This window comes from Callithrix jacchus, chromosome 3, assembly GCF_049354715.1.
Source record: "Callithrix jacchus isolate 240 chromosome 3, calJac240_pri, whole genome shotgun sequence".
Taxonomy (NCBI): Eukaryota; Metazoa; Chordata; class Mammalia; order Primates; family Cebidae; genus Callithrix; species Callithrix jacchus.
In genome coordinates, this window is record NC_133504.1 from 113,259,482 (window position 1) to 113,331,570 (window position 72,089).

At 37.3% G+C, this 72,089-nt stretch overlaps 1 long non-coding RNA gene across 1 annotated transcript; it reads left to right on the forward strand.

Moving 5' to 3' along the window:
- Positions 1-14,569: 14,569 nt before the first annotated feature.
- Positions 14,570-37,634, forward strand: LOC118152077 (uncharacterized). Its single transcript, XR_004740426.3, has 4 exons — positions 14,570-14,635; positions 15,508-15,586; positions 32,229-32,310; positions 35,967-37,634. It is a non-coding gene; the product is annotated as an uncharacterized LOC118152077 (long non-coding RNA).
- Positions 37,635-72,089: the final 34,455 nt, after the last annotated feature.

Here is a 72,089-nt window from a genome sequence, read left to right on the forward strand (position 1 = left end):
TAACTTTGGAATACTTCCCTGGAAAAATTGTGTACTTCCCTGCTTCTCGGCTTTGCTCCTGATCATATGACTTATTTTTGGTCAATGGAATGTTAGCAGATGAAATGCAAACAATGTTTGAAATGCCTCCATACATCTTGAGGTCAAGGAGAGTCTGGGAGGAGCTTCCTGGATATAGAGGTCCATGATCTTTTCCATAAAGAAACTGCCTCTGTAGAGAGGCTTGGATTCTTTTCTTTAATTTTTAAATTTTATTTATTATTTTTTATTTTACTTTAAGTTCTGGGCTACATGTATAGAACATACAGATTTGTTACATAGGTATACATATGCCATTGTGGTTTGCTGAACCTATCAACCTGTCATCTAGGTCTTAAGCCCTGCATGCATTAGGTATTTGTATTAACGGAGAGGCCTAGATTACAAGATCAAAATTCTTCTGAAAGTATCTCTCCTTGAATGTTCTCAAAAGATTCTTAAGAAAGAAAATAAGGTAAGATGTAAAAATTAATTATTGAATAACCTGTATCTTTTTTTGCCAAATTTGAATAAACACATTTTCCCTCCTGAAGTTTGAATGTCTCCAATTTAAAAAGGGAAACCTATAAGTTCTGTTAAAAGAACCTTTGAATTTTACCCATTTATACAACAAACACTCTTTGGGCATTTTATTCCAAGCCAAGCACTGTGCTAGGATATAATAGTGAAAAGACAAGTAAAGTGAGAGACTATAGGATGATGGATGCTGTGGAAGAAGTCCATACACAGGGTAGAAACCACAGATAGTTCTACTTCCAGTTAGAAATGGGAGGAGAGAAGAAGGGGAGCTAAGAGGCAGGAGTAAGGCTGTAGATGTGAGTATAGCTTAGATCAGACCTCTTGGTAGCAAGAAGAGCATGTGACATCATAAAACCGGGGATTTCACTGCCCTGAATTGTTGCCAGGCAGATATGTTCTGTGGTTCTAGCCTTCCTTTTCTCCATTTTGACTTTGAAGATTATTTTCAAGAGAAACTGGTCATGGGAGACTGAAAGTCCAATCTCTCAAGCAAGAGTTGTACCTCTGTTCTGATTTTGTTTTGTTTTTTTGGAAAAAGTGGTAGCTATAGTGAAGGCAATTCAAATGGTATTCTGTTTCTTGTTTTTGGAATGGGGGTGCCACATTAAGGTAACAAGAGATCAGAGCTTTGAAAATTGTACTACAGTTTAAAGAGACAAAGTATTTTCATTGAGTAGGTGGAAAAATCACTGACAATGGAGTGATCCACATTGCAGCTAAAAATAGCTATAACTAAGACAGTAACAACAGCCTGGCTTAGCAACAACAGAGTGGACCAAGAAAAATACTACAATTCTCTTGCCTGGTCTTCCAAGTGTTGAAGGAAGGTGGATGTATGTAAAAAGGAAAATTCTGTTTTTACACATTGAGAAATAATGATAATAGGCAAAAGTAAGGTATTTTAATTTCTATCAGTTTTAAGTGTCACATCCCTTTCCCATTCCACTTTGACCTCCTTGCCATCATACTTGCCCTCAGGCATTTTTGATACCCAGCTAAGGGGAAGTTGACTTAGGGAATCATTTAGTTACAGTTTAGTAAGATATATGTCATAATTGAGAATAAATTCCATGTATAGTTAAGTTATTCCTTAGTGATGTAGTTTGTGATGGGAAAATATAAGGCCAGAGACTATGTGTCGGTGTGAACACGGCCTATAGCATCTACCTCTGGAAATATGTGAGTAGCAGAGGAGAAAGAAAGATTGACATGTACAGAGCTACAAACCAGTCCATAGAAAAGACTCCCAAATATCAGTCACACAAAAAGTTTTAAGTGGGAAATTCAGTTTTCATCAATGCCTAATCAAATTGAATGTTCTCTCTTATCAGAAATGTATTCAATAATACAAAGCTTAAATTATAAGCTCACCATGATCTCTTTTCTCTTTTTTGGTGAAAATTGTGCAAAATGGAATTTCTCTGAATTCCTGTGTTATGCAGGCATGAACTGTAGCAGAACTCCAAACAGCAGGTACCTCTGCATTTGAAGTAGTATGTTTTATGCATTCCCATTGATTGGATCATGATTTAGCATATGTCACGCATCTTGTTCTGACAATGTCTGTTGTTTCCAGATTACATGGCACACAAAATTGCCACCCACTAAAATAGCTTGATACTCTCTAAATATTGTCTTAGTAAACTCAAATAGATGTCCAGCACATTTTGTTAGTGTTATTCCTAGATATTTTTTTCTTTAGGGTGCTGTGTATGTTGTCTGTTTTTGCATTATATTTTCCAGCTATTTTTATTAATGTATAGGTAATACAATTTGCCTGTGTGTGTGTGTGATTATATCTAGCTACTTTACTAAACTCCCATATTGATATATTATTTTTCAGTTTATTTTCTTGGGTTTTACAAGTATTCATACTATTGCTATTTGTAAACAGCAATAATTTTGCTTCTTCCCTTCTCATTTTCAAACAATTATGGCATTTATTTCTCTTTTACAAACAGTTCAATTGTTAGTAGTGACAAGGGATAAGATTTATATGGCTGAATGAAACAGATAATTAAAATTTAAAACTCGCTTTAGCCTATTATTTTAAACTCTTTTGCAAAGTCTTATATAAAAATATATAAGCAATTAATTATTTTGTTTGTGTTTTATCTGAATTCCTTTTCTTAGCGGAGGATAGGATTTTTCATTAGAGTTTTGGACAGAAGAGATGAGAGTTATCATCAAATTTATTTAGAGAGAAACAGAAAAGTCAGTGCAATGACACTTTGGTTTTACCTTTCTTACAGAACATACCTTTTCTTTATTTTATTGAAGTTATTCATGAATGTCTTCTCTTCCATACTAGAGAGTAAGATTTTTTTAAAAATTGCAGTATATTTAGAGGTACAAGCATTTTTTGGTTTCATGGATAAATTGTACAGTGGTGAAGTCTGGGCTTTTAGTGTACCTGTCACCTAAATAGTGTACGTTGTACCCAACAGGTAATTTTTTATCCCTCACCTCTCTCCTAGCCTCCCTGCTTTTGAGTCTTCAATGTTCATTATACCACTCTTTATGCCACTGTGTACCTGTAGTTTACCTTCCATTTATAAGTGAGAAATGGTATATATTTTTTTGCATTCCTGAGTTACTGCATTTAGGATAATGGCCTCCAGTTCCATATAAGTTGCTGCAAAAGACATTATTTCATTCTCTTTTATGGCTGAGTAGTATTCCATGGTATATACTTTCTTCACCCATTCATTGGTTGATGGACACCTAGGTTGATTTCATGTCTTTGCAGTTGTGAATTGTGCTGTGATAAATATATGCATGCATGTGTCTTTTGCCTATAGTGACTTCCTTTCCTTTGGGCAGATACTCAGCAGTGGGATTGCTGGATCAAATGGTAGATCTACTTTTAGTTCTTTGAGAAATCTCCATACTGTTTTCCATAGTGGTTATACTAATTTACATTCCTGCCAACAGTGTATAAGTGTTCCTTTTTCACTCACCATCTGCAGCAACGTCTATCATTTTTTGACTTTTTAATAATGGCCGTTGTGTCTGCAGTAAGGTGATATCTCATTGTGGCTTTAATTTGCATTTCTCTGATGATTAGTGATGCTGAGTATTTTTTCATATGCTTACTGGTCATTTGTATATCTTCTTTGAAAAACGTCTTTTCATGTCATTTGCCCATATTTTAATAGGATTATTATCATTTTTTTTCTTGCTGATTTGTTTGGGGTCCTTGTAGCTTCTGGATATTGGTCCTTTGCTGGATGTATAGTATGTGAATATTTTCTCCCATTCTGTAGGCTGCATATTAGACTGTAAGCTGCTGGATCCACATCATGTCATTTCGTATTTCCTCCAAGTCTTGTAAAGTGCTTTGCATGAATAATAGGTTTAATGAATGAATTTTGTTTTTCTCCAACTACTACTATTCACCATGTGTTTCCTTCTCTGCTCCTTCAGATCTTGAGTAGATTCTAGGTGTATAAATGCAACTTTCAATGACAAGAACACTTTCACTTTTCGCAATCAGGCAGTCTGGTAAATGCCTAACTTCCATCTCACTTCTATCCAAAGTGTGTCCATTTTCCCTAGCTAAGCCATGACTTGTGGCACAAGAACCCAAGTGGGGAATGGAGGTTGGCAGATTATTTTGATGTTCCTCTTGGTTCTTTCATCTCTCCATCTTTAATCATTGTGTTGCTACTGGTACTTTGGGGTTGGGTGGGGGAGGAGGGACAAATGATAAAAGAAGCACAAATGTAGCTAAGGGTCTAGTGGTATAATTCTATCAAGGTGCCCTTAGAATTTCAGGTGCCAACATGCTGAATCTCTCAAGAGGTACGTTTATGTGATTTGTGAAACTTCTTTATGGGGATTTGCCCATTTCTCTGATGGAAACCATGCACTTTCAGGCATACCTCTTGTGACCTTCCCTTCAACTTCTGCTTCTAAGTTCAACTCCAGCAGCTTCTTACCTCTGGGATCTGCTCATTTGGGAGGCTATGCTTGACCCAGCTGCCTTTGATGGCATCTACTTGGCTCACGGGAAACTTTGCCATGTAAAACTCTAAGAGTGTAGTGTGCCCAAATGCTGCTTTTTTCCTCTTTCCTTGACAGAGTTGGCAAATGCAGATTGCTTTCTGCTTTCCAGATTCATCAGTCTAGAAGCAGATACTAATCTCAAAATCCATAATCCCTCAAACTCTAAGAAAGATGCTGATTTCTCCTTAGAACTTTTGCACATGGCCCTGTGGCAGCTGTGGGCTCAAAAATTTTGTAGCCATGTAAACACCTGTCTGGCTTGTGAGAGTAGGTCATTCAGTGAAAGGTGTCGATAGTGCTGGAGCAGCTTCCAATAAGGCTGGTCTTGATATGATTATTTTCTCTTTTCATATTGTAAGGGTACTTATTTTGCCTATTGTTTGTAGCTTTGTAGCTTCAGATACAATCTCATGGGTACAGGAATTGACCTATTTAATGTTCTCTTACATACAAATACACACTCATTTTTATTCAATTATTGGCAAGTTGTGAGTCTAAAGGTCAAATATGTTTATAGAAAAATGATGATAGTATCTAACTTAAAACTAAGGTTATGTTGGACATAGTGGCTCACATCTGTAATCCCAGAACTTTGGGAGGATGAGGCAGCAGAATCACGTGAACCTAGATGTTGGAGACTAGCCTGAGCAGCATAGAAAGACTCCATCTTTACAAAAAATAATAAAAAAAAATTATCTGGACATGGTAGTGCCTGCTCTTGGTCCCAGCTACTCAGGAGGCTGAGGTGGGAGGCTAACTCAAGCCCAGAAGGTTAAGGCAGCAGTGGGCAACGATTGTGCCACTGCACTGTAGCCTGGGTGACAGAGTATGATCCTGTCCCCAAAAACAAACATATAACTCCCCCCAGCCCCCAAACCAAAGAAACCAAGGTTATGCTATGAGATTTTATAATTGTAAGTGACATGCCTTTTGGACTCTTCGAAATTTTGATTGTATTTCTCTCCTTTTATTTTACTAAATGATCCCTTAAGGAGTGTCAGCTATGAAATGAGGAATTCTATAAATGTGAAAATAAGTAGAGAACAAAGTCCCATCAACAGTCTCATGGGCTGCACAAGCTAAGTGAGTTGCTACCACCTTATAGCCTTGACATAGTTTGATTTAATTGCTTCCGTTAGCAGAGTTTTAAATCATTACACGTTTTAGAATTTTACTAAAAAAATTAGTCAAAAATCACAAATATTAAAATTACCAATTCTAGAGTAAATTTTATTTAATGCATCTATTTTTAATTTATTTACTTTGCTTTATAAAGATATAGAAAACATTTGACCTATATTTGTAGTTCCTCTCTAAAAGAAAGTAGTAGTATACCATTTGTTAAAACAATGTACAGTAATTTACAGTGTTCAAAATAATAGATGTTTGTCAAAATTAAACTAAACTTTTCTTCAAATAATACTGTTTTACTTAATATGAATGGGTCAAAAATTAATATGTGAGAAAAATGCAGATGCTTCTGAAAGGCTGTTAGCAATGAATCCAAAGAAATGTTAGGCAGGATAGTCTTGTGAAGGATAAATATAAATATTTATATTTAGCTTTATAATATTCCCCAAACCATATTAAGTTTTCATGGGCTCTATGGGCTTTGCAGCTCCTTGGGGGATTCAGGCTACAGATTTCATATATATAATATTTAATGCTATTGTTTTTAACTTTTATTTTTAATGTTTGTGGACACATAGTAGGTATATGTATTTAGGGGTACATGGGATATTCTGATAAGGGCATGCAATGCATAATAGTTACATCAGGGTAAACAGGGTATCTATCCATCTCCTCAAGCATTTATCCTTTGTGTTACAAACAATTCAACTGTACTCTTTAAGTTATTTTACAATGTACAATGTTTTTTAAACTATATAACCCTGTTGTGCTTGCAAACACTAGGTTTTGTTTATTATTTTACCTTTTTTTTTTACCCATTATTTACTATTGTTTTTTAAAGTAGCTCAAAAGTTAATTGTTTTCTCCATGACTATGATGCCCATGGGTAACTCCTGACAGTGAGACAAGAGAGCTCTAAATAAAATATAAAATAAATAAAGATCTTATGAGTCAGATCTAATACATGTGGAGGGTTTGATTCTCTAGGCCCCCTATTCAATACATTCAACAAATGATATATTTAAGTGCCTGTAGTTATTAATATTTTCTCAATTCCTGGGAAAAGCATAGATGTGATCTTTACTTACTGCTAGGATGATCATATTTGATAATTTGGAAAGAAGTCTTTTCAGCTTTACATGTTGATGTTCCAAAATTATCCACTTGATAGAGTTTTCACTGGCCTGACTGACATTCCCAGTTCTTCCTGCAAAAATAGAGAATAACCATGCCTCCTTCAGTAATTCTCCCATTTCTTTTTAAATATTGCTTCTTTAGCCCTCAATTTTATTGCCTTTCAAATATTTCTAATTAAACAAGTGAAAACAGCAAACTTGGGACTTTAGTTTTAAACTTGTTGGTCATGAATTCTAACCACTAGGAGGAGCTCCATATTCCCAGCATTTTTACACACACACACGCACACACACACACACACACACACACAGCCATGTCAAAATATACACAATTGGCTATAATTTTTAGTAGCAAAGATGAAAGTATCATAAATAAAATAAGAGGCAGGATATGCATTCTTCTCAGATCTTTCTTTGTGCTGTGTTTTCTCCAAGGTGCGTGAAACTTTTAAAATACAGCTCCTAAGTATCTTCCACCTGGGGGATGCCTCCACTTTTGGAAGACTAAGATAGTTCAGGGTGGGGGGCAGAGAGAGAGAAATCTTGAAAAGAAACTTAGGCGTTCTTCATGCAATGCCTTGCCAAGAAGGGATGGAGCTCATCTTCCCCACCATGTTGCATCTGGTTAACCAGTCAGATGTGTGGGTGTGGGTGAAACTGGATGGTTCTTTGTTATTCTTCTAGTGTAAGTCTTAAGTTGAAGTGGTAGAATGAATCCTTTAGTCTTTTACATGGTCCAGCCCAGTTCATCATAATAGAAGGCCCCAAAGCTCTAGTCCAATGCTCTTGCTAGTAACAACATGCATGTATTTAGATTGCCCTTTGAGTCTGACATGTCTTCTTAGCCTACTGCAGTGGAAGGCAACTGTAATGTCCTGAAATATTCCATTCTAGTCATATCTCCCCTCATTAGGAGACTCAAATAATACTTCCTCTGCATTTGACTGAGCATAATATTCGATTATGTAGGTGTATATGCATAGATTGTCTATGCTGGCAATGTGACATCAGGACTTCAAAAGGATAAAAAGTGCATCTTAATAATAAATACCTGATAAACAAATATAGTAACTGTTAAGCCTTACCGCTTTCTTCTTTATCCAGTTGCAAAGGTAAAAATATGTGCTACAAATAATTCAGACAATTTAGAAATGTTTTAAAAAAGTAAATGACCATCAAAATTTTAAAATTTCACATTCAGAAAGTCATTGTTCACAATATATCTGATTGTGAATAACAGTTATATTGATAATATATGCAATATGCTAATAGGTAATATTAATATATGTATATATTAGTATAATATGTATAGAATACAGTAACTGATTTATATATTTATATATTAATGAAATAATTAACATTAAAAACACATTTTGAACACCTTTTCAGTGCACAATGAACATCATTATTTCTAACAGCTACAGAGCATTCTGTTATATGTAATTAATTTCCTATTATTTTTTACACATTTTATTATAAATTTTACTGCAATAAATTTTGTTGCATATATTTTTATATTTGCATATCTTTCAAGTATATCTATACGGTCAACTATTAGGAGTAAAATCACTGGGTCAAAGGATTAGCACATTTAAAATTTTAATAGAATTTGTCAAATTTCTTTCTACGATTAATCTTAGCCAAAAGACCAAGAAGCAATCATATTTCTTTCTAGAAGGAAATGTAAAGATGTGTACTTCTCAAGTATGTAAACTTTTCTCCACATTCTTGAACATATTTAGGCTTTAAAATTTTTTGAAATATTTAAAATAAAAATTATATTACTTGTTTTAATTTGTGTTTTAGATAAGTTTGAGCCAGCTTAATTAACTATTTGGAGTTCTTCAGGAATTTCCTGGTCACGTTCTTTGTCCATTTTTTCCATTTCGTTTCACCTATTATTGTTGCTTTGTAATAACTCTTTTGTGTAGTAGGAAGTTTACTCATTGTCTGACATATATATTAAATACATATATTTTCTATTTGTTGTTTATTTTACTTTATTTTGTCATTATCATCATTATTTTGCTCTCAATTTAAAAATTTTACTCTTTATAAATCTGTCAGTCTTTTATCATTTTCATGATAAATATATCAGCCTTTTATTTTTAGTTTTCATGAAATGTGTAAAAACGGCTTTCCTCATCCTGAGATTATAAAAAAATTTCAGTCGTATTTTATTTGAGTATTTTTATGCCTGTACTTTTTCATTTTGATCTTTGACTTGGTCTGGACAGTAAGTTTTAGGAAGGTAATTGTTTGCCTCCATATCTTCAGGGCCTAGCTATCAGTTAATGCATAAATGCATTTAGAAGACAAATTTAAATTGGCTTTGGAAAATGAACTTCATAGGAGCATGAAAGGTTTAGAGAAGTTCTATCTCTGCATTTCTGTAAAAAAAATTAACGTTACAAAACAGTGGGCTCTAGGAGTGTGGAAAGTGGAATAAACAATTGGTAGCTTGGGGAGGAGGAACCTCGTCACAAAAGCTTCGTATTTCACCAGTTAAGGACTGTCTATCAGCTATAATGTCTTATGATTTCCTAATCACAGTGCCCAAAACTCCTTCTGGGGAGTTTCTCAGCAGCCATGTAAATGGTGAGGATCACACCACTGGTTTGAAATTAGGACTACTATCCTTATTTCCAAAATTTATGGCTCCTTTTTTGGATGTGAATTGATGTAAAACATTTGTATAGAGAAATAAGAAGCAAAAGCTAAAATGTAACCACTCCCTCCTTAGTCCTTCATCTTGGAGATCGAGTCACTTCTGTAGTGGGAATTAGACTGTTTTCCTTCTTTGGATTCTTACTTCCAGTAATTTAGGCATATTTGTGTGTCTTAAAGGGGAAAAGTCAGGCCGTTCAATGTCCCGGTGAGACTTGGAGATTGGTGTTGTGCCATACAAACTGGTTTTAGAACCTGGGATATTACTCAGGATTAGAAGTCAAGGCATAGTTCTTAATCTTGTTTTCTATTCCATCTGTACTCAAATTGTGGAAGGACCCAAGACCTGACAATAGACTCCACGCAGCTATAGCTGGCCTGAACAAAGAAGACAGCTGTACTTTCCTCCCTGTTTTCTCCAGTTTCACTGGTATTCTAGGAGTTGCATAATGCTCTTCTTCACTAACATTTAATCTCTTTTTTGTTATTTTTGTTATAGATTCCATGGTTTTTATTCTCCCAATTTTTCACAGAAGTAAATGTCTCAATATTACTTGTATTTCAGCCTGTGTTGCTCTTAGAATTACCATAGATTAATTTCTGGAGGCCAGGTACATCTGGATTACCTGGAGGAAAAGAGCAAATTGTCATTTAAATATGCAACTGTGAAATAGGCAGTAAAGTATATTTTGTTCAGCGTTAATAGGTTGACAGCGTGTTATACAATTATATTCAAAAGTTCACACTCTGTCCAGAATTCTCTCACTTATTCCTTCTAGTGGGTCTATACAAGATTGTAGGCTTCCTGAAGGTCTTAGCAAGTGAATCACTGGCTATTTTGCAGGCATATGGAGAGCCCTGGAGTGAAGGGATGTGGAGTCACCAATGTAAGCCGATTGTAATCAATATTTTATAATTAATGCAGGGACATGTTTCTCCATTCTATTTAGTATTGATGGGGGATCATGCTTAGCACATGGAGAGATGGATGAACCTATTTAATTGGTTCTCTTGGAGGTATCATAGATATTTCTAATTTCTAGTTATGTCCTTGGCTTTACAAAGCTGTATATCCTTGTAGGCTTTACTATGAGATGACATGAAAAGACAGCAAAATTCATCACCTTGCTGGATAGCATTGCCATGATCTCATGCCTGTAACTAAGAGTTACACTAAGTCTCTTAATTTCCTGCATATTTCTTATATTGTGAATCACCAACTCATATTGGCTTTACTTCCAAAACATACATGGAATCTACCTACCTCTTTCTATCCCACTGCCATCACCTTAGATCAAAACTTTTTCCTGTCTCACGCGGACATTGCCATCGCCTCTGTTTTGTCTTCCTAATTTCATACTGAATCCTTTACAATCCCTTCTGTACCCAGCTGTTGTCATGAGCAGTCTTGTAAAAACCTAAAGCAGACCACATCACTTTCCTGCTTAAGACCTTAAATGACTTCCTATTGCTCTTTGAATAAAGCTAAATTAAGCCCTGTACATTGGCCTCTAGGTCCCAGACGATCTGGGTCCAGGATCCCTCTGTAACCTCACTTGATACTTCCTTCTGCCTTTTCACTGCACTCCAGCCACACTGACCTCCATGCTGGCCCTCTGACCCACCAGGTGTGCCACGGGCTTATCCCCTCAGCTTACAATGCACTCCCCCAGCTCTTTGTGTGCTAGCACGTCCTCATGCTTCATGTTTAGCTCAATGACACCTATTCAGAGAAGTTTTCTCTGACCACCCAATGTAAATCGGCCTCCCCTAGTAACTATCACATCACCCTATTTCCTTCATAACACTTAGGATTTGTGCGCATATCTTAAAATTTTATTTATTTGCTTAATTTCTTTCTCCTCTACTGGAGTGAAAACTCATGAGGGCAGGAACTTGTCTGTTTTACTCATGCACTGTCCCTAATGCTCAGCAAAATGCGTGGCACATAGTAAGTGCTCAATGAATGAATGAGTAAGTTCAAATGTGTTTTATTTCATCAGTGAAATGTGCTGAATGAGCAGATAAAAGCAATAATGAATAATACTTAGCTAGATTTGATGAGGAAGTGATGTGGAGGAGTGGAAAGACTTGTAGATAAAGACTCAGGAGTCTCATTTTTAGTCTTGACTCTATCACTAGCAAGCTTTATGACCTCCCTGAGCTGTATTTTCTGCATCTGCAAAATAGTTTCTGGGGTGTCCTCAAACTCTGGCATATATAACATTCTTTAGATACCTTGGAAGAGACCTACCTGCTGTAAGGTGTTCTTAAGCTTTTGCAAAGTAGATAACACTAGAATTTTATGGCAGCCAGTTCAAGATCTTTAGATCGGGTGTTCTTTACAAGAATTGAGAAGTCTAATACCAAGGCTGGGACCGAGGATTTCCAAATATTCTTTCTTTTTTTTTTTTTTTTTTGAAGTTCTAGGTCTTTTCTTTCTTTCCTAATATTATTTCTAACTTCAATCCTTTAGTGATTGAGAGTGAGAATGGGACTTCTCTCTGTACTTTCGAAAGGATCCTGAGGAATGAGAGTTATACATGCTAAGTGGAAATAGAGGGATTGCCTAGAAGTTTGCCTATGTTTTTGGTTGGCCTCCTAAATGCACATCTAGAGAGTTTTGAACAAATTTCTTAAAATAAATATTCTTTGAAAGAATTCAGAAACCTTTTTTATGTGTGTACTGTGGAATTTGAGTGCAAAGAAGATTCACTTCTTGCAGTCTTCAAAGAGGCACATCTTACTATCTTTAAAGGGGATATTAGAGTAAGATTTTAGAAATTCTTAGAGTTCCTTGCATTGCCAATTTCAAAATTTAATAAATTTCTTGAAGACAAAACAAACTGATAGTAAATAATTTCATACACTCTTGTGGTAGTATTACCAATCTAGACATTTTATGATTGGGAAGGGATTCATGCATTATGTATAAAACCATGTCCCAAATATTTAGTTGCCCATTCTTTGCTGATAATCCATTACCCTACATATATTAATGTTTACCCTAAGCGAATACATTTTTACATAAGTAAAATTAGCTTTAATGCTAATTATAATGTTAATAAGAGGTATCCTAAAGTCTCAAAGCAGACTGCAGTCTTCAGATTAGGTCTTAATATAATCAGTGACAATTCTGTTGCTCCCATCTGATGGAAGAAGATATTGAGGGAAAGAGAAGGTATATGACTTAGTCCATGCCCCCAAAGAATGTAATAATAGAGTGGGAACAAGAAGTTAGGGCACCCAGAGCTTAACTCTGGTTAGAGCCACCAACGTGGGTGACTGAGTCACTCCTACTAGACTTCAGATAGTTTACACTCATGCAGTAAGGAATTAATTCTTAATTTAATTACAAAAGATTACATCGTACATTTGTAGTCTTTTGTTCGGTGAGAGAGGAAAACCAACATGGGAACAAATCTTCTTGCAGAGATTTATTGGAATAATAGTAATTTTAAAAACAGCACTGAGAAGGACAGACAGACAAGGGAGCAGTGAGGGGCAGGAAATGGAGTGAGCAATGATATCCTGCTTCAAGCGGTCATGATTAATCTTGGAGACATGGAGGTCAGGAAAGAATGGTTAAAAAAAAAAGTAGAGGAAGGTGAAGTAAGGCCTGAGGGATGCATTAGTTCGTCTTACACCGTATGTTGGGAATTTCTGCATTATAGTGAAAGAAGTTCTATTTGCTTGCACCTCTCAAATGCACATATACCCTTCTGAACCATCTGGTGGCCAGTTCGCCTGTTAAGCACTTATTCCAGTGTGGTTTTGCTTCCTCAACTGGTTGGTGCATACCCACCTAGTTCTCAGCTTGTTCTGACGTAGATGTCAAATTCATGTTGAACTACAGACAGGTCAAAAGTCTCTGAGAAGGACCAAGGCTAAAAGAACATTTATTAGGTCCTTTGGAGGTAAGATAGCAACGTGGGTTAAATAACTGTATCTATTTAAGAAAAAAACCACTTCACACCAATTAAAATGTCTATTATTATAAAAAAAGATCTAAAAGAAAGTAACAAGTGTTGGTGAGGATGTGGAGAAATTGGAACCCTTGTGCACTGATTATGGGAATGTAAAATGGTGCAGCCACTGTGGGAAAAGGTATAGTGGTTCCTTAAAGAGTAAAACATGGATATTGCCATATGATCTGAGAATTCTACTTCTGAGTTTATACTCAAAAGAATTGAAAGCAGGAATTTGAATGGATATTTGTATTTACCCAACTTCATATCAGCATTACTCACAGTAATCAAAAGGAGAAAGCAACCCAATTGTCCACTAACAGATGCATGGATAAACAAAAGGTAGTATACAATGGAACTTTATTAAGCCTTAAAAAGAAAGCAAATTCTGACAGCTGCAACAACATGGATGAACCTTGAAAATATATTAAATAAAATAAGCCAGTCACAAGAGGATAAATACTCTATGATTCCACTTATATGACTCACTTAGAGGAATGAAATTCACAGAAACAAAATAGAAGATGGGTAGGCCAGATGCGGTGGCTCACGTCTGTAATCCCAGCATTTTAGGAGGCTGAGGTGGGCAGGTCATGAGGTCAGTTCAAGATCAGCCTGGCCAACACGGTGAAACCCCGTCTCTACTAAGAATACAAAAGTTAGTCCGGCATGGTGGCGTGTGCCTGTAACTCTAGCTACTCTAGAGGCTGAGGCGGGAGAATCGCTTCAACCCGGGAGGCGGAGGTTGCAGTGAGCCGAGATGACAGCACTGCACTTCAGCCTGGGTGACAGAGCAAGACTCCGCCTCGGGGCGGTGGGGCGAGGAGTAGCGGGGAAGGGGAAAGATGGGTGCCTGGCGTTAGAAGGTGGTGAATGGGGAGTTATTGTTTAATGGGTACAGAGTTTCAGTTTGGAAAGGCAAAAAGTTTTGGAGGTAGATGTTAGTGATGGTTACACAACAATGCGAATACTCAACACCACTGTACACTTAAAAGAACTGCAATGGTAATTTATGTGTATTTTATCACATTAAAAATATATAAAACAGAAAAAATGAAAAGGAGTTTATATAGAGGGGCTGTTCATCTCTCTCTCCCTTTTAGGCTCTACATCTGATTACCTTCATGTGGCAAGGACTAGTCTACTTACTAGCAGGGTGATGATAAGGTAAAGTGAGAGAAGTGATACTTTGAGAAAGGATGTTGTTTAATTTTGTGTCTGAATAGTGATCTTGCTTCAGGCATTCAATTGTCATTTATATTATGGCAAAAATGGCCTCATGGTGTACTCAGAATTGATCATAATACTCAAGCCCATCATGATAGTCATCGCCCTTGCTCTATCAAAATCTGCTTTTACAATATTATTAGAGAAAGTAGTGATTTTTACATCTTTTGTTTCTTTTTTCCCTCTTTCATTTGCCGACAAAAGAGTTGTCAAAAGTAATGTTTATAATAATTTAACGGATTATTTGCTTATTAGATATTAATTATTCTGCCGTGCCTAGGGTCCATGTTGGTGCTTTGCTGCTAGAACAGTGATTCTGATCTCAATTAGATTATGTCTCTCTCCTTTACCTCCCCATAAATCATTCCGGCAAACTGAAATTAACAGCTACTGGAGCGCATTAATAATCTGCCTCACACATTGGAAAATGCATTAGCCGGAACCCTCCCATCACTCTGTTAAGCACATCATTTTGTTTATGAAATATAAACATTTCATGGAAGAGCTCTCCCACATTTCTCTGGGCCTGTGACAGCTAAAATGATTGCACACAATTGCCAGTCAGTCATGCGCCCAAATAAAGTTTGTTTAAAGTCATTGTTCTGTGACTGCCCCATTTTCTCAGGCATTTAAAAACCTACATTTAAAATAAAAAAATTCCCAGTGGTCACGAAAATAATAATAATAATACCTTTAAAATGATACTTCACATATGTACAGTCCTTTGCATGGTTTACAAAGGGCTTTCACTTTTGTTGTGCTTGTGAAACATTGGGATGCTATTATTATTTACATTTTGTTCCCTCCCATAGGGAAACTAAGGCTGAGAGGTGATTTGATGAAGGTCATACAGCAAGTGGTAGAAGGAAGACTAGAGTCCAGGATTTGCCTGTAAGTCTTACATTCTCTTCAATGCTCCGCATTCTCTACTATAAACCACTCTCTTGGTATATAGTGTGCACATGCTGTTTCTCTGTGTTAAATGCATAAGACAGTTAAGTGTCCTTCCTAAAGAGATAACTGCTCTGCCTTTATACTTACAGATCAGAGAGCAAAACCAAGAAAAGTCAGAGGCAAATGGTTAGTTTTCATTATTTTAATTCAACTGCCTACTCATTGTGTCAATTATATTGTGCTGCACAATTTGGTGATGCATACACAGGCAGAGTAAAATGGAGATTTGACACATTATCATCAGGATTTTTAATTCCTGGGTAGATAGACTCTCTGGGTGATGCAAACACTGAAACACTCCTTCTTCCTCAACAGCAAATATCTTGGTCTTTATTTACTTTGATGGCAGAAAAAGTCAGATGGCAGCAAAGCTGATCTGTATTTTTTTGTTGTAATGCCTAAGCAGTCTTTACGCTGAAGTTAAACTAATTACTTCTCTACTAGTATCTAAGATCATCAGCAATATTGGCAGTAGCATGTTTTGGCAGATGTCATTGTGATAGGTAAACAACAGCCTCAGCTATCTAGGAGAAGAAACCAAAATATAGATTTGTTGGAATGTTTAAAAGATTTATTGACAATCTAAACTTTAGAAATATTTGCATGTAAAGGCTCCTTGTTAGCATTTCTTATTGTTTCTATCTTCCTGATTGGTCTTGAAAAGGTCACTTTCTAACTGTGTGGTTAACCTTTCCAAATTTTAGTTTGTTTATCTAAAAGGTAAGAATAGACACACATACCCTGCCTATTTCAGATTTACTATGAATATTAAATAAGGAAATGCATGCAAAAATTCATTGAAACCAGAAAAATCTTCAGAATGATATGTCGATTTTCTCAATTATGTTGTGGTCAAGCAGTGGAAAAGATTCTTGAGGGTGTATTTTTTTTTTCTAAAAAGTTCAAAAAGCTGAAAACAACATGAGGTGTCTTGACTGATTTTTGACTGATGACTACAAGCACTTTTTTTCATGTGTCCCCCACCATCCCAAAATATTATTCAGTTTTTTGTTGAGACAAGAACTTAAATGCCTTTTATTTGACTTTGACTTTTATACTTTTATGAGCATATTTTAATAGCTAGCAATACATATGATTAAGGCTGAATACTAACTTTAAAATGTCAAAATTTGTTCTGTTCATTTTAGACCATAAGAATTTTGAGAACATAACTAGTAACTTTGTGATTACAGTTCTGAGCTCAGTGTCTGGTCTGCAGTAGGCATGTAATGAATATTTGCTGCATGAGTCAAAAACTGTCATATGTTTCAATCATGCTTCCATTGCAGCAAACATTTTTTCTATTTTCCTCATTTATAATGCCTTCAGCTTGGGCTTCAGGGGCACAGGGGGGAAAAAAGAGAGAGAGAGAGAAACACCCCATCTCATCAGTCTATATTCAAACCAAAACTTGTATGTCAGCCCCACTCACAAGTTTTGTCTGATAATGTCTTTGTCTCAAATAAGTTTTCTCCCAAAAGAATGTGGATTTGTTATAGTGATGATATCCAAGTGACTGTGCAAAAAGCTTTGTGACCACACCTTCTATATACATCTTATAAATATGTCTTTTTACAAGTGTATTACATAAGTATTTCATCAAGGGGAAGAAATACTATGCATCTAAGAGTCACAGTGAATTAATCTTTATTTTGTTTCAAGTGAATCTAGACTTGATTGAAATCTGTGTGTTTGGAAATACATTTTGGAGCATGTGGGATATTATTGCAAATTTGTCTGACACTGTAATGGTGCATTCTGTGAATGCCAGCTAAGCATTATCCTGTTGTTAATTATTTTCTTTTACGTCTCTGGACCCTGTAAAGAATCACCATAATGTTTTCTAGAAGTCTTCAGTGGCAAGGGATTTAAGGTCTTTCAGCCACTATTAATTTGGAAGTAAATAATTACTTTTAGAATGATGCATTAAATTAAGTAATTTTTGCACAATCTATGCCACTCTTCAAGCAATCTTTAATGAGTGCAATATGATAAAGCAATAATGGAGTTGGTAATATATTTGTCATTCCTGTTAAAAGCCATTTCCTCAGTCCAGCAATAGGAGAGGATCACTTGGCAAGAGGGCATTAAGTATGCATGATACATACCATATTGCACAATACTGCTGAGTATCTTTTGGGGAAGCAGCTTCTGTGCATGTGTAATAACCAATCTTTAAATGTCAAAGTTGCAGCCATTTTAAGAAAGAAATCCATATTTTGGACTAAGTGCCTTTTCAGATAACCAAGCTATTTGAAAGCTTTACTGGGGGTTAAAAAAAATAGAGGGAAAACCCCAGATTCCTATAAACTTTGATTTATTTATTTTTGCGTTTCCATAACTTGATAATGACCAAACCAAACTACTCAGAAAACTGAAAGCAAAATTGTGCTCTGAGCTGAGATCCAGTGATTCTTGCCTCACTCTGAAGGAAATCTTCAGTTTAGTTATAAATCCCTGAAAATCAGGTTTTATAATGGAAATGCTGAGAGGCTGTCTGCCATTTCAACAGCTAGAGCTAAGGCTGCTTTGAAAGAGTGTATATGCATATGATATGCATATATCAGGAGGTTAGACATGTATTAACAGTGATAAAACATGATAACACTGATAAAAATTAGTATCATATGTTGTACATGGAACAAACTTTACTTGTTCCTCTTTGGTTTTCTCTTTAGACCCACTTACTCACCACCATAGAGGATCCAAATCCTATGCTTTTTTTTTGCACTCAGGAATGAAACTCAATGCAGCTCAGTGCCAGCTTTCCTGGCTTATTCTTGTTTCATAAAGCACTTTATTATATACCTAGCAAAATTTGCATGGACTAGGACCATCACTTTTTCTCTTTGTTTTATTAAACAATAATTGCTTGGCATTTTATGAATGAAATCTTGCATAGTTTTTTTTTAGTGTATATTCAGGGCAAACCCATATACAATACGGCTCATATGTGTGGCAGATTTATGCGCACTACATTTAAAGAGGAGGGCAGTTCAGTGACCGAGGCTATTGACTCTGTGTGGCAAGGAAACTTCACATGGGGAGAGTATTAGACTTTCAAATAGATCACCTCTCATTGCCCCACAACTTGACTACTGTTTGCTTCTATTTTCAAATTTTATTTAATATTATAGAAAAAGATTCACTGTATTTTCGAATAAAAAAGAATTAAGAACCTAGTCAAGAAGTGGTTCTCTTATAAAGATGGGCAATGAAAAAAAGAAAAACCTTATTGATTCTTATTTCTAGTGCATCCCTTGTCCTTCTCAGGAGAGGCAATAAATCTTTGCTCCCCAAATGAACAGTAAAGGGGAAAAAAATAATGTTAGGAGTGCCTACAACTTGTCAAATCAAATGTTAGTGAATCATGTCTTTGGAGGAAATGGTTTGCTGGAGAAGCGTTTTTTCTTTCTGTCTGTCTTTTTCTATCCCTCTTGCTGCAAGGGACTGCAGGATGACAATCATCATTGTCATGTTGCTCATGATCATTCTATTTCACCCCCTCCTTGTTCTCCAACATAGAGACAGACAATACTTGGGGATTACTGACAAGTGAGTTCTTAGAGTAGTTAGGGATAGACACAGTGAATATGCCTACGCTGTGATAGTGGCTGTGTACCACATGTATTCATGTCTTCAAAATCTACTTGCAGCTAGAATCCTGTGCTTTCTGAGACAAAAACAAAGCCATCGTGGTAATTGATATTTTTGCCCCTTTATTACTTCATGAGCATTATCTTCATTAACTTAATAACAGAACCCATTACTTTGAATGATCAAGGTATAGGGACTTATATGCTTTGAAATTCAATTTTTCCATTTCCTTGCAATGCAGACAGCCTATTTTACTTTTTTACAAAGAAAAGGATGCCCGAAAGTGAATGATGGATGACTCTTAAATGGTTGGTGTCCAGTTTGAAAAAGCACCTGGAGGTTGGGCTGCTTCACTGCATTTATACAGATCTTTATTATTACTTAACATTCATACAGCATTTGGTATTTGCAAAGGGTTTCGCACTCATTTTTATAAGCGATTCTTCATACCAATCCTGAGAGGCAGGTTCATTTTCCTCACTATGTGGTTGAGAAGACTTGGCAGAGGGATATTTCACATCTTGCCTTGAGGCCTCTGCAATTCTAAACACTGTAGCTGGGATTAGAGTACTCCAAGCCATGTATTACTAGAACATATAGGCAAGTGCTTATTTTCATAGTTGAATTTACTCATAAAGAACATTTTAGTTTTACTAAGGCACAGTTGCTATGAAAGAAAGGCTGAAAAACTAATATTATGCTATGACAAAGAAAGGCATCAATTATCTGGAATATTGAAGGATTTCAGATATTTAATACTACACAGGGTGTTTGGGAGAAAGAATACTGGGAGAAGGTCTAACAAATGGATTTTACAGGACATCACACTTCTTTGTCTCCCTTTTTTTTTTTCACCTCCCCTCTTTCTTTCCCTGCCTCTTAACTCATCCATCCCTTACCTTGTGGTCTGAGTCAAATTATTAATTCCTTGTTTGTAAAACGTAGCTGTGATGTCCTCCCTGAGATGGTGCTTGTAAAATGCCTGGTGGATTTGTCGGTACACAGTAAATCAGCATATCTAAGTAAATTAGCGACACGACATGTGTTACAATCGATGTTGCTGTTATTGTTGTTTCTTGACATCTCTGTTCCAAAATGGGCTTTAAGCAACTCTATGTACGCAGGATTTACACAGAATAAAAGGGAGGACTGGATATTAATTCTGATGGCTTATATTAGACTGATGGCTTTATCAGCTTTTTTTTTTTTTTTCTGAGACGGAGTTTCGCTCTTGTTACCCAGGCTGGAGTGCAATGGCGCGATCTCGGCTCACCGCAACCTCCGCCTCCTGGGTTCAGGCAATTCTCCTGCCTCAGCCTCCCGAATAGCTGGAATTACAGGCGCGCACCACCATGCCCAGCTAATTTTTTGTATTTTGAGTAGAGACGGGGTTTCATCATGTTGACCAGGATGGTCTCGATCTCTTGATCTCGTGGTCCACCCGCCTCGGCCTTCCAAAGTGCTGGGATTACAGGCGTGAGCCACCGCGCCCGGCCGGCTTTATCAGCCTTTCTTCTTGGAAGCTGTGCTTTAGTAAAATTAAAATGTTCCTTATAAGTAAATTCAACTATGAAAATAAGCACTGGCCAATATATCTTAATTATACATGGCTTAAACTACTTTAATCCCTCCTGCAGTTATATACATCTTGATGGTTTAGGTATATTCTATTTCAATTATCTGGATGACCTAGGCAAAATCAGCATTAAAAGATTACCTTAGTTAATCTATTTTGGGGGTGGAACTGATTTGCTGGAGGAGAAAAGCTGAATTGTCTTTGGTGTTATGGAGTAATGAACAAAGTCTGGATGTGAGGCAAGCATCTTATATGTGTGGCTTCTTACACGTCTGCTGCATTTTTGTCTATATATTCAGCATAAATTTTATCAAGTGACCATTGATCAGTACTTACTTTTTCTTCTCCCAGTCCTCACTGTAACAGGAAGCAGTTGAGAAATGACCTACAATTTATGATGCTTTATCAATGTTTTTACTCACTATGGGGAAAAGTGTGGGGAACATATTTCATGATGAAGTGGGTTTCTAGTTAACAGGACAAAATGAAAGCAAAGCCATAGATCAGTGTAATATGTCAAATATGGAAAGGATTCAATTTATTGTAAATAATACCCGAGTTGCAAAAGAAGTACAGCAACAGAAATCAGTGTATTCTATATGTGAAAAAAGGGAAAATTACAAGTAAAAAGTAATAGGCTCCATTTATCCCTTGACAGAAATTCATATTGTTTGTGCCTATCCCCTCTGGGTGATCAAGGACTCTATCTTTGGGATTTTAGAAGTGGGGCACATGTATTAGACTTCCCATGGCAAAGGTATAATAACTGGGAGCTTTAAATTCAAAACATTTTGCTGCTGATATATGAAGGTATATCAGGTGACATTCTACCGCTTAAGAAGTGTTTCTCAAAGTGGTTTCAAGTCTGTTTGCACTGGAGCCATCCAAGGTGCCCACTAAAAAAAAAGTTTTCTAATTCACCAATAGAATTATAAAATCCAAACCTATGGGGTTAGGGAACTGAAAAGTTACATTGTAAACATCCTAGGTAATTCTGATTCTAGGGTTTTTGGAATTAGTGAACAAAACAAAAAAGCAAGCAAGCAAAACCCCAGGACACTCAGTTAAATTTGAATTTCAAATAAACAACATTTAAAAAGTATAAGTATATCCTATGCAATACTGGAACATATTTATACTAAAAAACCATTTGTTGTTTACTTGAAATTCAAATTGAACTGAGCATTCTGTCTTCTATTGGACAGTCTATTTTCTACACATTGAAGTTTAAGAAACATGGACTTAAACATGGACTTTGCACTGGTTCAGCATTCTGAACCAGTGCAAAGCTCTGGCCCCAGCTAAAACTTTTTAGGAGATGATTGGTGGCAGTATTTTTGCTGCTCTGACTCTGAATAACTGAGAAGAGCTTTGTAAATTACTAAGGTTGCAAACATGGGCAAAAAAATCCATCCTGTTTCACAAGGTAAGTATTTTCCCACAGGAAAAACAACTTTAGGAAATCTGAGTGTTATCAGCACACACACCATTATCGTTTTAAAGCTTGTTCTTTTAGAGGGATGATGAGGGAAGGGGACAAACAGGCACTTCCTAGATGAACCTTTTCATTCATTTTTTTGGAATCTATAATGAATTTCTAAATATTGGGCCACACAATTTGCTACCTCTTTGTTCAGTTCTACATGCTTTAGAAAAGCAAAGATAATTACTTGGTAAATTTATGCTATTCCTTTGAAAGGAAAGCTTGTTGGAATTCTCTGCACAAGTTCTAGTGTTTTTTAGAGAATCAGGTTAAATCATTTTTTATGTGATAACAATGCAAAGAGCCTTTCAGGCCAAAAGACATGCAGAATTACGAGAAAGTGATACCCTGAGATATCCATGGCCATGGGATGTGCTCTCTTTTTCAAGAGATTGCTGAAGTGTGCCTCTGTAGGAGTGAGAGAATCTTTTCACCATACATGCTACATATATATGTGCTTCAAAACACACTTCATGAATGTATTGGAGAGTCTGGTAAAGTCGGATCCATTGTGAGTCTAAGAGCATTGATAGAAAGAACACTCTTTCTTTCAACTTCATTTTACTACAGTTTCTTTCCAGCTGAAGTTAAGGGCTTTCATTGATTTTGACTAGCTGGGAGCATATTTCTAACTTACATCTCTTGAGTTTATAATTCACCACAAAGCAGCAGATAAAGTGGTGGAAGCAAACAGAGCCTGCTGGAGAAACCCTCAGCATTAATAATATACTGTTTACCTTAATGAAAGCATTATCAGAGAGAGGAGGACCAGACTCTTGTTATTGTTAAACAGAAGTGGTCTGAAACCTAAAGGAATTATTTGCTGCTGCATGTTCTGTCTGAAGCTTTCCTAAATAATTTCAATTCTATTGACTTTTTTGGCCTTTTAACCAAGCCATCAACTTTCTAGACAGCTTTGCCTCCATTTATAGAAATCCATAGCCTGTGGAGTGAGTGAGTGGTTCAAGATATTTTATAAACCTTACTTCACTAATCCTTTTCACGGCCTTGAGAGTTAAAATGTCTGTAAGTCTTAATGGTCACCAGTGATCATATATAAAGAATGAGGTACAGAGAAGTTATAAACTACTTCAAAGCAGTGAGTTTTCTGAGAAACGAACACTCTTTATATGTTTATCTGTGATTATTAATTATAAGCATTGGGTGACTCTAATACTAAGTGACTTATGAACAAAATAAGATTGCCCTTTCCACGAAGAAAATGTATTATGAGATTTCATGTAGAGTCCATATCCCTGTCATGTTAGACTGATGCACAAAAACCAGGATCCTTTCTCAATATTGCCTAAGTACTTTGAGTTTCTTAGACATGGGCAATACCCCAATATAAGATGTTTATGCAGGAACTTCAGGGCAATGAATGCCTGTAGGCACTGATCTACTGTCTGAATCTTTCTTGATCTCATCCAAGGAGTTTTAGCGCCTGAATGATTAAACATGACACAATCTTTTCTATTGGATGGATCCACTGGTAGCATGGCAAATGTTGCCTGGATTGGAACAGATATCATTCCTGTATAATACTTTTGTCAAATCTCTGACCTTGGGTCCAAACCCAGTCTTCTACCTCTTCATCTAGTATTTTTAATCGATTATTTATTTTTACCTCTTGATTTAAAGGTTGTAAATAAAATAGACTGGAAGTTGGAACTGGGGAAGGGACTGGAAACAGAGAGGGATGCATGAACCTATTTGAGTAAAGCGGGACACAGAGACCTATATTCCTGGAGGTGTTTGCAGTGCACTTGTCTCACAGCCAGGGATACTTTAGGTGGAGATATATGTGTTGGCAACAGCAGACTTTTACTACTTACCAGTGAAATGAGAAGGGTTAATAGTTGAGTTGCAGAGAAGGTCACTAACTATAAGCTGAATCTTCTGAACTCTGCTATGTTTATTGTCTAAGGAAGAGACCCGTGTCTATTAGACACCTTGTGGGGGAAAGTGACAGGCTAGATTAGATAGGTTTGAGAGAGAGAGAGAGAGAGAGAGAGAGAGAGAGAGAGAGAGAGAGAGAGAGAGAGAGAGGTCTAGATACAGAGAAATGGAGAAGGCAGGTTGTGTGCAGCCCCAGCTAGATTTATTTTAGCTCTTATAAATAAAAACATGAGTAAAGCCTCTCCACAGAATTATTTACAGAAGTATTTTAAGCTATGGGCCCTTTCCAGGCTAAGCACTGAATGCGAAAGTTTATGATGTAGAATGACTTTGGCTACTGTGGCCCCAATTTGGACAAATCTGTCATTAACACCAGCATGGCAGTTATTTTACTGGGGGTGACAGATTGTGAGGTAGGGAGAGTAATTCAGACTATTACCCAGGTGAAGGCATGAAAGCTCAGTGATATATGAAGACCACTTAAATTCATTGTATCTTGTACATCACATCTTTGATAGATTATAGCTGTGGCATTAAAATGGAAATGGTTTCTCTGAGGCCTGACAGGGGCTGGGGTGACCTGTGACCTCCCTCTGAGGAATGTGACTGACCGAATTATCAGTTAAGAGAAAAATCTACAGGGAATAGACTCACAGTGATGGAGAATCCACGATGCATATATATCTATATTTTTAAAATCTTCAGTTTGATTGAAAGCTTCAGTACTCAAACCCTGTTTCCACCTCCTCGCCTGTGCCATCCTCTGACACTCCCTCCCCAGCCCATCCTAACTTCCTCAGCTCAGATTTCATATCGGCAAGGCCCTTCATATTGATTGAAAAATTGTTATTAGAGATAGTAGGCCTCCTGCACACTGCCTACTGATTTAATTTGGAAAACATTTAATTTTATGAAGCGGTAAATGATGGTGCCACGCTCCCCTGTGTTAGGGAGCAGCTGGTTCTTTACCTACTCACCCGCCCAAGTCCCAGGTGTCCTCCTGGCAACCATGTGCTCCCTTCCCCTTTGCTTAACAAGTTATTTCAATTTCTAAACGAAGGCTGAACAAGAGAAAGACAACATGCAAATTGAGATCCCAGCCGCCATTCACACGTGAAAAAGTTCCCCTGGAATTCCCTCAACTCAGCCCCCCACCCGCCCTGCATCTGTCATGAAAAAAACAGAGCCCTTGTTCTCCTCAGATTGTTTTCACCAATGACCTGACACCACCATCTATAATTAATTACATCATTTACATTAGACTATTGACTAAACAAATACATAAATCATAGGCAGAGTCAATAGGTGCAGACATATTTAATCATGTTCTAAATAATGATTACTGCTCCCATAATGCAATAATTATTTTCAGCAGCTGACTTGAATTAATCTTCTGTCAGTGTGCCATCTGAAAAAAAAAAAGGGACGAAGATGAAGAAGGCAGCACCGATGATGGAGGAGCTGTTCTTTTTCTCTCTGTTTCTCTTCTTTTCATTCTTCCCTGCAGGCTCCCTCTGTTCTCCCTCTCTCCTCTCACGACCGCTTTTCTTCTTCTTAATGTCTTTTCCTCCACTTTTCTTGTTCTTCTTTGTCTTCTTCCTGTATTTTTGCCTGTTTCATGCTTGTTCTTTTTGCCACCTGTCTCTGTTTCTTTCTCTATCTCTCAAGTGTAACTTCCCATTCTTCTTCCAAGCTAGACAGTGCTCTGGGGCTGCAGCTAGTCTGTCTTTGCAGCCCCAACCCTGTGTTCCAAGCCTCCACCCCAACCCCATCCTGCCCTCACCTGATTTCTAAATCTCTATGGACAATTTAAATGTTAAAAATTCAAAGAAGCAGATTTCTTAATAACTTGCCCAGATGAGATTTTCTTTCTCTTCTGTCTGGCAGCTTTTCCTAAATCATTTTCCACTTTGGAATGGCAATTGATTAAAGAGGTGGAGCAGTTGGAACACAGGGGTACTCTACAAATGCAATAATTTTTAGACGAATTTACCTTTTGTCATCAGAGAGAAAATAATGAATCAGTGTTTATAAGTGTGCATGTTTTGTTTTGTTTTTTCTTAACTTAGAAATGGAATCTTCTCTTTGAAATGTTTTGTTTATGACTGAGCATACCATAGCTGGGTGCTTTGCAAATAATACAATGCTTCCTGTTCTCCTTCACATCTGGCTATCAGTAGGGAAGGCCAATTACTAAGAAGTTACATCTTGAAGAAAAGAAATCATGCTATAATTTCTTTAAATGCCAGTAATTTGAAGTATTAATTTGAAGAAACAATGTTAAAGATTAACGCAGAATAAAATTTTATACACCATCTTGTCCTTACCACCATCCCCTGGCTTTTTGGTAAGTTTACTGTTACAATAAGAGGAAAATTCATTTTGGGTCAAATAATACTAAAGGCTGGGAAATGTTTGCTCCCTGTAGCTACTTTTAGTGTTCTTTCTGGAAAGCTTTTCTGTAATGACCTTTTAACTAATACTTGTCCTCAGGGATTTTTGGCAAAAAAAAAAAAAAAAATTACTGGATCACATACCCATAAAATGGTGATACATTTACTAACCTCTTTTCTCTACTTCTCCAAAAGAGTAAGCCATTTATGATCCTGTGAACACTCATCCTGCGATGGCCCATGTGATGTGCCTGGTTGACCAATCCCTTTTATCCTTCAAGCAATGACATACTTTCTATTTGTTTATACACACTTGCTAATTCAAGTGCCATGTAATAGGACTGTGATTGGAATTTGTCTTGATTAGCAGTATAAGAGAAGACTGCCTTGGCAGGGAATATTTAGATCCACAGGTAATAGAATATTCATTCATTCAAAAACATTTACCAAGTGCTTATCTCTGTCAGCTACTGTGCTAGGTACTGGTTATCCAGAATAATCATCAATTCATAGTTATTCATTTAGAAAGCTTCCTTTCTAAATTTCTGGCTAAATTGCATACAGGTGGCTTTAAACAAACAGAATTATTTTTAGAATAGTACATAATACAATTGTAGTCACTGAATATCGTAGCTCCCCTAAATTTTTTGGTGTCAAAATGAGCCAGGTGTGTTCCAAACAGTTCAACAAGAGTGTGAGACTAATGTGAAATTCAGTGAAAAATATCTGAAAAGGGTAATTGTAGGGCTAGACTTTTCCCTATTTACCTGTTGTTCTCTAATGAAAAAGTCAAAGAGTGTCAAGAGTTGGGTAAGAAGGAGATAGTTAAACAAGAGACCTATTATAGAGTTAGAGGGAGAGAGTGTTTATAATAAGAATAAGTCTCCTTGTTGGCAGACCAAAAACACAATGCATTGTGAAAATCTTGCCTTGAACAGATTCGGATCCTAAATGAAAATACTGTTTTGTCATTTCTCCAGGGAACAAGGGAAATGATATATAACTTACATGAATTCTTTGTAATCTTGAGATATCTTTTATACTGTTTATTGATTAAAAACAACACATATTTTAATAAGAAAAGTAACACTTGCAAAGCAAGATGTGGTTTCCTTATGTGAAAAAAGGGGGAAAATCTACTTCCCAGGGATGTTGTGATGTTTAAATGGCAACATGTTTTTAAACATGCGTTATACTTGGCAATAGGCCTTGTCCATTCTAAGTTGTCATCAAATTAGCTCCGATATTGTTATTACAGAATAATCAAGTGTAGGGTCTTAGGGTAATTGTAATTAAGGAATAGATAGGTTTTTTTTTTTTTACATAGTTTTGTAGTTTTGAGTAGAATAAACCTTTGTATGGCTCTGATCCACCCTCAAGATATTTTTTCATACATACAACTCTGCTGTTAGTGACTGGGTCTTTGGTTAGCTACCAAACTCATTCATTCAGAAAGCTAGGCATATTCTATGTGTTAAGGAACCTTACATTCCAGAAATGGAGATGAATGCACAGTTTTCATACAATTATGAAATGTAATGCTATTTAATATTCAGTATTTGTTTCTGAAATGAATGGTATTTACTGTCTCTATAGTGGTAATATATACTGCTTGGATTGAGTACACTGTAAAACCAGATTTACTTATTTAAATTAAAAAAAATAGGAGGTAAAGTACGGTTTTGTTACATGGCTATATTGTGTAGTGGTTAAGTCTTGGCTTTTAGTGTACCCACCTCCCAAATAGAATACATTGTATTCATTAAGTAATTCTCATCTTTCACCTCCCTCCTACACTGAAGAATCTCCAATGTCCATTATTCCATACTTTATATCTGTGTGTACACGTTATTCAGCTCCTACTTATAAATGAGAACATGTGGTGTTTGACTTTCTGTTTCTGAGTTATTTTGTTTAAGATAATCGCCTCTAGTTCCATGCACATTGCTGCAAAAGCCATCAATTCTTTGCCCAGGCCAATGTCCTAAAGAGATTTTCCTAGGTTTTCTTCTAGGATTTTTATAGTTTCAGATTTTATATTTAAATATTTAATTCATCCTGAGCTAATTTTTGTATATGATGAGAAATATGAATTCAGTTTTACTCTTTTGCATGTGGCTCACCCATTTTCCCAGCATCATTTATTAAATAGAGCGTCCTTTCCCAGTGTATACCTTCGTTGACTTTGTTGAAGATGCGTTGATTCTAAGTATTTGGCTTTATTTAGAGGTTCTCCGTTCTGTTCCATTGATCTGTTTTTTGACGTCTTTAAAAATTTCAATAGTTTTTGTGGAACAGGTGGTGTTTGGTTACATGAATAAGTTTTTTAGTGGTGATTTCCGAGATTTTGGTGCACCTGTCACCAAGGAGTGTACACTGTACCCAATGTATAGTGTTTTATCGCTCACCTTCTCCCACCCTTTCCCCCAAGCCCCAAATACCATTGTGCCATTATGTGTCTAGTTTTATACCAATACCATGTTTCTTGGTTACTATAGTTTTGAATGTAATTTGAAGTTAGATAACTTCATGATGTCTCTTTGTTCTTTTTGCTTAAGATTGCTTTGACTCTTTGGGTTCCTTTTCAATTCCATGTTTGCTTAGGATTGCTTTGGCTATTTGGGTTCCTTTTCAGTTCCATGTAAATTTTAAGATTATTTTCTTTAGTTTGGCAAAGAATGACATTGGTAATTTGATAGGAATTGCACTGAATCTATAGATTGCTTTGTACAGTATGATTTTTTTTAACAGTATTGATTTATTCAATCCATTAACATGGGATGTTTTCACATTTGTTTGTGTCATCTACTACTTGTTTCACCAGTGTTTTGAAGTTCTTCTTGTAGAGGTCTTTTACTTGTTTAAATGTATTCATAGATAGTTTTTTTTCTTTTTGTAGCTATTGTAAATATAATTGACTTCTTGATTTGGTTCTCATCTTGGGTGTTATTGGTGTCTAGAAATGCTACTGATTTTTGTACATTGGCTTTGTATCCTGAAACTTTACTGAAGTTATCAAATCTAGGAGTCTTTTGGAGTAGACTTTAGAGTTTTTGAGGTATAAGAACATATCCTGGAAGGCCGAGGTGGGTGGACCACGAGGTCAAGAGATCGAGACCATCTTGGCTAACATGATGAAACCCTGTCTCTACAAAAAACACAAAAATTAGCTGAGTGTGGTGGCAAGTGCCTGTAGTTCCAGTTACTCTGGATGCTGAGGCAGGAGAATCGTTTGAACCTGGAAGGCTGAGGTTGCAGTGGGCCAAGATCATGCCACTGCACTCCAGCCTGGGGACAGAGTGATAGTCTTTAAAAAAAAACAAAACAAAACAAAGCAAACAAACAAATAAAACTCATCATCAGTGAACAGAGATAATTTGACTTCCTTCTTTCCAATTTAGATGCCTTTTATTTCTTTCTTTACCTCATTGCTCTGGCTAGCACTCCAGTAAGTATTGTGTTGAATAGGATGGGTAAAAATGGGCATCTTTGTCTCATTCCAGTTCTTAGGAAGAATGCTTTCAACTTTTCCCCATTCAGTATGATGTTGGCTGTGGGTTTGTCATATATGGTTCTTATAATTTTGAGAGATGTTACTTCAATTCCTAGTTTGTTGAGGGTTTTTATCATGAATGGATGCTGAATTTGTTTCTATCATGAATGGATACAAATGTGTTTTCTGCATCTATTGAGACTATTATATGTAAACCTGATTTAGAGTCAACATAGAGATAGATATAAACGAATTTTCTAAATAAACATGGTGGTCACTTTCTTCATTTGGTCTATGATTCTGTGGTTTTCTCTTTTTCTCTAATATACCATATACTATACTATCTAATATACTATATATTTTTTCTATAATATACTGTATACTATACTATCTAATATTTTCTCTAATATACTATAGAATATACTATACTATCTAATATAGTATATATATTACTAATATAGTATATACTATCTACTATTTTAGATGGTATATACTATATTAGATGGTATAGCATATAAAAAATATATACTACATACTATATTATATATAGTATATAGTATATAGTCTATTAGTATAGTGTATAGTATATTAGTAATATATACTATATACTATATTATATAGTATATTAGAGAAATAGAGAAAACTAATATAGTATATTAGTAATAAATAGCATATACTATGTTATATGGTATATTAGAGAAAAAGAGAAAAAAATTATTAGTATATGTGGTTTTCTCTTTTTCTCTAATATACCATATAATATAGTATCTAATATACTATATATATTTTTCTCTAACACGCTACATACTATACTATCTAATATACTGTACATTAACATATACATAATATACAGTATATTAGATAGTATAGTATGTAGCGTGTTAGAGAAAAAGAGAAAACCACATAGGCTTGGGGAAACCTACTCTTTGTTGCAGTGTAATCAGTGACATATCATTTCTATGTATGAGCATCTTCTTAAATGCAGAGAAGTTTGGGGTCAGTTCTAATAAACACTTCTTTTGGGACTCATGATGAAGAGTTAGTAGTACTCCATAACCTAGCACATCAAAGAGCTTATATAAAAATGGAGGAACTGTGCATTTGGGTTACCAGTTTGAAATATTTATAAATGAAAAAGGAGTCTACCTTTCCATCAGGGCATGTGTTATTGCCTGGTTAATATTACATGACAAGTGAGCTATAAATAAACAATAAATAGAAATAAAAATAGTGAATATAAAAATAATTATTGATATGAATAATAAATGAATAAAGCATGAGTTTAAGGCTGAGGTGGAATGGAACTTGATATGAAATTTAATTGAGTTTGATTTTGAGTTTAAGAAGTCTTTCAGAGCCAGTAGTTCAGATTTTATTATTTTTTCAATTTCTTTTTAATTTTAAATGAATGTGCTTATGGTTCCTAGCTCCTCAGTTCAGTCAACCAAAGATAACTATTACTGTAATTCCAAATAGCTACCTAGGGGAAAAAATCTGTCATGAGGATGGGTTTCGATCAGGGGATGAGATGTCCAGATGTTTCCACTTTTAAAAAATCATCCCCTGCTCAAACATTTTTAACTGTCTTTTAAGAAGTCTTTTGGGAACTGCACATTATTCCTTTTTCTTAAGGAGATGGTAGGAGGGATTTTTTTTTTCAGTCTTGGGAGCAACTTGATTGGGAGAAGCCTTCCAGATCATTAACCAAATGGACTGTCAGAATCAAATTTTCTAGAAGAAGCTGTTTGGAGAAAAAAGAAAATTTCTACTACTTTACCTAGTACTCATTTACTTAATTTAGTCATCAAACTTAACTACCAGTTTGATGAGGCAGGCTGTAAGAGTTAACATCCCTGTTTGAGCAGTGAAACTGAAAGAGACTAATGCATAATTGCCCCAGGTCATATGTGATAGAGTCAGCCTTTAGTTGGGCGACTAATCTCTGGAACCTATGCTCAGAGGCTACTCTGAAGAAGCAGGACTGGTGGCTAAAGCAGAAGCCACATCCTGTGGGGAGTTACAAGTTTTGTGAACTGTAAACATATGATAAGCAAAGATAGAATTCTATTCCTTCATTTCATTTGTTCCACACTTTCTAACCACCTCCCTCTTCTGCTTTTTCTCATGCTTTTTTTTAGGGTATCCTCTGCCTCCACCTCGGTTGCCCACTGATCTCATGTTTGGAGCCTGGCATGGATTCTGGCACACGGAAGTTACCCAGTAAATATTTATTTATTTCATGATGAATGAATGGTAGACATGATGCTTCCTGATATAGGTTCAGGGGCCAGATTGCCTGGGTTCAAATCCTAGCTCTACCACTTTGTTGCTTTGTGTCCTTGCACAAAGTTTCATCTGGTGCCCTATTTTTCTTATGTATAAAATGGGAATTATAAGAGGCCTTAACTCAAAGAATGGTTTTGAGGGTTAATTGACGTAATGTAACAATAATTATTTAAAAGATGATGGTGATGATAATGTGTTACTCCTAATAGTTTTTGATGGAGGAATTTTAGGAATTTTGAATTTTTTTGGGCAGAAAAACCTACTGAATCCCTTTAGTCTATCATATAGGAGTTACTTAAGCTATAGTTTTAGACAACTTGTTGTTTCTCTTGTCAGAAAGCTGTTACCCATTTATTTAAGGCATGTTTATTGAATGCCTATTACAATATTTAACATCCATTGGCTATTTACTGTGGACAGTTTTCTATTTGCTTTACATGTGTTAAGGCAAGTACCATTATTACAAATAAACTGAGAAATAGAGAGGTTAAGTAACTTGTCCAAGGCCATATAGCTATTATATTGTAGGCCTAGAATTCACACCTAGCAATCCAGCTCCAGAGTTAGTGCTTTTAACCATGTACCACTGAGAAGTGTAGGTTTGAGCCCAGTGAAGGGTGTGTAGGGGTTAAACATGAACCTATTGTCTCTAGGTGCCCACTGTACCCTCCAGAAAGAGAAATGAGATACTCCAGCTGATGAGACACTCTAACAGGTCATCAACAGGATGCTGTCACTGACTTATATAAGGCTGTTTTCTTTCTTTCTTAAAAAATAGAATATTGGGGATAGGGTGGTGTGAGAAATGAGGGGAATAAGATAAAGTTTGATATAATTAATGGATTATTTAAGTTTAGATTTTAAGTAAATTTTTGGAAAGAAAAAAATGTATACATTTTATTTTTAATTATTTTTAATTTTGAAGTTGGAGCAATAATTTATTTCTGCTGGATATACCTCTCTCTTCACCCAGTATTTCTGATAATTATTCATTCAGATTTTAAAATTAAACCTATTACTTATAGCCTCACTGAAGAGTGGTGTCAAAATTCATGGGTATTTAGTGTTCCATTTTCTAATATCTGATTTCCCTAAGAACATGAAAATAACAGCAGCAAAAAATAGTCAATTCAATTAAATTTGGCAATTATTTAATTAAGCACCTACTTTGTGCCACGTACTATCTTAGATGATGAGATACAGAAAAGAAATAAGACCCTGTCTCAGCCCTCAACGAACATAGAGAAATAAGTAGGAAAGATATATAATTTTACACACACACACACACACACACACACACCTGTGCATATATAAAATTATACATAATGTTGGTGAAAAAGTTACTGCAGTTTTTGCCATTCTTTTAGGGAAAAATTATAAAGCTAATTTCTGTGTGAGATTTGTAAGATAAATTCTATAGTAATATTATATGGGAAGTGTTAATGAGAAAGTAGTATATATAAGGATTTATTGAGCTACAACAAGCAACAATAAACTGCGCATATTTAAAATGTACAGTTTAATAGGCGTTGACATATATAGGTACTCATGAAGCCATCATCATGATCCGGATAGTAAATACAGGGATTTATATTCATCACACCCAGAAGTTTTCTTGTGCCCTTTTAAATCCCTCCATCCCTGTATCATATAAATTGGTAAATGTTCTGTGAGGACTTGAAAAAAACTGAGTGCATCATGTTACTTGGCTATTATTGAGTGGATTGTTTTATAATTAGAATTAGGTCAAGTTGGTTGATAATGTTGTTTTGTGGTCTGTATCCTAAGTTATTTTCTGTCCGCTTGATTGATCAATTATTGGTAGAGGGGTATTGACATATCCAACTATAATTGTATATTTGTTTATTTATCCTTTCAGTTCTATCAGATTTTGCTTCATGCATTTTGAAGCTATGTTATTAGGTGCATAAGCATTTAGGGTTGTTATGTCCTCTTGATAACCTCTTTATTATTATGAAATAGACTTATTTATTTCTGCTGATGTAATTTTTGTCTGAAATTTAGTTTGTCTGATATTAATATAGCCAATTACAGCTTCTTTTCATTAGCATAAGCATAGTATACCTTTTTCTTTTAAACTACTTGTATCTTTAAAGTTTATTTCTTATAGCCAGCATATAGTTGGGTGTTGCCCTTTTTAAAAGTAAATTCAATTTGATAATGTCTACAGTCTACAGTGTTTAGACCATTTGCTTTTAATGTGATTATTGATGTAATTAGGTTTGAGTCTATCATCTTACTATGTTTTTTGTGTTCTGCTCTTTGCTTCTTTTTGCTCTTCATTTGACTACTTTAGAATTGAATTTTTTGAATGATTCCATTCTATCTCTTTATCTCTTTAATTGGTTTATTAGCTGTAATTCTTTGTTTTGTTATATTATGGTTGCTTCAACATCTGCGGCATTTGTTTTTTTTTTTATCACAGTCCACCTTCGAGTGATATTATACCACTTCCTGTATAGTATAAGAATGTTATGGCATTGCTTCCATTTCTCTGCTTGTTTAAGCTATTTTTACCAGAACTTTTACTTATACATATATTATAAATCCCATAAAACATTGTTATTTTGCTTGTTTAAACAACTATCTTTAAAAGGATTTATATAATAAGAAAAAAGTTTCATATATCTACACATGGAGTTAAAATTTCTGGTGTACTTTGTTCCTTTGTGTAGATCCATATTTCTAACTGAGTCATTTTCTTTCTGTCTGAAGGACTTTGCTTAAGATCTCTTTTAGTGTGACTCTGCTAATGATAATTTTTTTCAGCTTTTGTATGTATGAGAACATGTTTCACCTTCATTTTTGAAATATATATTTTTTGCTGGGCATAGAATTCTAGATTAAAAGCTTTAGTTTTTTTTCCTTTCTGTATTGTACAGATATTGCTGTCTTCTTCATTGTATTGTTTCTGGCAAGAAATCACTGTCACCCTTTTCTTTGCTCTTCTGAATGTAAGGTGACGTGTTTTCTTCTGGATGCCTTTAAAACTCTCTTTATGACAAGGTTTGAGTAACTTAACTGTGATACGAGTTGGTATTTTTCTTCATGTTTCATATGCTAGGGAGTTCATGGAGCTTCTTGTGTCTGTGGGTTTATAGATTTCACTAAATTTGGAAAAATAAAGCCATTATTTGTTCAAATTATTTTTTGTTCCCCTTTTCCTCTTTTGGGGCCTCAAATTATACATGTTAAACTGCTTGAAGTTATTTCACCATTCACTGATAGTCTTTCATTTTTAAGAATCCTTTTTCTCTTTGTATTTCTTTTTGAATAGTCAATATTGCTATGTCTTTCAATTCACCAGTATTTTCTTTGGTAATATCTAATCTGCTGTTAATTCCATCTAGTGTATTTTTTATCTCATACATTGTAGTTATAATCTCTAGAAGCTGAACTTGCGTTTTAAAAAATATCTTTTTTGTGTCTACTTAGATTTTGGACACATGGAATATAATTAAAAAAATGGTTTTGGTGCCCTCACCTGTAAATTCTAAGATCCGTGTCAGTTCTGAGTTTAATTGATTGATTTTTCTCATTATAAATCATGCTTTTCTGCTTCTTTTTAGGCCTGGTTATCGCTGATTGGATGACAGATATAAACATATTGTTGAGCTTTATTCTGAGACACAGTTCAGTTCTACTTAAGTCTTGTCTTCCTGATTCGTTAGGAGGAACAGAGCCATGCCTAGTCCAAGGCTAATTATTCCTCACTGCTAAGGTAAGATGCTTCTGAGTACTCTGCCCAGTGCAGGAATTTTTAGATTTTCTGGTCTGGCTGGTAAAAACAAACACTATTCCTGGCACTGTGTAGACACTGGGCATTGTTCCCTCTAATAGAAAACAAGATAGACACAGTGTCTTCCCTCATAGTCTATTGGGAGTTAAAATAATTAATGCTGAGTGATGACAGAACTATGGGAGTATACTGGAGGAAAACTTAACTATATTAGAAAGATGAGAGAATTTTTTTTCAGAAAAAGTTATGCCAAAATGAAGTTAAAATCTGAGTAGGTGCTATTCAGAAAAAACAAAACAAAACAAAACAAAACAGGGAGAAGTGCATTCCAGTAAAAGGAAACAACACACATGAATGTCTAAGACAAGCGAGAGCAGGGCCAGGCAGTTTGAAATGTGAAATTAATCCAAATGGCTGTACTAAAGAGTATGAAGGGTAATGGCAGGAGGGTGCCATTGCAATGGCTCTTACATGCAATATAGCATTAATATTACAGGCTCTAGAATTAGACAACCTGAGTTCAGATTACATCTCTGCCATTTATTAGCCAATCTTTAAAATGGAGAGGATAAGAATATTGACTATTTTACTAGGCTTAGGTTGGGTTACATATAACAGAAAATCCAAAAGATCAGTAGCTTAAGAAAGGTGGAGCCCTAGAGTTTCTGTCTGTAAGAAATGTTATCAGAACATTTTAGGCTCCTTCTATCTTTCTCTTCCACTACCCTGATGCCAGGTCCAAGATGGTTGCTAGAGCTTCAGCTATCACACTGCTCTTCAGGCAGAAGGAAGGAGGAGGTGGAGAAGGGCAAAAGCAGTGATAGCTGTCTTTAAGAAACAATCTCTGAAATCCCAAACAATACTTCTGGATAAATCTCATTGGTCAGAAATTTTTTTATATGGCTATTCTCACTTGTGAAGGAAACTGAGCAATGACGTCTTTTAAAGTTAGTGATATTGCCTCCACAAATAAAGTCAGGGTTCTAATGCCGAGGAAAAAAGGGAGAATGGTTGTTGTGGGTGAGCAATAATTTCTTCCATACCCCTTTCATAGGCTTAATATAAGGATTAAAATTAAAAATCCACAGAAAACATTTGGCATAGTGTCTAGCACGGATTGATTGCTCAGAAAATGTTATGTTTGCAGAGATGATTCCAAACAACCCTCATGTAGAAACATTGTATAAGACCATTGGTGCTAAACTGAAGGATCTCTTACCTTCAGTTTTACTAACTGTTTGTTCTTCTTCTCTGTGATAGTGTAGGTGGGTGTCTATGACACCAAGCATATGATTAACAACACAAGAACAAATAAATAAGTCTCCTTCACACTGTAGTGGGGTAATATACCCCACATCTAATTGCCCTTTCTTGAGCTCGAGTTATTAATCTTTGTTAGAAAGACATACTAATTGTACCTGATCAACCTGACAAAATAAGCAAATCATAAGGCCAATCAAGTAGAAATCAAACAGAAAGAAAATGAATTTTTTTTTGTCATAAGGCCACCATATTTACTCATGATGTGAAGTAAACAGTCATTTATTGACCCAAGTTCCTTCATTTATATCATGTCTGGCTATTTGCTTTAAGACTTTAGCTTTTATCAGTAGGTAGAGAAAGCTACTCTCCTCTACTCTCATATGCTGGCATCAGCATTATCATCATATCACCAACATTACCTTCCCTGTCATCATGATTACCCCCAGTGCAGGGACATTTTTGCTCGTCTAGAATTAGCTTGGCAGGAGATGGTAAACAAGAAAGGAGGCTAGGCACACACTTTCTGTTGGTCTGCCTGACTGTGAATAGATCTAGCTGGAGAGTTAACGATACACTAAGAGATAAAGCTATCATCATTTGGAAAAGTAAGATTGGGACGCAAGCCCATTAAAAACACAGGAGGCTTGACTTATCGCTACATGTGACTACGTGCTTTTAAACGTCGACAGCTTCTATAAAAATTCCATCTTCCTCACATGTGGTCAACTTGACTGATTGCACTGAAAACTGGCAAGGTTCTGACCCTTCTCATTTATCTCAGCCAGAGCGAGATAACCTTGCCCTGTAGTCCAAAAATACCCTGCCCTTCCCAGTATTCTTTTTCGCTCTCTGGCAGTCGTGACAAAGATGATCCTGGGCTTTGAAAACAACGTGTAGACTTGGAAAACTGGGCATTCCCACCCCTGCAACCCAAACACACTAGATGTTTGTTTTAAGAATCGTGAGCACAGCCCAGGACCTCAGTGAGAAGGGGTGAGGTGAGGACACTTGCAGGTTTTCTCAGGTTTCTGCTTCCCCAAATGGTAGCCACTCCTCAGAGCTGCAGAGCACTCCTGAAGTTTCCACTCTCAGTGGCTTGTCCTTCCTGGAATACAGCTTGCTGGCATTGTAGAATTAGGAGTCAGAAGTCTTTGTTCTAGTCCTAGTTTGCCAGCAAATTCTGTCGACTTAGAGAAACCCACTCAGATTTTCTGTCTCTATTTGTTCATCTGTAAAATGACACAATTGACAGATCGTTTTCTGAAATTGTCCAACTCTTACATGAGTGATTCTTTTCTCTTGCTATAAACGCCTTAAATATTCAATGTGATTCCTCAAATTTTGTCTTATTAAACTTCTTCTAGTGGTTGTCTTTATTTAGTATATTTCTGTATTATCTCTCCTGTCTCCATCTGGGATGCCAAGCCCATTAATTCTGAAATAGGCAGTGATTCAATGTGATGAGCACCCTCCATAGCTTCTGTGCCTCCCACTAGCTGCCAGAGTTTCATTAGTTCCTGGAGTTGATCTGAGATAAACAAGTTGATGTTTTTGGTCTAAAGTTGGTTGGGGCTACTAGTGTGTCCCCAGCAGTTTACAGAATTATAGGAACAGAAAAGCTTTTCAGTATGGTCTCATGAAAAACATTCCAGGAAACACGAAGCAAGCAGAAAGAAATACACGTGACTGCCTGTAAGTGAGGCTTGGGACTAATCACTCAGACTATCCTTTCAGTCAGATTGAGGAAGGACATTCCACACTTTGCTTAGTATAAAATGAGATTTAGGCTTTTGGAGAGATTGTGCTTGTTCGGCCAACCCAAGTTCAGCACTAATTGGGTTCTGGAAAGCATTATTGACCTGCCTGATTTGGAGTATGTCTTCTGAATTTTGCAACTCTGGTCAGAGCTAATACAAGCTTGAAGTAAGCTGTATTTGGCCTGAAACTAATACAGTAGATGGAGCCCAAATGTTTTAAACTGTCCATAAGCAGATTGTTATTAATGAACTTTGTTAATTATCACCTTTAGCTGTATTTAAAAATGACCTTTTGAAGTGAGGCTTCAGAAGTGCAATCCATACTGATGTGAGCAAGTCTTTGACTTGATTAGATCCCAATACCTTTACCTTGATGAAATTGCAACTGATTAACATTCTCAAATGAGATGGAGCTATAAATGTAAGTGGGTTTTAATACAATCATTTTTGAGAAAATGTCAAACTTCATTGCACACCTCTCCCTCCCGCCTCCTCTTTTAATGGCAGAGTTCAGTGAAGGACTGAGCCAGATTAATGAGCGAGGGACAGAAGGGATTTTGGAGCCAAGAAAAAGACCACATAGCACATCAGTCTCTAATTTAATAATCTCAGCAGGCTCTTCAGTGAGCTAGTATCATTGAACTTCCCCGATGGTATTTATGTACCTGTGGAAGAAAAAACGAGGGAGAAACTAGGGCTGTGTTTATAGACATAAGGGAGACAGGAAGAGAACAAAATTGTCAGCCTGAGAAGTCTGTGACCTGGAACAAAAAAGCATAATTGGCTAAGTAAATCCACATAATTAAATTAAATATGAATAGCCACTGATTGAGAATTGCACCATGGACAGAATAAGCTTGCTGTTAATGACCCACGATTTATTTACACCTTAAACACCGTGTTTCCTTACTGCTCTAAAGTAGTAAAATTGCCTTCTTCCTGGTGAAATTTATTGCCATTTAAACATGCCAAAAGGCCATTCTGGCAGTCATTACAATAATCTATCATTTCTGCAACTGCTGGTATCCTGTTCTGTGGTCAAATTCAATCTGAGAAGGGTCAACAGAATTTTTTCCACCAAATGCTTCCCTCTTGACTATCATCAATTTACTTTTGTCAACAAAAAGGGCATTACTAGGGAATGAAATAGAAGATCCCCTTAAGACCTCTGGCAAACAGCATGAGCTGCCCTGCCCCACAGTATCTCTTCAGCCTGTGAGTCTGTCTTTGTGCATGTGACTGTGTGCACAGTGGAGCCATGTCATGCAGAAGTGTGGGCAGGAATCCTGCCACCTGCCTGTTTTTCTCTCCAGTGACAAAAAAAAAAAAAAGAAGCAGCACACAGATGGTAGCTTATACTCTAGTTTCTGGTGTCCAGTGGTACTGGCATTTTCTTTGAAGGAGGAGCTTCTCAGGTTAAGAGATGGATTGTTGCCATAGTTAGTTGCATTGCTACTCTCCTCTCTTCCTTTCTGTATCCCCTCATATCTCTTTTTTTTTTTTTTTAAATCTTTTATTCTATGACATTTCTTATTCAACTTTCAGACACACAATTTCAACTGCTGTTCACACAGGAGATGCTTACTCTGTAGCATAGAAAGAAAAGAAAACGTCCTTTGGCATTGAAAGGCAAGCTTTCATATTATCTCTGCTCAGGAAAAGTGATGTGGAAAATTAAAGAAAAAAAAATACAGTTAGTTCAGTTTTCCACCTGTATGTTTTTGGACAAACTTAGAAAGCAGTGGTATTTCTTTTTATGGGAATGAGGAGAGGGACTTGAATAGCTGGAGCCTTTTCTGTATTGTCTCTCTTGGTTAATAGTTGAGGACACAGCCTCCATCCCAGGTTTCCTCTTTTAAGGTCAGTTGTTGCTTTGTCTGTGGATAGGAGGCAGCAACAAGGCAAAACAAGGGACTCCCTCTACATTACAACTATATGATGGTGACTGCATCACCCCTTGGTCCATCACCTGTTCACAGAGAATTTTGGTTTTATTGACATAGGCTGGCAATAGGTTATAATTTATAACCAACAGATTTAATTGTGAATGGTCAGACTGCAAAGTTGAGAATTATACAGTGTTTCCAGTGGATTTTTTCGGGGAGAAGCGATAATAAAGACTATACTTCTTTCCAGGTTTTATAATTTTATTTTTATAGTTAATGTCTAATTCACCTAGAATACCCTATGGCATGACTTGCAAGGTTTCCAGTTAACTTGCAAGTTGTCCTAAATGTCTTTTGCTACTAAGAATTAAGTTTTTAATTATATATAAAGACTTCAACAAGCAGAGGGTTGTTCATCTTTGGCTTTTTGACACCTATCTTGGCATTATTTACCATTTGTTAGGTTTTAGTTTGTATGTAGTTTAAGTCTACTTTTGACTTTGCATGTTGTGTGGGCAGATTCATAAATTGGATTCATCTAGATGTGCCCAAGTAAAGCCTAGTGTTAAGCTAAGTGAAACAACAAACTTATGAATAGTCTGTAGATTGGCATAAATTAAATTTAGAGTGGCAATTTACAATAGCATCTCATGCAAATTCACAGATATTTATGTACACATTTGGATACTCTTGTAATTTAAAACAATGATGCTGATCTCCCAGCTTTATAGAAAGCACTTTTTTCTTATTGTAGAAAAGATACATACTTATTGTAGAAAAAAACCCAGAAAATACAAAGAAGAAAAAAATCAGTAATCCTACAACATAGAGCTAATCATTGTTATAGTAATATCCAGGTGTACATAATTCCATTATGTTACATACATTTTGTATTTTTATACCTATGAAAAAAGAAAACTATGTACATACACTTTGGGTTTTACATAAGAGGTTTATAGGGCTATTCATGATAGCAAACACCTGCAGGCAACTTGAATATCTCTCAAGATAAACTGTACTTCCTTCACACAATGAAATGTTATATAGCAGCAAAAATGGATGGATTAAAGCTGCACACAAAAATATGTAAATTTTACCAATATAATATGCAGCAAAAAGCAAGCCCCCGAAGATTACATATAATAACGATTCTTTTTGTTTTTTTTAGTCATGGTTAAAAACTAAAAATATATGTACTTACTGTTTAGAAGTACAAATAGCTGCATAATAATAGAAGTTGGAGGGTTTACTACAAAAGTGGGAGTCAGAGTGGAGTAGTTGCCTGGTGTCCAGATTTGGGGAATCAAGGTCCCAAATCTGCATACATAACTTTTCTCTTCCAATTCTCATCTCTGCTTCCAGGCTTTTGGTATCTCAGTCTGGCACTATTGACATCCTGGGCTGGATAATTCTTTGTTGTAGGGTACCATCCTGTGTGTTGTAGTATGGTTAGCACAGTTGTGGTCCTCAGTCTAGATTCAGTAGCACCCTCCCCATTGAGACAAGTGCAAATGTCTCTAGACATTGCCCAATGCCTCTTGGTAGGCAAAACTGATCCCCATTTGGAACCACTATGTTAGGAAAATGTAGATTGATTGTTACTGACTCAAAAAGAACATAAATGGTAAAGTGGATCTTGTTTGAAAAATTCGACGACTTTAAAATGTAGACAATCTCCACTCGGGATTATCCAAACTACCAAATACTACAATATTTAGCTCCCATTTGGTTGATTTTGGTGTTGGTGCAGCCCCCTGATATAACGCAGCACAGCCCACTGAAATGACCTGGAACAGAAGTGAATTTCACTGTTTTATTAAAAAGTCCTTTGTAAAACTCACTGACATATTTTTGTTGGCTCCTACAGAGCTCTGCTCTGCAACATCATTGATTCTCTAAGCAGTATAGAAACTTATGGTAGGGAACCCATCCTGCTGGGTGACCTGCGCTTCATCAATCCCACAGGAGGAAAAAAAAGAGCAGCCATAACAATTAAACCGGCTAGCCTAGAAGGCCTCCTGAAGAAAGGTCTGTGTGAAGACAAACTTGTAATATTTATTGGGATTGTCAGCCCCCCCAGGCGCCTTTTGAAGAATTCTGTCTGATTTACCAATCAGGCAGCTGCCCCATGGATATGCATGAAGTGAGACAGAAGGACTGGGGGTGGGGTGGGATGGAGAGCATGACCAGGTTGACGGCACTGCTCCAAAGGTGACCTCATATTTACCACCAGATGTTCAAATCATTTCTAAATATCATCACAGTCTTGGTGTGTCATTTTCTTTTCTTGCAAAACTTGGGGAAGGAAGCAAGAATTCAGAATTTTAATGCTTACTTTAGCCTGTGAAAGACATGGTAATGTTCAAAAGCAGCCTGACCTTTTCATTGTTCATTGCTGATTGGTTGACTGACCATTCCTATTCTCTATTCCAACTGCTTCAGCAACCTCCTTGTCTCCTTCCCTCTTAGTACCAGGTACATAATTTTACTGAAGTCCTGGCTGCTTTCTAGTACATTTATCTGCCAAGATCTTGCTCATCTTACTCTACCTCAGGATTATTATTATTTTTTCAAATTGGGAACTAAATGATGGAGTGAAAGCTTAGCAGAAAAATCAAAATCAATGAATGCCAGTGTCCAGAATTGCCCTTTCACCAACCAAAAGGAACTGTGTGAGAAGCTAGCTTATATCAGAAATTGAGCATTGTCCTTACCTTCAAATAGGATGGGCCATTAAAATGACTTTGAAGAAGAACACTTTGATTCCAACTAATTCCATACAAGAAGGGGATATATAGAATAAAAACAATCCCCCTTTCAAGTACTTTTAAGCATTTCCCACTTCCTTTGCTGTTATCAGCAGTAGCTCTGGCTATATACCTAGTTACTTAAGAAATTCTTTTAGTCTCCATTTGTCCAAATAATTTCCTTAATGATTAGATTTCCTATTTATCCTGGCTAGAAATTCCCACTATTATAATTATTCTTACCCATTAAGGCAGGAATATTTACCCTAGATACCATTACTGGAATATACATGTATTTTCAGGAAAGGGTAGAAGAATTAGGGAGGAGAAAAGGACAAATCATCTTCCATGAAAACACTTTCGAAGAGCCAGTGGCACAATGGATAATGCATCTGACTACAGATCAGAAAACACCTTAAAAAAATAGCATTAAGTAGTTGACCCAACTAACCATTTCAACACTGAAAGCAGAGAATAAAATCTGGAGTACAGGAGAGAGGAAAAACAAACTTTAAATAAACCTTCCTTGTCTGATATTATGTCTAAGAATATGATGTTGAATCCATTGGCTACGGCACTTTGTCCATTCTCAAACCATCTGTATTTCTTGGATATAGAATAAGACACACTCATGAAAAGAAGCTGGGGTATTGAATCCATCACTGAAGTAGTGACAACACTGTCAGCTTTAACTAGACAGAGGGAGCAATCTTTTAGTATGATCTTCACCACTTACAGATAAAGTAATCACTAAACACATGTTAGATGACACAAAGATGTCTGTTCAATGACACTTTCCTGAAAATGAAGAGCAGAGGCTCACCAGGCAATATGAAACACATGAACCAATAAGAATGGAGGCTTTTCTTCCCCCATGTTAGGTACTCTATCCTGACACTTCACAAGTAGACTCATCTCTAAAGGGATTAACTAAGAAATAATTGCATGCAGCTTGCACCCTGCTAAGCTATCTTATGCATACTTATCAAGCATCCTTTTGAAATGGGCAGAGATCTACTAGGTGCTTTTCAAGCAATTAGTGCCACCAACTAAAGGAATCATAATAAAGGAATCCATTTGGAACGATGCTAAAAAAAAACAGTTAGTCTATTTTTCTTTTTGTATTTTAGATGGAATAAAGGCAGCTTTAGACTGTGAGTTCTGAGGAAGCAGGGACTGAGTCTGCCTTCTTCATGCTGTCTTCCCAGCACTTAGCATGTACATATTAAAATTTGTAGGATGAGTAAATTAATGAAGGAATACTTGAATTATACCTTTATTTTTATTTTATTTTATTTTTATTTTGAGACAGTCTCACTCTGTCATCCAGGCTGGAGTGTAGCGGCACAATCTTGGCTCATTACACCCTCTGTCTCCCAGGTTCAAGTGATTCTTGTGCCTCAGCCTGTGAGTACCTGGTACTACAGGTGTGCACCTCCATGCCCGGCTAATTTTTGTAGTTTTAGTAGAGACCATTTTGGGCAGGCTGGTCTTGAATTCTTGGCCTCAACTAATCCATTGCTTCAGCCTTCCAAAGTGCTGGGATTATAGGCATGAGCCACTGTACCTGGCCCATATCAGTTTTTATATGCAGTATTATTGTTAAAGGAAGACAGTGATGATGTGAATTTCTCTACTGTAATTGCTAACACTTAATATTTGTTACAAGCACTGTTGTATAGGTGCTATGTTACAAGCACTGTCATGTATTTATGAACACACTTAATCCTTCAACAACTCATGCATAGGCACTATTTTAATACTTTTTATATATAAGGGAGTTGAACCTTAGAGAGGTAACTCGCCCAAGACCATGCAGGTGGAACCGGAATTTGTATTCAGGTCTAACCAATTTAGAGAATTCACTATATGCTTTGAGTGAAATTTAGAAGCTTTCCGAATTAGTTCTAGATCTCAGGATTCCACTGCTCTAGTGAGGTGCAAACCATTGTTGGAATTTCTTCACATCCTATCTTCTTCTTTTTCCTTTCTTCTTGTTTGATTCCTCTTCCCTTTTTCTTACCTTCTTGCCTTCCTCTGCCCCACAGTGGCAGACCTGATTTGGCTCCATCACTCACTGTCTTTTTCTGTTTCTCCTAGCCTCTGTTTCTTTATCTGTGAAATGCAGTAGTATTTCAGAGGGTTATTGTGATGATAAAATGACATGATATATTAAGCGCTACCATAATATTTGCTCACATTGGAAAAATTCCATAAAACGTTTTCTTCTTCTCTTTCCCCTCTATATCCTTTCTTGGAAAATGATGCTTAAACCACAATGTCAGAGAGTAGGGCAAGAAAAAGGAACATAAGATGAAACAAGAAGTCTGGATGTAGTTCCACCTGGACAAGCCGTGTGTATTCAGTGCCACTAGGGTGCTTTCTCTTGAGGAGTTTAAAATTACTTTGCATTCATGAAGGAGCATCTTTCTTGGCCAGGCTCCCCTTGATGGCCCATTTTAGTTTCTCAAAAGGAGCCGCTAAGTGAACCAGTGGCACATCCTCAAGTCTCTGAGTGAATTTTGAAATTTGTCTTTTCCAGATCATTGTTTGAGGTACCTCATCTACAACTCAGAAGGGTCCCCTGGACCAGGTTTTAATACTCTTAGAAGGAACCATCTGTTTATAGTAGTGTTAACCAGTAACCTGACCCTTTTCTCCTGGACCTAAGGGCTGGTGTTGAGGCATCTTAAAAACAGAGAAGCCAAATGAATAAAACATTTCTCACAATTATATCAGCTTTGGCTTTGTTTGGTTTTCAAGGAGTTATAAGCATCATCATTTTGGGGAGTAAATTCAAACTTTTCTGGGCCTAAAGCTTATATATAAGCTTCAGTGGGTATTCTTTAAGAGAAAATTTCAAAGTATCCCTTGAACATATTGCTAGGGGTCCTGGCAAGGCTTTGGAAGAAGCCCATGCCATTGAGGGACTCCGTAAATAAACATATGAGTTGCATGTTAAACCCACCCATGTCATGTCACTCCTTAAATCAAGTAAAGCCTTGTTGGACCCTCTGCGAGGACTTCAGTGGGTTCATTTTATTGGGGGCTTGTGCTCACTTGTATAAAAAATCTGTTCCTCTTTCCCTTTGTTTTTTGACTGTTTAAAGGCAGTCTGTTATATTTTGTTTTGTTTTTCTCTCTTGAAATTATTAAAAAATTTCAAGTATCACTATAAAGGAAGCCTTGGCAGGCAGATTATAATGATTGATTCAAAACAATAGCAAATATTTTAAAGCATTTATCATGTGTTAAACTCCGGGATAAGCAGTGTATATGTAGCATACTACTTAATTATTTCTATTTCTAAAAGGTAACTTTTTTGTGCTCAGGAGATAGAAGAAATAGGGTTCAAACATAGGCTCATATGATTACATTAGAATTCAGTTGTTAACCACTTTGCTATCAGCTGATTAAACCAGTAGCAGGTGACACTAGTTCTATGTGCAACAGAAACGCAGTATACCTTTAAGAAGTAGGCAATTTCGGATTCACTTCTCCTTCACCTCATTCTCTTTTCGTTCCTCTTCTTTAACTAATTGTGTATCCATTAGCAAATAACTTAATTCTTCTACACCTCAGGCGCCTCAGTTGTTAAATGGGACAATAGTACATTATCTACTTGAAAGCTGTTGATTAGATCATATGCCCCTGTTCCTTCTAGATTTAAGCTCCATAATTACTCAACTATTGCTCAAGTTCTTAAACACCTGTCTCAGTATTTGCCTGAATTCAGATCTTAAATAAGTAACTGATATCCAAATGTGGTCCCAGAGTTTAGGAGGGAGGCAGTCATCAAACAGAGGTCTCTAGTGGAATGAGCCAGTGTTGAGACTTTGAAAAACAAAGATCAGTCTGAAGAAGTTCAAAGAGAGGAAGAAAAAGGTATGTTCCTAGTTAAATGCACCCATGTTGAACTGAAGACTCAGAAAAGTTCTTTCATTTTATTTTATGTTGGACTGACTTTTAAGAAAACAATCTTGGAAGTGTTTATTTTATAACTCTAATAGCGTCCAAGAAAATGGGAACAGCCAAACTCTGGAAAAGCACAGTTGTGAATAGAACTCATTTTCAGTAAGCAGAAAGACTTTTCCTGTCCTGGACCTACATGACCATAGTGACACTGCCCCCACTTCACAGCTCCCAAAAGGAGGACAAAAGACACTGTCAACTGGATAGGGCTTCCTGAGCTAAGAAGCTGTCTCTGATGCCTCTTCTTAAAGTAGGCCATTTGAAAGCTTATTCCCAATTGCACAATGGGAAAGAAGGTCATATTTGTTCTTTTGATTAGACTGCAGACAGATTACAATCTAGTAATGTTGGCAATAGGATGTTATCCAAAACAGACCAGAATGGACTACGATTTATATTGAGCAACATTGATGATGCATATGTGGACAGTATTTCTGCTTTCTTCCTGTGAGTTCTGTGGCATTTAAGCAGTTCTAACCAAACAAACATTTCTTAGACCTTTGCTTGCACTATTTGGATTTGTCCAAGATAATTTTAGATAGTACAATGGCCATTGTGCATGCATGTGTGCCTGTGTGTCTGTGCATGTGCCTGTGTGTGCTGCTGATATCTGAAAAGAATAGAACAGAGATGGAAATGAGTAAAATGGTAATACCATCAGTTCTTACTACACACATACACCCTTTGATTTTAACTCTTTAAATATTTACCAAAATATGGTATTGAGGGGCAAATTCTGTTGCTGTTAATTTGGAACAAAAATGTGTTTACATTTTTTATGAAGTCTGGATGTGAATACTTAAAAATATTTATCATCGTTTAGGACCTTTTTTCCATACTTTGTCCAGCTTATTAAAGAGTGACAGTGCTGTAATACAAAATAATATCAGATAACAAGATTCTGAAGAGTAGCAGTCTAGGTTCTGGTACTACATACTCATGTGACTTTGAGCAAGTCTTTCAGTATTGCAGAATCTATTTTCCCCTCAGCAAATTAGAAATAATAATAACTTCTTGCCTCTTCCATAGACTGAAGTGATGACCAAATGAATGAATGTATCTGTGGAATTTAAGCACTCTGAAAATGGAAGATGTCATCAATATTTTAGATTGTGGATTTTTTTTAAGACTCAGTCTCTCTCTGAGGACTGGAGTGCAATGATGCAATCTTGGCTTACTGCAACCTCTGCCTTCCAAATTCAAGTGATTCTCCTGCCTCAGCCTCCCAAGTAGCTTGGATTACAGGCATATGCCACCATGCAAGGCTAATTTTGTATTTTTAGTAGAGATGGGGTTTCACCATGTTGGCCAAGCTGTTCTCGAAATCCTGACCTCAGGTGATTTGCCCACCTTGGCCTCCCAAAGTGCTGGAATTACAAGCGTGAGCCACCAAGCCTGACTGATTTTTTTTTTAAACTCTAACATGTAGAAGATGTAAAAAACATAATCAGGTGGCAAGAAATGTAACATTTATCCCTGCAGTAAGAATAGACAGACCATTTCTCTAGTTTTCTGGCCAGACTCTGCACAGGCATATGATTATGACATCTGTTCTGTAGATAAGAAGGGCCACTTGGAGATAAATAAAGGGTCCATACAAAAGTATAAGGTTTGGCTGAAGTAGTGAGTTTTGTCGAATAGTAAAGCAATCCTTCCAAGTATAGATGGCTAATAGATGAGGTTAAATGCAGTATATGGATGTTTTCAACCAGGTTTCACGTGAAAATGTGTGGAACTTTCTAAAACCACACATTCATGGATCCCTCTCCTGGAGATTTTTGTAGAGATTTGGGTATTTGTAGAGGTGAGAGATGTTTTGTCTTTATAGTTACTGACTAAAGTCATTACTGTGGAATGCAGTGAGGTTAATGTTTCTGTTGGTTGTAGCTGGATTTTGCCAATGTCACCCACATTGCATGAGTATTTATTAACACCGAGGTCCTCAATCTTACATTCTTTTCAGCTTGCATGCCATCTGGTTGATCTGCCTTTCCTCCTGAGCTTCCAGTTTCTGTTCTAAGCTGGCAACCTTCTTGGCATTCCTTTTAATCCACCCACTAATGATTGAGGCCATTGCAGGCTCTATCAACCAGAAATGCCTCCTTTATAAGTGATCGCTCTCAAAACCAGCTCAAATCTCAGCATTCCATGACACCTTTCCAAACAAGGTAAAAGAGAAATGTGGATGCTTGCCACCTTCCTTTTCTAGCTTTTATTGATAGGGAATAGTATGATGAAAGCAATATTTTAGGAAGATTAAGCTGGCATTCAGGTGCAGAATGGCTATCCGGGAGCAAGAAGATCAGCTGGAATTTTATTGCTTTGGTCTAGAGGGATGATGGGAGAATGATGCAATTTCCTAGTTGACTGAAGTGGGATGGTAGTGGGAGTGAGAAGTGTGGAGGATGGAATTGGTCTGGGGAGAGCAGTGAGTCTGGTTTTAAATGTCCAAGGAATTGAGTGACAATAGTACCTTTTGTAAAATAGTAGCCCACAAATGCAAATTTCACTAGTAAGCATTGTAGCAGGAAGCCCCTGAACAAGGGAACAGAAAAATGTGAGGTCTTGATTCCAGTTCTCACTAATTGCATGCCCTTGGGCCCCTCATTTATGACTTCTCTACTTCCATCTCTTTCTCTGAGACTCATAACACCTGCTGTAGTTATTGCACATGCCAGAATATGTGCATAACATAGGCATCATAAGGTATTTGGATAGACTCCACTGGAAGAAGAAAGGACATCTGTAACTGTGGCCTAGGGAACAGACACCATAAGCACTGCAACTTCTTCCTTCCTGTGGGTTATGCATGTCGCTCTTGGACTTTAAAGGCCTGGTCTTTGCAGTCCAATTGCACTGGGCTTGTTAATAAATGACATCCAGGGAACAGCTTTGGCACCAGGGTTTGTCTATTCAGGCAGGGCTTCCTGGAGTGAGGCAGCATGCTGCCTCAACAGAGAACTCTGTTTATCACTTTGGAGATGCAATAAAAATAACAAATGTCCAGAGTAAACCTAATTCACTATGCTACTTAGTATTTGAAATACATAAATATGTCAAGCAAAAGACCTCTAATAGACCCTTTTATCCTGGTAATAGTGTACATATAATTTTCCTCTCATTAGTACAAAAACTACCTAGGGAACTCTCTGCCCATCCTTCATCCATTTAATCTGCATTAGCTTACTTTTACCTTGTGTTTAATCTGCTTTCCCTCAAGGTATTTTGAATAAATCAATAGGAATACATGATTGTTTAATGATTTTTAGAAGAGCTCCCTTCGACCACAGCTGCATGATTTAGAATGACTAATTCCACTTTTTACAATTGATCCTTCCCTGTGTGGACCATCCATTTCTGCCAGGCCATTGTGAGAGAATTCTACAGCAGACCGCTCCCTATTCCCGGGGCTCCTGGCGGGTGGCTGCTTTGTCGGCTGGCAGGGCACCTTCCTCATCATCATCTGATGATTAAGCATCACATCAAGGCCCAGTCTCAGCCACTGCTCAGCTGCAGCTTCTAGGCAATTTTCTGGCAGCTCAAATGCGTCCAATTTCAAAATACCCCCCTCCGTTTCTCTATTGGCTGTACATGCGTGAGAACTGGACTATCCTTCGAGTACACTCAGACTTTCCTGAGTATTCTGATGACAGAATGGGTAGAGATGTAATAAAGTAGCAGCATTCATTTTGCTAGAGGCTAGGGATGCTGTCTAGGTTGTATGCGTTTGTGTGTGTGTGTGTGTGTGTGTGTGTGTGTGTGTGTGTGTGTGACAGAGAAAGAAAGAGAGAGAGAGAGAGAGAGAGAGAGAGAGAGAAATATCTTGGTATGCCTATTCTATATAGTTACTCTGAGATCTCTGAATTGGGACTGACAGATGCTAGTCTCAGCCTGAGTCAGTTACATGAATGCTCTGAGGAAGGAGCTGTGGATGATGGTATAAGGAACTTGGAGACGCAGAGAAAGTTGATCAGTAAAGAAGGATGAAGCACAGAGAAGTGGGTGTGGAGACTGTCATGCCCTATGGGAGAGAGAGCTTGAGAATGGTAGCTACCTTCTTGCCAGCGTTCTAGGCCCTGCAGCTAGTCCTCTGAGACCTGGCTGCATTCTCTCCCTGAGGTTCTCTGATTCTGTTTTCTTATAATAAATCCTCCTTTTTTGCTTAAGCAAGTTTGGTGTTTCTATTACTCTAACCCAAGGAATGTTGATCACAAGGGAATAATTTTGATTTAACTCTATGTTGGAATGAGACCTAAAGTGATCATATTAGCCTGAATTCCTGTTCCTAGTAGATTCATGAGGATATTCCTGGAGACTTCAAGGTTCACATAAAAATAGGTAAACAAACTTTATTCACAATTCCCTGAAGTGGTGCCCAATATTAGAGTGAAAGTGAAAGTGAAAGAGTTCATTCTCTCTATATTATTATATAGAAAATAATACTTAATATGTATTTTATTATCAGACAATGCTGCATTTAGCATGCATCTTGACATTGAATGGCAGTTTATTCTGCCTTTTCAATCTATTATTATACCTCCCTGAGTCTATTTTCTTGTTTATTATATGTAAAATGGGAATAATTTCTTCTCAGGGTTGTGAGAATAAAATGCATAACACATGTTAGGTGCCTGGCTCACAGCTGATGTTCATTTCAGCACAATGAACATTTTCCAAGTGCCTGTGAGATGTCCAAGAATAATAGCTGAAACTTAAGTAGCCCTCCCTCTGTGCCAGGCACTACTCTATCCCCTTTGTATATTGACTTATTTTATTCTTACACCAACCCCACAAGGTATGTAAGCACAACGGTGTGTGTCCCACCTTCTGCCCTCTGCACTCACTCTCTGACCCCCACAGCCCTTACCACTTCTCATCCCTAGCACCCAGCTTCTCTGTCTGACTGTTGGATCCTGCTCAGCTTGCAGGTGGGGAAAGCAGGGGCAGAACTCAGACTCAAACATGGACAGCCTGGCACTGGAGCCATGTGCCACACACTGTGCTATATAGGCATAACTTGTTTTATCATGCTTTGCAGCTGTTGTGCTTCTTACAATTGAAGCAATAAAGTATTTTAAAATGAAGGTATACATGTTGTTTTATAGACATCATACCATTTCACACTTAACAGACTATAATATATTGTCAACACAACTTTACAGGCACTGGGAAACCAAAACATTTGTGTGACTTGCTTTATTGTGATATTCATTTTATTGTGGTGGTCTGGAGCCAAACCCACAATATCTTTGAGGTGTGCCTGTACCACCTATTCAACACTAAGCAGGACACAAGGAGGTCAAACCCAAACCAAAAATGTGTACCTTCTTTCTTGGTTGCTGGGGTTAGGGAGAATGAAATTGTGCACAATAGTATTTCAGAGCTTAGGTCTAAAAGTCTACCCTTTCATTTCTTATAGGAGAAAAGTAATGCTCAGAGATGGAAAGACTTGAATAAGATAACAATATTTGATGCAGATTAGAAATAAACTCTTTTTGCATATTTTGGGGGCAATTTTATTTTATTTACCTATTTATTGAGACAAGGTCTTGCTTTGTTGCTCAGGCTGGAGTGCTATGGTGCATTCACAGCTCACTGCAGCCTTGAACTCTTAGGCTCATGTGATCCTCCTGCCTCACCAACCTGAGTAGCTGGGACAGGCGTGCACCACCACATTCAGCTAATTTTTAAATTTTTGTAGACACAGGGTCTTGCTATGTTGCCCAGGCTGGTCTTGAACTCTTGGTCTCAACTCATCCTCCCACCTCAGCCTCCCAAAGTGCTGGGATTACTGGAGCGAGCCACAGTGATTGGGCACAGTTTTAAAAGTTCAAAATTTGCATGTTATCTTTTGTGTCACACCTGACATTGTAATAAAATCAGTTGGAAGGTTATTAGCATTGCAAGAATTTGGGCATAAGAATCAGTTACGCTTTGGAACTGTAACTGTTGTGGCCAAATGAGTGAGGCTGGTGATGGCAGAGGACTTGGCAAATCAGCTGGACAGGATTATTTTCTGTAGCTCCAATGATGTCTAGACCCTTACTACATCAAGCTGTAGTCAGTGTAGGATTCAGATGTACTTTTAAAAAAATGTAGGGATGAGTCACATTTTCATTTAAGATTATTTTAAATATCTTCTGGGCAGAATAAGTGACAGGAATGAATCTCCATTGGAGAAAACAGGAAAGAAATTCAGTTAACATTTTTAAAGTCACCCTATGCACATAGACAGACGTTAATCCATTAACCTAAGGGAGATTGCCACAATGGACACTTCACTTGCAACTCTTGGCACCTGAGGCTGACAGCGCTGTGTCCCCTGTTCCAACACCTTTTCATTAGGCCGTAAATACCTTCATGACCAGTCGTGCTCTGTGCTCATGCTTTTAGTCTTCAGTTCTTTAGTTCCCAAAAGAATTCCAAACACTGTTCTATCTCAGTCACTTCCAGCCTTTCCACAATAAAGCAACTCAGTTAATATTTTTAAAGTCACCTTATATACATGGACAGATGACCACATCAATGTGGTAGTACTTGGTTAAGCATTTCCCAGCACTCTCTCATTCCATTCTCTCAACAACTCTACGAGGTGGGTGCTATTATGAGCTACATTTTAGAAATGAGGAAGATGAGGAAGTTGAGGAATATAGAGGTCCTCTAGATTATAAGTCATGAAACTCAGATTCAACCCTAGGCAATTTAACTAAACAACTGTGGATAACTTCTCATCTTATACATGTTCATCTACTTTAGGCAGTTTCGAAGTTTCTTTGTTCCACAATTAGGAGAAGGTCCATGAGTTAGACTTCTTTATACACTGTGTTTCATTTAATCTGCCCCAATTTTGCAAGGTACTTACTGCACATTTTGCAGATGAAAACACAGGAGCTTGAGAAGACAGTGCTTGGCCAGAGCACCCCAGCTGGTAGGAGCCCAGCTGCAGTTAACTCAGATTTGCCTGACTCCAGGGGTTGCATCTTCAGCCCCTCTATAGAATTGCCTTTCTCCATGGCTCTCTCTGCCCATATATGTTTAAGAGGGCTTGCATAAATTGTTCATTAAATAGAGAAACATAATACTTAATTATACTTAATTTACAATTAGTAGGGGAAGGCTTTGTAAAACGAAGTGGGCAGTGGGCTGGAGGTGGCACACATTGTGAACTTCAATTTTCTCCTAAACATTGGTAATAGCATAAGAAGGTACAGAATAATAGGAAGGTAGCTTTGAAGAAGTTTGCTGAGTTGGGAGGAAGAGAGTGAGTGGGAAGCCTTGTTTGGCCAATCAGGCTAGGAGAATTTGAACCCACAAAGGAGAGACTATGGTTGAGTCCTTAGTGTTTATGAATCTGGAGGCTACTTCTCTTCCATGTGGGTTTCAGAGAGGGTTTGGCTCATTCTAGAAGGATTTTATTGAGTAGAGTTGGGAAAGGCCTGTGTTATTTGTACCCCCGGTGATGCTATATGTTTTAAACTTTCTTAGCACCTCTTCAGCCTTGAACTTCAGTGTAGGAAACACTGGGCTCAGGATCAATCAGTATTTAAAGGCTAGAAGTTACTGAGCTAGAACAGTGTCTGGAATTCTTTTGGGGACTAAACAACTGGAATTCTGCTGCCTCTTCTCCCATCTCCTCAGGCTCCTGTACCACTGTGACTTAGGAAGTTGCTCTCCTGCTGCCTGACTTTCTAGCTAGAAGTCTTAGCTGAAAGTCAGGTGACAGCTTTTGGTCACGATTGTTACCTGTAGTAACTGGATCTTCATAATTACTTTGTTAAGGGAAACTTATCTCTGGACTTGTGAGTCAATGGTTTGTTTTTGTTTTTTGAAGTAGTAGTTTGGAGCCAGGTGTTCTTATTCTATTAGAATGGATGAAGTGCATATTTTTATATAATGGATCTCTTCGTACTCACCAAGTCCAGAAATAGAATCCAAACAGCTCAGACAGACAAATATTATTTAGTAATTTCTTTAAAGTATAGGAGCTGTACCATTATGCTCCTGGCTGCCTATTTCATCGGTAGAAATCTTGCCAGATGCTCTCGAAAGCTAGGATACTGAGGCAATGCTTCAGGTTGAGCAAGATCTCAGGTTCCACCCTTGTGGCATTTTACAAAAATAGATAATGAAAAGGGGGAATCAGCCAACAAAGATAAAATTGCAGCAGAGAAATTAAAAGTGGTCAGCTTGGACATGAAATTCAAATCAAACTTAAAGTGGAGTTGTAGAAGAAATAACTAACTGAGAGATTGTTCACACCATTACTGTTCAAGAGACTCTCACCGTACAGCCAGAGGTCCACAGAGGCTGGCATTTGACATGTGTAATGGGGCATTATTTTTAGAAGCCAATTGATTGTTAACATATACTAGGTATTTATCAGATTGACAAGCACTGGGACAGTCAAAAAGGTAAAAAATTTGGAAATGTCGTTTGAATGTTTGAAGCCTCAAAAATTATGTGATTAAACCACATTCTAAAATCCTACTTTGTGAAATAATTTGTGGTCTGAATAAACACAACTATAAATCACTCTTTTCATGTCTGAGTGGTGGATAGAGTATAATTTCTTTAATCACTCTTTGGGTGGGGGTGAGTGTGAGGTTCAATGAGAGAAGAGTTTAATTTTTGTATTTTTGACTTTAAATTTGCAAATGACATTTACTTGGACTTGAAGTGAGTATGTGTGATAAATATGTGACATTGTTAATAGACTGTGTAAAAATATTCTTTTGCATAGAACCATGCATAAATGGTCATATATGTATACGCATTTCTACATGAGATTGTTAATGGACTGTTCTAAACTTTTACATGTTGGAGCATTGCTTAAAATGTTTGCATTTTGGTAGCTGATCAAAGCCTTGAAGGTTTTGTGTAAATCAATAGAGTTGGCATGACCAGTGGAGAATCTGGGGCCAAGGGAGGTTTTGTTTGAAGAATGGCATGGTTGCGGGGCTTGCCAGCCAGACTGTGAAGAATGCACTTCTGTTTTTGCCTCCCTACTGTACCTTCTTTTATCCTCTGCCTGTCCTCTAAGGACATGTGGAATTCTTCCCAGCCCCATTCTGCTTAACCTTGCTTCTGATCTTTCTATTCAGCCCTTTAAGACTCTCACACACATAAACATCTTTCTCTGACAACATGCCCATGTAAACTGATTCCAAGACCCAGACTGGTTTGCATGCAGTTAGCTTGGCTCATGTATCCTGAAGGGGGCTGCCTTGGGTTGGACACATAAGGCCCTTGAAGTCATGCCAAGCAAAAACACTGGCAGCATGACAAAACCTAAAGAGCTGAGCTGGCTACCTGTCATAAAATGTACATGTGTCAAGCTGCTACTCCAGTCTTAGGCTCATTATAGCCTGACACTCCCCAGAGTCAAGAATTGCTAATATTTATTTCTCACTTTGTTTGAAATGAAACTTTTGGAGTTAAATTTGTTTTGGTCAGAATGTTCTAATTTTACTTTATATATAGAGAGAAGATCTAATTACAGATGTCTACCTTTTCATTAATTTTATGAGCAAACCATGGTAAAGAAATACACTATAAAAGTATCTAAAAAACTAATGACACAATAATTATAATACTTTTCCAAAGTAGTATTTAATGTTTGCAGAATAATTCTCACTTGTTAAGGAAATAATTTTCTTGCTGGAATTTCATTAATTAAAGATGATAATAAAACATGAATTGGAAATGAAATCCTCCAATGTGGTTTTATGGGTGATTTTAAAAAATAATTAAGGAAATGACTCATTTGGATACAGATAGCAACCTCTATGATTGAAAAACATTACAAAAAGGGTAGCACAAAATTAAGTTTCCGTGGTGCAAGACATTGCCTTTTCTCTAGATACAGACACCACGGACACCTGTATGGATGCAAGGGACCCTTCTTTGCCAGAGGAATAGGGCATCTTTTTGACTCTAAGATGCATTCTAACTTCAAGAGGTTGAAATATATTTTTAAAATGAGATAAAATCCATACAATCTGGTCCGTTGATCTTGTCACTGGGGTAGAATCTTTGAAGCTTTGAAGGACTTGACAAGTCTTGTTTTTCTCACAGTGAAGGGTCCCTGCCATCAATCCAGAAGCCTTGGTAGTTATGTGAAGATAGAAAGCAATATTTTCGAGGGTTTTGGATTCTTTCACACTGTGGACATCCTCAGGGGTTCTGGATAGTGGGAAGTTAATAGGTGGTGATTTTGTTAAAGAAAAAATGAGAAGAAGAATACCTACTTCTTTGTGTTGGTGTAGAAATTAAGTTAGATAACTCTAAAAAGGCCTGGTACATAGTAACAGCTCAATCAGTGTTAGGATCTATCCCCTTTAATCTGAAAATAGGAAAATAGAAAACATAAAGAAATTTCAAATTCTGTAATTGTTCATTTATATAACCATTACCCATCTCCAACTTTTGTCTCAAACTGTACTACATATTTTTATTTCTTCATTGCCTAGAATATTGCTTGGCATATAATTCATAAAGTTATTATTGAATTAATAAATGGGTAGTGGAAAATAACACAGGATATGTATATTGGTGATAAATTATGAAAGCCATGAAAAAATATTTTTTATTCACTACTTAGAAAATGTTTATTTTCTTTCCCCAAAACTTGGTTCTTAGAATCACTCATGTCTTAGACTAAAAACTATGGGGTTGTGTCCAACTCTAGCCTCCTCTTGCACAAAATTTTCTCATGTGAGCCTTCAAATTTTTGGATTTACATTTTCTTCTTTATTCCTGTTTATTCCTCCCTGTCAAGAGCCTCAACACATAGATGACCTCAGCAGCATTCTAACTTCAATCCTCGCCTTTGGCATCCTTCTCTCTGTCTTCAACCTCCCTATGTGAGTGAGATTCAAGACTAATCTTTCTAGAAGGCTCATTTGAGTAATTTAGGATCAGGCTCAAATTTATGATCTCATCCTTAATCACGACGTCCTCCTGCTTAACAAAACAAATCCAACTCCTTAATGTGGCAGTCAGGATTGTCCACCATGGAGAGCCTGCTGTATTTAGCTTATCTTATTTATTTCCACACACACCATCAATGTTCCACTCCAGTCAGATTTCTATACCTATTTTCCCTCTATATCCTCCCAAATCCAAACACTTCTTCCTGCCATTTGGCTTTGCCCATGTTTATTTCTCTGAAATCTCCCCTCTTCCTCCACAATTTCCTAAATCCTATTCATATGCTTAAGTCTATCTTCTCCACCAAGGCTTCTCCAGTTATCCCAGTCTACGTTGACTTTTCCCTGTTTGAAAACTTCTGGAGTTATTTCTAACTGCTTTACATTTGTTAGTTTTGTTTCTTCTGCTAAACTGGAAGGTGCTTGAGGCCAAGTGCCAGAACTTATATATATATCATTTGTGGTCCTCTCAACACAGAAATAGAAGTTTGTCAGAGGAACTGAAAAGCGTTTGTTGGTGGTTGTTGTTGACAAACTGAATTAGGGGGCCAGTTAAAAAGACTGTGTGAGAAACTCTATCTAATGAGAAAAGTGCTTCTCTAGGAAAATAGCATGGTCCAGTGTGGGGAATGCAGTGGAATGGAGGGAGGGAGAATTTGTGTCAGAATAGGCCATTTTAGATAAATTTGTGAATAATTTTGTGAATGCTTCTGAAAGCTACCTGAACTTTATTTCCAAAATGTGTAGATGGCCAAGAACATAATGCAGAAATATTATTAAAATATTTTCTATGTCTCAATATGTGAATAATGTAATAGTGTAAACCCCTGTTTCGTTTATATTTTTTTCTGAGGCTTTTAAAAACTGTTACACGCAACACTGTAGTCTGTGAGAAAGTAATAGCTTTTTGTTTTGTTTTGCCTTTAGTATTTCTGGCTCAGTATATTTGGGAAATATAATTAACTACATTTGAAGAACTTTTTTTAACAGCAGAAATACTGTCTTTAGTCTATAGCCATACCACCCTGAACACGCCTGATCTCATCTGATCTTGGAAGCTAAGCAGGGTCAGGCCTGGTTAGTACTTGGATGGGAGAAATGCTGTCTTTAGCTTGCTAATGAACATTATGAATCTCCAGATTCATGATGATGAAACTCCTCCCCTTCTTTTTTTGTGTGGAATATATATTGCTATCACCAGTAGTACTGATGGTCCACAGAACACAATTTAGGAAATACAGTTGTAAAGGTCAAAGACTTTCCAATTGTTTGATTAACACGAGTCTTTTTTGTAATTCTCTGTAAATTTAACCTGTCTCTAATTAGGATATTGTCCCTTCAAATTTTCCACATGTATATGGCATTGAGATGGTTAACAAAAGTCAAGTTGCTCAAAGGTAAATTCACAGCAAGCTTTTGCAGTGGGCAAGCTGAACTCTTTCCTACAATTGTGCTATCATGCTGGCAGCTCTAATGTATCAAGCTTAAAATATTGCCAATTCTGATGTTCAAATTGCTATTCTAGAGCAATTGGATTTGCAAACCAGGAACTGGTAAATGGATGTTGGATAAAGCTCGTAATGGAGACATAAATGCTTTTTGGCACCATGACTTGTCATGGATAGATATCAAAGCTTATTTGCTCATTTTTCCTTGAATTGGAGGTATTTTAACCTATTTAAAGTTCTAGATTTTCAGAGTCAATGTTCTGTGAGTTCATTATAAATCTGTGCTATAATAACCTTCTGGGAAGATCAAGGATTTCTATTATGTACTCCAGTTCTATTATTTTTGAAAGTTCACTATTCTGTTTGTTTTTTCAGTATCCAACACTGTATCACTATGGCATGATCACCATCAGCACTTCTACTACTATAAACACCATATAATGAACCATACTATGAGCCAGGCGCTGTATTAATAATATTACACTTTGTAATTACTTATATTATCTCTCAGTACTCACAATGACTTGAGATAGGCTTTTACATGTGAAGAAATAGAGTTTGTGAGAGATTAAATAATATTTGAACTCAGTTCAATCATATTTCAAAAAATACACACTTAACCACTGTAATCCATGGGTTTAGGTGTAGTCCCTAGGACGTGCATATACCCAGTATATCTATAAGAAATCACATGTATTCTCATTCAGGTGTCTCTTGGCTAAGATGGTCACAGATTCCTTTCATCCTATGTTGGTTAGCTAGGTTCTCATACCAAGTCCAGAAACCACTGGATATCAAATATAGGCAGTCCCTACTTTGCAAGATTCCATATGAGTAAGTTTCAGTTACGATGGCCTAAACAACAGCAGCCTCCCAAAAATATAGTTCAAATTTCATTCACTATGGCATATTAACTGAGAATAACTGCATGAAGTATGAGCTTTGAGGCTGACTCCTCAGTCCACCAATTATGTAAATAACAGGCATGCATTATGATCAGTGACCAATCACATAATTTCTTTCAAAATTTGCCAGTGATTTGTCACTAAGAATCTATTATTCAGCTCATGCACAGACAGTAAAGGGTGTAGTTGCATTGCCTCCTTGTCTTTTTTTTTTTCCACTTGCCAAATATTTATTGAATACTCACCATGCTGGTTACCAGACATGAAGTTGTGAACAAGGCTCCCTCAGTGGGGCAAATGCATGGTTTGGGAGACTGATGAACCCATGTGGCGTTTTATAAACAGCGTTAATGAAAAGAGGGAATCAGCCAAAAAAGTCAAAATTGCAGCAGAGTAATGAAAAGTGGTCATCTTGGACATGCAATTCAAATCAAATTTAAGTGGAGTTACAGAAGAAATAACGGACTGAGAGATTCTTGACACTGTTAATGTTAAAGAGACTCTCAGTGTGCAGCCAGAGGAACTTAGTGAAAGCAAACCCATTGACACCAATGAGGGAAGTGGTTGTGATGAAAAGGATAAACATTTCCCCATGAAGTGACATTAGCGAAAAATTTTACATTAAAAGAACTTTCAGAGATACTTCACAACATTGGCATTACCATAGATAGGAAGCTATCATTTAGAAATGTTGGCAGGTGCTCTATACTTAGGAGGGGTAATTTATCAAGGCATAGAAAAGATGCTTCTGTGCATGTGAGAAGAAGGCAAGTAATGTTATAATGAGATTTTTACAAAGGAATAAAGCAGATTAATATTTCTAGTGTTTTAAATTATGGTATACTAGGTTAATATTAGTTTTACTATTTTTCACTTGATTACACATTTATGACTTATAGTAAGGGAGTTTTATTTTTTCACATTTTGACAGAAATTTTTATGTGTCTTGGGACCATCATAATTTTTCTTCTTCATTGTTAAGATTGCTTTGAATAATTTCAGCCTGTAAGAGCTTTTTTTATGGTCTAAACCTACCATACAAAGTGAGGACTGCAGGCATATTATAAAAAGGTGCCCATATAGTTAACATTTTCAGATACTATCACTTTAAATGTGAAACTATGATCAATATCTATGCTACATTTCCATGCAGAGCTGTAGTAAAAGACTTTGTAAACCAGAAAAAATATTGAGAAAATATCCTGGAAAAACAGTTTTGAAATTGTTCAGTGGTTGATGAAAGTCAATTACATGACACTGTAGGGATTCTAGAGAAAGGTATATAATACAAGTTGAGCATCCCTAATCCAAAAATCTGAAATCTGAAATGCTCCTAAATCTGAAACTTTTTGAGTGCCAATATAATGCCACAAGTAAAAAATTCTACACCTGAGCACTTATGACAGGTCACAGTCAAATTAAAGCCAAAACTTTGCTTCATGCATACAATTATTTAAAGTACTGTGTAAAATTGCCTTCTGGCTATATGTATTAGGTATATATGAGACATAAATAAATTTTGTATTTAGACTTGGGTTCCATCCCTAAGGTGTCTCATTATGTATATATAAGTATTCCGACATCTAAAAAAGTCCAAAATGTGAAACATCCTGCTCCCAAGCACTTCAGGTAACTACTTAGCCTGTGTATAAAAAATGTTTCCCTACTGATATTCTGATGTAATTACTATTCAAGATGTGGCAATTAAAGAAGCAACTTTGCCAAGGGATTAGGGAGGTAACCTGAGTCCTGCACTCTAGCGTGAGACTATAAATGCCACTGTTAGACTGTGGAATATTTTTTTTGGATGAAGTTCCTTCCATAACGTCTTCATCATATTCAGTAAATCCAGGCAGGGCTGAGATGAGGGTGCGGCTGATGGAATAGATGCCTTGGGCAAATTGGCTATTTACTGTCATTTATTCAACCAATAATTTCTACCAATAGTTTTTACCACATTCAAAGCCCTGCGGTCATAGGTGAATAACTCAGTTATCTCTGATTTTTTCTTGTAAGGGTGCCTTGATCACATGGATCACATATGTGAAATAATAGCAGGCAAGTGCCAGCTACAATTACATAAATTCTTCACTTAATGCAGAGGGTGGTTTAGGACATGCCATTTTGGAAGATTCAACAAATATTTCACACTCTTCCTGTGATTGTAAAGCCCTCATTGCTTCAGCCACATTTTCTAATGCCTGTGGTAGTTATAGCCTCCCCTGCCGATGAGGGCTGGGCTCCAGCATGGTCTTCATTGAGCCTGTGGGGAAATGCAGCAGTGAAGGTGTCAATTTCTGACCAAACCTGATGTGCGTGGGGCTCTGGCTTCCCTAGTGGCTGCCCTGGGGGATTAGAACACAAGACTGATAAACATAGAAGAGTTAACACTCCAGCGAGGAACTCTGACCAATGAAAGATGAGAGAGAAAGGAGCCAGTGGACACTTACTTGCTTGCCCTTCTCTCTGACAGAGAAATGAATGTTCTAAGACACAGTAGTTCTCTTTAGCCTCGCTGGAAATATCCAGCATGACTAAGCTACCAGGGATGTGGTGTCAACTTGGGAACATACGACCTTGTGTCTGCTTTCTCTCTTTCCTTGCCTAGATTCACCTCCTGTGCTTCTTTCCCTCTTTCTCTGACTAGATTCACCTCCTATGCTTCTTCCCTGGGATTCCCTCAATAAAGCATTAACATTGAAATTTGCCTTACGCCCTTTTTTCTAGGAACCCAGGAAAAGATATCAGTGTCTGCTAAACACGATTAATGGCTAGTCTTAAATCACTCTGGTATCCTATAAGGACATTGGCTTATGTCATTACTAGTTATATTGTTACTGGTTTCTTTTTCTTTTTTGAGACGGAGCCTTGCTCTGTCGCCAGGCTGGAGCACAGTGGTGCAGTCTCGGCTCACTGCAACCTCCGCCTCCAAGGTTCAAGCGATTCTTCTGCCTCAGACTCCCAAGTAGCTGTGACCACAGGCGTGTGCCAAATGCACGCCTAATTTTTGTCGGGGCTTCACCATGTTGGCCAGGATGGTCTCTATCTCTTGACCACGTGATCCACCCTCCTCGGCCTCCCAAAGTGCTGGGATTACAGGCTTGAGCCACTGCGCACAGTCAGTTACTGGTTTCTTAATCTGTTTTATATATATATATACTAAAACCCAACAGACAAAACAAAACAAACACTTCCCACAAATAATGCAATATTTATCTAATAAATCCTACTTTGTATACCACATGGTTAATACTTATCCCTTTTGAGGGGTTAAGATGGCACTATCCCAAAGGCAATGTTGATTAGAGAAAGTATAAGCACATATAAGCTGTCACAAAAATAACTTAAGTATGAGTACACGTAAGTCTCCAAAGATTTTCAGCTAATGAATGAATGGTTTGTTAAAACATTTCATTCTGTTATTAAAGCCACTAATAATGATAAGAAGAATTACTTGTATGGGATTAGATGGAGAAGATAGATCACCCCAAAAATCAAATTTTAGAGAATTATTGCTGTCTTTACTTCTTTCTCCTGGTCCATGAGGCTCCACCACCAGCTGCCTGAGGAGCTCACAGAGAGGAGGTACCTAAATTAACATAGACATAATTAATTATTTAAAATAATATCCATTGGAAAAAGAAATCCCATTTTAAAAGATAAGGAAAGGCAATCAATCTATCATTCTGTAGCACAGCTGGCAAGGGGCACAGCTGGCAAGGTGCACAGCCCTTAACAGGCACATAGCTACTGTGCCACATAAAAATGGGTTCTCGTCCCTGTTACTGCCTTCTGGTCCTGAAAACCATTAATCCTATTAATTGCGTATCAAAAGACTGGTAGCAATTCTACAAATGAGTAAACACAGAGATAAAAGTGTAATCATACTAGTCCAGCAAATTGGATTCAGGTCTTCATTGAACAATCCTATTTCAATTCAGCAATTTTATTATCACTGTTACTGGAACAAATCACTTTATTAAACAGAAGGAGCTTTTGTGGAGAAATTTCTTCTTAGGGGCAACATTATGAAGCGCTCTAACATAAAAACAGCACTTACACTTGTCAAGGGATTTCTTTAGGCAATTCAACTAATGGCTTGTGACAGGTAGGACTTGAAATGTTCATTCAAGCCTTCCATTTTGCTATGCAGCTGTATTTTTTTCTCATTCTAAGAAAAAAAAGGTCCTTTCTATGCTTTTAGTGGAATTAATATTTTTAGTAAGGAGTTTGCTGACAAGAGGATATCTCTCTCTCTCCCAACACCTCTCTCTCTTCCTTCCTCTCTCCCTCCTTCTCTTTTTCCCACCCTCCCTCCTTCTCTCTGGGGCAGTGGAGTTTCAGGAACAAAAGCATTGGAGAATAGAACAACATTTATTTGTATTTAATTAAGGTAGCCCATTCCCTAGGAAATTTTGCACAGGGGCCCTTAAAATATTTGAACAACTCATCCTATTGCTTGCTAGGCTAGGCTAGAAAATGAACAAAATTGAAATGATGATCAACCATGAGCTTGCTTTCTAAATTCCCTGGGGCAAGTAGGACCCTGGGGAGTTGAGACAAGAAGCAGGAGTGGAGTCTAGCTGCTTAGCTGCTGTGGGGCTTGGAACTGAGGGAATCAAAGACAGAATCCTAGGGAAACACTGACCTCAGGTCTTCCTAGGCTGATGTAAAACAATGCTACTCAGTAGAACTTTCTGTGATGATGAAAATGTTCTCTGTGCACTGTCCATTATGGTAGCCACTGACTGTCAACCTGTGGCTGTGATATCTCAAAATGTGGCTAGTGCCAACTGAGACAATAAAATTTTAATTCTATTTAATTGTATTTAATTTCAGCTAATTTAAATTTGGATATTGGCTATCACATTAAATGACAAGGTTTAAAGTGTTAGAACTATGAGGTCTAAAGAGAGAAGTAGAAACTTTCTCCAGAGAGAAAGGTCTTTAGTAAGGTATAGCAAGACATGAAATGTTCAGGAGCATGAAAAAAGGTTGAAAGAAATCAGTAGAAACTGAAAAATTCCCATATGAAACACTGACATTTGATCACTGATTAAAATAATACTTTAGAAAATACTAAATATAGACCCAAGCAGACCAAATCCCTCTATAACACTCACTTTTAATAAACTGAATATCCTTTAAAATGCTGTTCCAGAGGCAGAATCAAAGTTGGTTAACCAAAGCCACAGATCCAGCACAGATTGCTGTAAACTTTAAATAAATAGTCAAAAAAGTTTATTTTTTTGGTCAGTTAACTTGACAAATTATGAATTGATCATCTGACAAATTGATTGTTTTCAGTGAATTGGTCACTCTGCATATTGATCATTTGGTAAAATGGCTTTCCGTGAATTGGGCCGCTGTTCTCATCATTCTGAGCTTTTCTGCATGCCCCAGGATGCATGAACTGTCCCTCAAATATAGGAAAGCCCATTCTTTCACATCCTCCTTTGCCTGGGAAACTCCAACACATCATTAAGATCCAAGTACATGCTACCACCTCTGTAAAGTCCCCCCAGATTTCTCCACCCCACGCCCATAGGCTAATTTCTGTGTATTTCCAGAGAGATTGACAACTGTAAGGATGATATAAGCCTAGAACTGCTGGTGACATTTCTGCTCAACGGCGGAGACTCTGCCTGAAAACAATAAGACAGACAGGAAAGTTGAGTCAAGAGATGGAGTAAAAAGGACAGATTGCCGATGACATCATCTTAATGCCTGGATCTTGCCATGCCCATTTGCCTTCTCAATTTTCAGTTACATGGAAAGCTTTTCTTTGCTTTGTAGTTAAGACATTTTTGAATTGTTTTTTTTTTTAAATGCTGAAACTAAAAGCATGCCAACGAATGCAGACATATCTGTGTTTAGAAAGTTGAAAGTTATATTCACTTGAAATCTGCTTGTAACTTCTACTCTTTGGCCCTAGTTCTGTGTCCACTTCCCCATTTGTGTGACTCCTGTTTTATGCGCGAGACTGCCATATACCTCCATGTCTTAGATTACCTGGCATAAACACGTCCAGCTGTAATCTCATGAACCAGTAGGCTGTAGACCAAAAGATAAAGCAGTGCCAGGTGACTGAGCATTAGGGAGTGCATACCAAAGGGTGTCTAGATCTATTCTGTGCCCTGCTTCATGAGACAGGGTCCACCTTCAGCACATTGCAGAGGTGGGGGCAATGTCATAGTTTTCTGTTAAGAGCTCAGCTCTGGGATTAGGCTGCTTAGGTGAAACTCCCCATTCTGTCATTTAGTAGCTGAGTGACCTTAGCAAAATTACTTAACCTCTTCATGTCTCAGTTTTCACACCAGAAAATGGGAATATTGGTGAATGCACTACCTAGAGCTGTGGAGGAATTTTTGAGGCCTTAACAATCGTCAGCTCTTATGACTACTTTTCAGGTTACTTAATGTGGGTTCCTACCTCTCCCTAATCCCCTAAGGAATGCTTGAGGTAGGCCTTGTCTCATGAAGAGGGCCACAGAACAAAACTGGACACCCTTCGGTTGCTCCCCTGCCATCAGCCACCCAGCACTGCTTTACCCTTTGATCTGCTGCCTACTAATTCAAGAGGTTTTTGCTTGTTTGTTTGTCTTTTGAAATGAGGGAATCTCACAATGCCTCCCACTATGTTGTCCAGGCTGGTTTCAAACTTCTGTATTCAAGTGATCCTCCTGCCTCAGCCTCCCAAGTAGCTAGGACTATAGGTGTTAGCCACCATGCTCAGCTAATTCATGACTGTTTAAAAGCTTTATCAAATCATGGCAAGTTGTCCCACTTAGGCTAATCCTAGATAGTTTTGACACAGAATTTCACCCTGGACTAAAGTAAAGGAGCTGTTAAAATGATCTAGATGAAGGAAGGGGCATAAAGCCAGACTGCATTTACTATAGAAGACTTAAAGGAAAGTAGGAAAAAGAAGGTGAGAAAGTGTACTGACATTTGAAACTACCCTTCTAGTTTTATGTCTGTGTGTGGACTTTTGCCATTGCCGATACCTCTGTTATTTTCTAAATTTTGTGAAGTGGTGGTAGCAGATGCTTAAAACACTCCGAAAGAAAGCCCTTCCCATAGTAAAATGACACCCAGGTTTGGGATCTTTCTCTCTGGTTTTAAAGTTCAGCTCTCTTTCTTGTTAGGCAAGATATTTAATTTCTTTCTATCACCTATAAAATGGGATGGTGATAATACAACCTCACAGAGTTAATGTGGATATTAAGTAAAATGATGCAAGAGAAGAAGCTGTAAGAGAATTTTATGTGCTTATGTTATTAATTCTAGTTTCCTAGTTTTAGCAAATGGAGTTTCTGCCAAACTGATATTGTATAGGCTCTGCACCACCTATATAATCTCTATACACAGATGCTGCTTAGTGAGAATAGTTACACAGGTATGCACCCAGAGCTCATCCCTGAGAAACTTTCTCTGAGAAGTTTCAGATAGATATGAGAGGAAAGTAATTGAATTTCAGTAATTTGCACTAGAGTGTGAATGATTGATAGACTTCTCTCACTCTTCCCAGTGATGCTTACTTGTTAATGCAAATGAGTCTTTTACTTCTGAACTGAGCCAGGCAGTAGGAAGAGACTTTTTTTCTTAAATCACATGGTGAGGCCCTTTGTTCCTATTTCTTTCTGTGTGTAAAGCCAATCCTGAGAAGGAAAATGAGAACATGAGTAGTTCTAGCATTTGTAGAACTAAAATTGGGCAGAAGAGTCATCTGCCCTGAAATACCCTGGAATAATTCTGGATCCATTATTAAGAGAGATGAGAAATGGCATCGAAATGAGAGGAAATAGGGGTGTGGCTTCCAGTCCCCAGAGGGGGCTGATGTTGAGTTGGTTCTGCTTCAGTGTAACTATGGCCACCTCCATCTGTTCCTTTCTCCTACAGTGAAGAGGGGACAGCACAGCCCCAAGGTGGCCTGAATGTGTAACCTATTTGGGTCATGAGCACCTTAGATTCTCTCAGCTGGAGAGCTGGGCAGGCTGGTGCCTCTGAGATTTAGATCTAAAATCTTCAAGAGAATTTAGGAATCAGGTTGGGCATGGTGGCTCACACCTGTAATTCCCGCACTTTGGGAGGCCAAGGTGGGTGGATCTCCTGAGGTCAGGAGTTCAAGACCAGCCTGCCAACATGGTGAAACCCTGTCTCTACTAAAAAACGCACACACACAAAAAATAGCCAGGTGTGGTGGTGCGTGCCTGTAGTCCCAGCTTCTTGGGAGGCTGAGGTAGGAGAATTGCTTGAACCTGGGAGACAGATTGTAGTGAGCTGAGATCATGCCACTGCACTCCAGCCTGGGTAACAAGAGTGGAGGTTCATCTCAAAAAAAGAAAAAAAAAGACAAAGACAAAGAAAAAAATAATTTAGGAATGATGTCTTGTTCTATTCAGCTGCCTTCTCCTATGACCCACCCACCGTCTGACTCTAGAAATATTGGCTTAGGTGGATACTAAGTGTAGTCATTATGTGCACTCCATCTCTAATTACCATTCATTATAGCGAACACTCATTCAGTCATTCCATAGGTAGTCTTGTAGGTGTGTACATGTGTGTGGACTAGGATAGCAGAGTGGTCACTGTGGAAAACAGGATGCTTTGGCTTGGCCTTCAAGTCATTTAACTTTCAGTTCTGAAAAACTTCTAACAATGTATGAGTTAGAACACATCCCCAGGTCTCATGCCATCTCTGAAGATAGGCTCGAGAATGACCTTATGCTGAATAGTGTCGTTTACAAAGATTATTTGGTATTTTAAAAAGGTAGAATGAAAAGAAAATACCACTACTTCGTTTCCTTTATTAAAACGACTATGTCAAAAAAGCTGAATGGGAATGTCCCCTGCTCACATTGGTTCCAAGAAGCTTCCATGGGTCACACCCTCTCCCCACCAACCCTGCTGGCCTGTTGCTGGAGAAGCCCTGATGCTGGGATCTACAATCTGAGAAGTTATAGTGGTGGAGAAGCAGGCACGTGCCGATTCAATTTGCCCTTGGATCTTCTGACTTACTCATTGAGTGCAACTGAGAGCTTTTTCCCCGCTGGGCAGTCAAGGGCTGCTTTCACAACTAGTCATTCCACATATTTTAGCAGCAGCAGCATACTGAACCCACTGCTCTACTGAATTTACAAAAGTTACAGCTGAAAATACCAGCATTTACTGAATCCAAGATGATATCAGGAGAATTCATTCATTCACTCATTGATTCTTTCAACCAAAATTTACTAAGCATATACTTGGATGGGCATTGATCTCTAGGTAACTTAAGGTCTCCTAGGGGAGTTAAATGTACTTTTAGTTTTGATGACATAACAATTTATTTTTGTTATCCTCAGAGCTTTTATATGATTTGTTCTTTGTCATAAATGCAAACCAAAACCTCTCATTTTTTCCTGTCTCCAGCTGAAATTTTCCCAAGCATCCCAAAATGTAAATTTTCTTCTGTCGGTTCTTTTTTCCAGAAGTACATTATGTTCACTGTAGCTCTGCATTTAGTAAGGGGGAAAGAAATTAAAACAATTTGCCTGACTAGAAGAGTGTTTAAAAACCCTTCTGTTTGGGGATTGTCATATGATTTCCAGGTTTTCACAGAGGAAATGGAATTAAAATGAAGGTCATCATTAAATTGAAACAAAATTTACTCCTTTTGTAGCTCATCAGCTACTAATTAATGAGACTCTCACAAGCACCGAACAATACTATAGATTAGGAGCTCCTGTCAACCCTCGCACTTAGATCAGAATCCATAAAAAGCCCACTCTCCCCGGGATGGCCCGGGAGTAGCCCTGCGTCTGCCAAGTCTCTGTTATGGAGGATTTATTTAAAGATTCTTTTAAAAGCATTTTCCCCTTTACAATGAAGACTTTTCTGTGTGTATTTCAGTAGACATTTAAAATCCCATCCATAATCTTTTTGAAATCTTTCCCTCATTAAAATGCGTGGGCTTGAGACCTAGCTAGCATTTCAGTCTCTGAGGATGGGAGGAAAAGCTGTAAAAAAAAACAATGACATAAAAAGGGGTTGCCACTGAGAGTAAACACTTTGCCTTGCCTTGGGTGAGTATTGAACTTGGGGAGGGAGGGTATGAGACCCTGAGAAAGGATAGGTGTTATTGCTCCTGGCTCTTGTGTCTTTCTTGGAGCAACTCCAGGGACTTGGAAGAGTAGGGACTGGTTTGGAGAATCTGAAATTTGACATCACAATTTGCTCTTTCTAATTTTCTCTTTTTGCCCATCTGAGTGACTCTGTTTATGCATGTTTGTGTAATTTTTTACACTTTTGTGTAATTTTTAACTTTTGCTTTCTGCCTTTGGTTTTGAGGTTTCAAAACAAAGTTCTAAAGTTACTGTTATTGATCTAAAGTTTGAGATTGGCAGTCTGAAATTTTGGAGAAGAGACACTTTTTTTCTACTTATGAGGTGATAGCAAGATTTGAAGGGTTTTTGCCTTTCCCTCAGTAGTATCTCTGATTCACCCATGGTTTCTAAGATGATCCCTTTTGTGGTTCGAAGACAGACTTGTGCTGACAGGATAGTTAACTAGTTATCAAATGTGATAAGCCCTTGTTCTCCTTATAATGTTTTGAGTTCAGGAAAAGCCACCAAATCGAAGCACTGTGGATAATGTTCTTATTTCTTTCTTAAATTCTTCTCATCCATGCACTTCCCATGCCACTAGTAAGGAAAGCCTGGAAGAGAGGGGAGCTGCAGTATGAAGAGCTGAATAGGGACATAAACACATCTCGGAGAATGTTCACCTGGTGTCGGTTTGCAGAATGACTAAAAGAGTCGAGAGTGGTGGTGAGGACACAGTGCTTGTCCTGTGGGTTCTCCATTAGAAGGCTATTGCAAACCTGGATTAGTTTAGTGGTAACATGAATGGAAAATAGGACAACTTATTTTTTAATCCAGAAATGATTGGCCTCAATACTAGATTAGATGGAGGGACTGAAGGAGAAGGAGTGAAATATGATGCTTCTGTGTTTGACTTGGGAGCATGTAGTTCCCAATCAAGGGGAAGAAGAGTTAACTAATAAG